This window comes from Schistocerca piceifrons, chromosome 4 (genome assembly GCF_021461385.2).
Source record: "Schistocerca piceifrons isolate TAMUIC-IGC-003096 chromosome 4, iqSchPice1.1, whole genome shotgun sequence".
NCBI classification, from domain to species: Eukaryota; Metazoa; Arthropoda; class Insecta; order Orthoptera; family Acrididae; genus Schistocerca; species Schistocerca piceifrons.
In genome coordinates this window covers 91542924-91615012 of record NC_060141.1, presented here as the reverse complement: position 1 = coordinate 91615012, position 72089 = coordinate 91542924, and the positions used below count along the sequence as shown (strand labels likewise).

Below are 72089 nucleotides of genomic sequence, written 5' to 3'. Positions count from 1 at the left end.
TCACTTTTAAACTGCAAATTCTCTAAGAGCTGTCTCGAATCTTCACGAGTCTCTCTCAACAGCCTTGATGTGGATAGATATGTACAGCAACAAGTAATCAGTCAGAACTGCGTCTGCAAGAACACAAGGATTATTAAACAATTTTTGCTGTCACTAATTACTAGCAATATAATTGACAGAGTAGATTGCTAATATTTGCTATATCACATTTGCTAATATTTGCTATATCACATTCGCAAGAACGATCTCACTGAAGTAATTAAGTCCATCAAAACGCTTAGAAACTAACCTGTCGTCTGACGAGAACGGTCTAAAGACTGGCAATTTCTTCAGATCTGTTGACAATGATATTTTGAATTATCACTTTACAGAGTGACTGAAATGTAGTTCAGGTACCTATGAACTTAACAATATGTTAGAATTCATTTTCTAAACACGAACTATTACGGTACTGTGCGGCTACTTACATATTAATTACACTATTAATATTTTCACAGTTGTTTCTTTAATACAAAATTAAAGCCAACGGAAGAATAAACGTAAAACATACTTACCAATGACAGGTTTGTTGCGATGCAATTTTCTGTGTGGACAGATGTAACTTTTTCATACGGTGGTGCGTCGCAGAAATCGCAGGAGTCACAGAAATCGCAGAAGTCACAGAAATCGCAGAAGTAGCAGAAATCGCAGAAGTCGCAGAAGTAGCAGAAGTCGCAGGAATCGCGGAAGTAGCAGAAATAGCACTGCCGGAGGGATACGCGACTTAGGTTCCTTAACTGCGACTCTTAACTGCGACAAATCACAGTTAAGAATAACAGATACTGAAAAGTAGCATTCACAGAAATCACTGATATCGGAAAATCGCAGTTTAGCCCATCACTAGTTGGGAATCTCTGAAGCCAGCTCAAGCTCCATCCACCACCGACACTACTTCGCCAAAAACACTAATGGAACTGCCTCACAACGTATAGAAAACACTCAACTGAATGAGAACGTCAAATGGCATCTGTCGTGACTCATTTTACAAATGGGAAATAGCCGAATCACCGAATTGCGACTGCGGGAAACCTCGTCAGATTGTTGCCCACATCGTCTAAACTTTAAAATTATAAATACTATTAGTATGTTCTGCATTGTCCTTGTGTCTACATTGTGAAATTTTATCACTTCGTTTTACAGATATTATTTTTATATATTACACCAAATTCCTGTAACCCATGCGCTAAATAAATAAATGACAAAAATCGGTCAGAAGGTTTTTTGAGGAAAGTGAACTGGCACGAAATCGAGCCACTGCTTTGGATGGTGTTGATGAAGGCACTTTGATCAGCATAGTAAATTAATTTAAATCTCTTTGAATCATGAAGCAGTATTCTTCGCTTCATGAATAGATGTCTTATAAGCAGATGCGGCAGAGATCACATTGATAACAATCTGAAAACAAATTGCTATTGAAAACACTGGCATAATACTTGCTGTTATTTTGCGACTAGCTAAAGTTGATTTCCGTAGTCAAACCTAGAATAGTCGTCTCCATCACCCGACGACCACAGAATTTCACTATTAAAAATGTTATCCACTAGATTACAATAACGCAGGTGATGATCGCCGATGTGTCCGTCACAAACACAATATCTTAATAAATAAACGTAAAACACAGCATCGCTCTTAACGAAACAAAATAGACAGATGAAGGTAATTTCCGAAGTACCTCAAGGAAGTACGATAGGACCGTTACTGCTCAATTGTATATGAATGATCGAGTAGAATGCGTCAGAAGCTCCTTAAGACTGTTCGCAGATGATGCTGTTGTCTACAACAAAGTAGAAACGCCAGAAGACAGTATCGATTTGCAGAATGACCCGCAGAGAATTGATGAATGGTGCAGTTCTGACAGTTGACCCTGAACGTAAACAAATGTCGCGCATATATAGGAAAAGAAATCTACTACTGTACAACTACACTACTGATGACAAGTTGCTGGCAACAGTATCTACCGTAACCATGAGAAAGTATCCAGAGCGACCTTAAGTGGAAAGACCACATGAAACAAGTAGTAGGAGCAACAGATACCAGACTGAGATTCATAGGAAGTATCTTAAAAGAAAACGTAATTAATTTACGAAGGTGGTGGCTTAACATGCGCTTGTTCCACCGGTTCTTTTCTTACTTTCTGTCTTTCTTTTGCTACCGCCTTTATCCCGCATTGTGCGCAGGGTCGGCAAGGTTACTTCAAGGGGTGGCCGGATGCCCTTCTTGCCGCCACCCCATACCCCCCGGGACGGTAGTAGTGTACCCCAGCTGTCTGCGTCTAGTGTAAATCGTGAAATAGTGTGAATGTGTTTCAAATTTCTGCGAGTCGTGGAACTGAGGCGGGACGTGGGGATCAGCCCGGTATTCACCTAGGAAGATGTGGAAAACTGCCATGCGCTTGTTCCACCGGTTCTTGAGTATTTTTTTATCAGTCTGGGAGCCTTACTAGGTAGGACTGATAGAAGAGAGAGAGAGAAGATCTAACGAAGAGCGGCACGTTTCTTCACGGTATCGTTTATTCGACACGAGAGCGTCGCAAAGATGCTCAAGAAACTGCAGTGGGAGACCTTACAAGAGATTGTTGCGTTTCGCAGAGAGGTTTACTATTGAGATTTCCAGAGATCACTTTCCGGGAAGAATGGAACAATACATTACTTCCTCCCACAGACATCTCACAAAATGATCACAACGGGAAAGTTTTAGAAATTGGAGCTAATATGGATGCTTGTCGTCACTCATGCTTTCCACGCGCTATTCGCGATTGGAACAGGGAAAGGGGTACCAGAATTACGTCCCGCCACACACCGTTAGCTGGCTTACGGAGTATTGCTGTAGATGTAAATGTGTTACTTTGAAAATTAGAGACCCACTACGATTAAGCTAATCTACGAGGACAGCTCGATAAGAAATGCAATACTTTTTTTCTTGGCTAGTTTCTGTTGAAAAAATTGCGAAATTTTTTTGTGCAGCACAATGGAATAATCTCGCCTCGGCGCCTATACCATGTGTAGAAGTATAAAACCGGAATTTCCTTATAGATGGTGCTAGCCGTCAGTATATGGCCCGTGAGACCGCGCCTGCAGCGCTATCTGCTTCCTGTAATGGCTCACGACGAATGTCAACACACTGTAACCCAAGTTCCATACATCGGTATCTGCTTCAGACCCATAAACATGTCGAGTTTAGTGCCTACGAACTACGATTTGCGGACAGCATTGGTTTTTTTGTTATCATTTGAAGAAAACTGCTGCAGAATCGCATCGAATGCTTGTCGAAGCTTTCGGCGAACGTGCTCTTGGGAAAACAAAGTGTTTCGAGTGGTTCAAAAAATTCAATAATGGTGATCTTGACGTGAGAAACGACGAGCGCGGGAAACAACCGAAAAAGTTCGAAGACAACGAATTGCAGGCCTTATTGGATGAAGATCATACTCAAACTCAACAGTAATTCGAGGAACAATTGAATGTGACGCAGAAAGCCCTTTTTTGGTTCAAAGCTATCGGAAAGGTGCAGAAAGCGGGAAAACGGGTTCCGCATGAGCTGAATGAAAAACAGCAAGCAAATCGAGAGACACTTGTGAAATGCTGTGAAATACTGCTCGCCAGATACAAAAGAAAGTCGTTTCTTCATCGAATAGTGACAGCTGATGAAAAATGGATATATGTTGAGAATTTTAAGCGTCATAAATCATGGGTGAATCCAAGCAAGCCATCGACATCCACTGCAAGACCAAATCGCTTAGGAAAGAAGACAATGCTCTGTGTTTGGTGGGAAGGGTATCATCTATTATGAGCTGCTAAAACCTGTTGAAACCGCTAACACTGATCGTTACCAACAGCAAATGATCGATTTAAATCGAACATTACGTGAAAAACGACCGAAATACGGATAAAGGCAACACAAAGACATATTGCTGCATGATGACGCCCTATCAAACACAGCAAAACGGGTCAGGGAAACGATAGAGGCGTTCAGTTGGGAAATACTTGATTTCGTCCGATTATCATCTGTTTGCATCACTGGAAAACGTTCTCGCTTAACATCATTCAATTCGTATGAAAATGTACGAAAATGGTTTTCTGACCAGTTCGCTTCAAAAGAAGAACTGTTTTTTTGGCGTGCCATTCATAGTCGGCCGGAGAGGTGGGAGAAATGTATCAATAGCAATGGCGATTATTTTGAATAAAACTGAAAGGGAAGCAGTAGTTGGGAAGGGAGTGAGACAGGGTTGTAGCCTCTCCCCGGTGTTATTCAATCTGTATATTGAGCAAGCAGCAAAGGAAACAAAAGAAAAGTTCGGAGTAGGAATTAAAATCCATGGAGAAGAAATAAAAACTTTAAGGTTCGCCGATGACATTGTAATTCTGTCAGAGACAGCAAAGGACTTGGAAGAGGAGTTTAACAGAATATACAGTGTCTTGGAAGGAGGATACAGGATGAACATCAACAAAAGCGAAACGAGGAAATGGAATGCAGTCGAGTTAGCTCGGGTGACGCTGAGGGAATTAGATGAGGGAATGAGACACTTAAAGTAGTAAAGGAGTTTTGCTATTTGGGGAGCAAAGTAACTGATGATGGTCGAAGTAGAGAGGATATAAGATGTAGACTGGCAATGGCAATGAAAGCGTTTCTGAAGAAGAGAAATTTGTTAACATCCAGTATTGATTTAAGTGTCAGGAAGTCGTTTGTATGGAGTGTAACCATGGATGGAAGTGAAACGTGAACGATAAATAGTTTACACAAGAAGAGAATGAAGCTTTCGAAATGTGGTGCTACAGAAGAATGCTGAATATTAGATGTGTAGATCACATAACTTATGAGGAGGTATTGAATAGGATTGGGGAGAAGAGGAGCTTGTGGCACAACTTGACTAGAAGAAGGGATCGGTTGGTAGAACATGTTCTGAGGCATCAAGGGATCACCAATTTAGTACTGGAGGGAAGCGTGGAGGGTAAAAATCGTAGAGGGAGACCAAGAGATGAATACACTAAACAGATTCAGAAGGATGTAGGTTGCAGCAGGTACTGGGAGATGAAGCAGCTTGCACAGGATAGAGAAGCATGGAGAGCTGCATCAAACCAGTCTCAGGACTGAAGACCACTACAACAACAACAACATTGTTCATCAGTTTCAGACAACAAACGTGTAATTACTGCAGCCAAATTCTGGTTTCATACTTCTACACTTGGCAGTTTCATTAAGTTCTGAAAGGTGATGCACTATACGCAGCCTTCAAAAAGGCGTCTGTTACGGAGGTGCGTTTCAAGCAGTGAGCTGTCACTGAGTTTCCTTTGGTGGAAAACCAGAGCATAGCAGATATTCATTGGCGCTTCCAGAATGCATACGGAGATCTGACAGTGAATAAAGCACGGTGAATCACGCACACTTGTCAGATCTCACGCGTGCCAGGATCTCGCACCTTCCGACTTCCATCCGTTTGGCCCAATGAAGGATGAACTCCTCGAGAGTCAATATGTGGATGATGGGGAAGTTACTGATGCAGCGAGACATTGGGTCAGACGTCGAGCATTAGAGTGGTAGCATGCGGGCCTATAGGCCATCCCAGTAAGCGGGCGTAATAGTGTGGTCATTATGTTGAAAAATAGGATTTTGTACCCAAAAGAGTCTGAAACCGTCACAGGGTCACCCAGTCGCCATTTCAGGGTGGCCATCTAACGGCGTCTAGGGGCATCAAAACTTTATTTTCAGTATTTCATATGATTGTTGAAGAATTGTAAAAAAATCACAGGCAGGGTGTACACCACGCGCCTAGTGGACTGCGGTCGTCGCCACAAAGGCCGCGCTTTCTCACGCTGCACTTCTTATCCAGGAGAGAGGCCACGCAGACAGGCATCCCGTCCACACTCTGTGCGCCTAGAAAGCGGCGCATCCAGCCGCTCACAATCTCTGCTAGCCTCGGTTCTGCTGATTTCTTCGCAGCAGGCGTTCTGAACGCCGCATCTCGCTTTCACTGGAAGCTGTTGCTGCATCATCTATACATATTATAAATTATGCTCCCCGGCCGAGTTTTTCTGCCTGTATGTGAATGCTAATTTCACGAACTACTAAAGGGATATTGGAACGGTTTTCAATAATAGATAGGCCCCTTCACGAGGAAGGTATTGAATTTATTACCATTACTCCAGGCAAGTCCGGTCGTAAAATCTTCGGCTATCTTTGCGAAGTCATGTCGGGTCGCTAGTGTGGCAATAATTTGAATAACCGACACTCTCTTGCGCAGTTAAGAGAAAGGTGAGTTTGCTTCTTTAGGATATCATGACTGCTTTTTTGCCTGAACACAACGTCCTACATTGTTCAAATGACACAGAAATGACTTTAGTACTTTGTTCAAAATTGTTCCAAGTAATAGGAGCAACAGGTAAAAACGGACACAACTGAGAAAGAAAGATTATTCTGGTACTATTGCCTCGGAGAGCACGAGAGGTAGTTTCGACCACCTAACAGAAAACGAGCCTCTTCGCTAGACACAATGGCCCGTTCTTTCGGCGTGTGTGACAGTCGTGTCTTAAATATATCTTTATATAATGAAGGTAACTATGATCAATATATGTTCAGTGCTGAGTCTTTGTGTTCAACGACGATAGAAAGAAAACACAAAGCAGAAGGCGTCAACAACATACATTCGCAATTTCTAACACCCTTGTGAAAGATGGCCACTAAACGATATTTCAGGTGGATGACTAATACCTATGAGACTGTGTCATTTCATAGTGAAAATAACTGTAATGAATATGTGTCAAGTGTGATGTTATTTCGGTGTTGATTAATGGTAGACAAAGATGTAGATAACACTCTTTCGGAATTTCTTGCATTATTTGGGGAAATGGAAACCAAAACACTATTCTACTAAATGTGTACCATGTATACCATCAGGCTTTCGGAAAAATATCATCTACACAATCCCGACAGTTGTACGGGTATATAAGCGTGACAACTCTTGCACAGTCAGCTTAACATTTCATGCATCCAAGTTCATGACAAGAGTAATATAAAGAAGAATAGAAAACAAAATTGAGGATCTCTTGTGTGACGACCAACTTCGCTTTAGGAATGGTAAAGGCACCAGAGAGGTAATACTGACCCTGCGGTTGATAACAAAAGCAAGACTTAAGCTAAATTAAGACACATTCAAAAGTTTTGGGGACTTTGAAAAAGCGTTCGACAGTGTAAAATGGAGCAAGATGTTCGACATACTCAGAAAAAGCAGAGACGGGTAGGTTAGACAAAAAACAAAACAAATACTGTCAGAACACGCCTTGAAGGCCCAGCGGCACCGACCGGACGCCGTGTCACCCTCAGCCCTTAGGCGTAACGGGATGTGGAGGAGAGGCATGTGGTCAGCACACCTTTCTCCCGGATGTTGTTAGTTTTCGTGACCTGTCAGCTAGAGAAAAAGGCAAGTAAAATACAATACGTATGTGTAAGAACCTGAAAGGAATAAAAGGAATGGAAGAGAAAGATCGAAGTGTTGTTCAACCTGTACGTTGATGAAGCAATACGGTAAATAAAAGGTTCATGAGTGGAATTAAAATGCAGGGTGAAAGAAACCAGCGATATGAGTTGCTGATGCCATGGAGCACAGAATATGGATTGGGAGTAGACAGAAAAATGACGGAAGAATTGAGTAGTAGCTGAAATGAGATTAGTGATAAAGTTTACATCAAAGTTGGGGTGCACGAAGAAGACGAAGTGATTGAACTCCACTACCTTGAAATAAAAATAACACAAGACGGACTAAATAAAGAAGACATAAATAATGGACCGTCAGAGACAAAGAAGGCGTTCTTGGCCAGAAGAACGCTAGTATTAAACAGTGACCTTAATTTGAGGAAGAAAATTCTGGGAATATACGTCTGTAAGAAGTGAATCATGAACTCTGGGGAAAACGGAAGAGAATAAAATCGAATAGTTTGAAATGTGGTGCTATAGAACGATATTGAAACTTAGATGGAGCGATAAGAAATGAGGAGGTTCTCCGCAGAACCGGCAACGAAATCAGTATCTGAAATATCTGACAAGAAGAGGGGACAAGATGATAGCACACGTGTCAAGACGTCAAGGAATGACTTCCCTAGTACTAGAGCAAGCGATAGAGATTAAAAATCATAGGGGAAGCAGATGTTAGAATATATCCGACAAATAACTGAGGACATTGGGAGTAATAGCCATTGTGAGATGAAGAGGTTGGCCACGCGGGAGGTGTCCGTGCCGGGTCCCACCAACGTGTCAGAAGACTGACGATGGTGAGTGAAGGGGGAGGGTGAAGACCGGTGTTGACACATACCACATAGTATCAAGGGGACATCGAGCTCAACTTCCCCATATGACGGACGTATCACAGTCAACAACGGAACATGTATCCTCACTCCATTGAGACACTGCGGAGAATGGACTTCAATCAATGACATTGGTGCAAAGCCAGGCGGTCAGAAGTTTTACGCTATTACCTCTCCTCCTGCTGCGGGCAAATACTTCTAGAGAATACTTCTCCGACCACCGGCATTTCAATCGGGTAGCTGCGAGTGGCGCGCAATTCCACAGACCTGCGTTAACGACTCAAAAGTATTAGACACATTCTCCGTTTCGAGAACAGTCATCTCTTGAAACGACAGTAGCCACCCCTTTACTTCTCACTGAATCATTGTGCGTAATTATCTGTATTGCTACTCAGTGTCTTCTTAACTTTTTGCTTCATTTTTCTATTTCTCCTTTATTTTATTTCTCTCGTTAAATTTTCACTATAATATAATTTTATAGAATAGGTTTCAATGTTTTAAAGAAGATAACGAACCACCAACAGCTGCTCTAATGCGTTCAATACGTAATGCAACACTTTTTTTCTGGCCATTCAGAATTTGATATGGAGCATCGTGGAATTTTCTTGCTTCAGCAACTATAGCTTCATAAAGTTGCGATAAGTGGCGGCGCTATACATACCATTCACAGCGTCTGTAACGGAGGCGTGGTCTAAGCAGAGAGGTGTCATTGAGTTTCTTTTGGCGGGAAACCAGAGCATCGCAGACACTCACAGGCTCTTGCAGAATGTCTACGGACACCTGGCTGTGAAAAAAAGCACGGTGAGTCGTTGGTCGAGGCATCTGTCAGCATCGCAACACAGCATCACAGATGTGTCTCCTGCACTGTTGGAACGTGAGGACACGCTCATTCCACGCAAACACGTCGACGCCCGACTGGACGTCACTGTTGGTAGTGGTGACCCAATCGGCCACCAGTTGGGGTAAAGGTGTGTGCCCGCACGGTTGCTAGCCGCCTAAAAGAAAACCATAAAGAGGAGCGAAAAACCATCTGTGCGGAATTGCTTGCGCGTTACGAGGCTGAATGTCGCAATGTTTTATCGAACATCGTCACACGTGATGAAACATGGGTTCATCACTTCAGTATGGAAACAAAACGGCAATCCATGGAGTGGCACAACGCCACCTCTTTTCCGAAGAAAAAGTTGAAAGCCGTACCCTCAGCCGGTGACGTCGAGGCAACGGTCTTCTGGGACTCTGAAGGTGTTATTCTGCTTGACGCCCGCCCTCGAGGTGCAACAATCAACCCTGCAGTGTACTGCGCTACCCTCAGGAAAATTAAGAATCGACTTCAGCGTGTTCGTCGCCACAACAATTCAAACGAACTTCTACTTTGCATAACAATGAAAGGCTTGACAAGAGAGGAGCTCAAAAAACTTCATTTGACTGTTCTTCCTCATCCACCCTACAGCCCGGATCTTGGACTTTCCGTCTTCCATCTGTTTGGTCCAACGAAGGATGAACTCCTCGAGAAGCAGTGCGTGGATGACGGGGTGGCTATTGGTGCAGCACGACGTTGGCTGCAATGTTGTCCAGTAGAGTGGTATCATGCCAGAAAGGTGGCGTAAAGCCGTCACGTTGGATGGAGATTGTGTTGAAAAACTGGAACGTCCCCTTAGAAAAATTTATGAATTACTGTGCTGGTAAACCCCTTACGTTATATGATTATCAGGGTTGCCATATGGAACGTCCCCCTTAGAAAAATTTATGAATTACTGTGCTGGTAAACCCCTTACGTTATATGATTCTCAAACAGCTGAGCAAAACTGAACGTGCTCAGACATTTCTCTCTTTACTTATTCTGGTCGTCAATAAACTGACACACAATATTTTTAGCGCAACGCAATCTGACTTTCAATAATCCCTACAAAAGAATGGCCCTGACTAACAATAACCTATACCTTTCATGAATCACTTACCTCACAAAAATCTTCGTTTCTCGAACTACTGAAATGCAGCGAACACCAATACTGCCAGATAAATAAAAAGTTCTAACTACTGAAGGCACTAACTACTGATAGGCATACTTAGCAAATGAAAGATTTTGATTGAGAACAAACAATGAATTTACCTTAATAGCGTTCAAAAGTCATTATATATATATATATAAGTTCATGACATCCAGTCTTACAAATTTACTGTCTCTGATGGACACACGTCCAGATCATCCGCTCTCAAAACTCCACCATCTCACTCCCCACATCCACCACTGCTGGCGGCTCACCTCCAACTGCGCAACGCTACGCGCTCTTCACATCCAACAGCCCAACACTACAATAGCGACTATTCCAACAATGCCAACCAGCCACAGACTTCACACAGCACAGTCAGTGATTTTCATATAGAGCGCTATTTGGCGTTACCAACATAAAAACCTAAGCAGCCTACTTAAAAAACAGCGTTTTGTAGTTGAAAGAATGGGTAATAATATACTGCATTGGAATTCTGAATAAAATCAACCGTTTCGTAGAAATAGTCTATTCCGCTACTTAGTGAACGCGTCTCGTTGAAGAAGTTTCACTGTATTTAAATGACGGCATTATGAACCACGGAAATGTGCTCTAATGCGTACTTATTTATCGAAAACCAGTTCAAGCCACTGATACTACTACACCAGCCAAAAGGAAGGTTCCTTGGCGGCAACCACTGTACTGTTCTGCATATTGTCACACCGAAGACGTGTCACAATACTGAAGCAGCATCGGGATGGGATGCAAGTTTTCCTTTCCAGACTCAGAAAATCTCCCTCGCTGAGAAAGCATTACTTGGAGCCCATCCTGATGCTGCTTCAAGTGTGCAGATGATGGCCAATGGTGGCCAATGCCTATGCCTAGTAAAAACGCGTTCATGTGACTCCGTCAGTGAAAATAATAAATGTCAAAACAAAACAGTCAATCATTCACTGTCTCCCGAATGATGTTCAATACATTTATTCTGTCGCCGCTAACTGTTCATTATTTAAAAACATCAACAATGGTTGGTTGGTTGTTTCGGGGAAGGAGACCAGACAGCGAGGTCATCGGTCTCATCGGATTAGGGAAGGACGGGGAAGGAAGTCGGCCGTGCCCTTTGAAAGGAACCATCCCGGCATTTGGCTGGAGCGATTTAGGGAAATCACGGAAAACCTAAATCAGGATGGCCGGACGCGGGATTGAACCGTCGTCCTCCCGAATGCGAGTCCAGTGTCTAACCACTGCGCCACCTCGCTCGGTAACATCAACAATATTCATAAATAAAACATTAAAAGAAAAAAATAGTCTCAGTTATCTGAAACTCACATGGACTCCGCATTAGAAAGAGACACATAAACACTGTACCAGCTCTCTGCAGGCTTTCCCACTTCGCAGCTCGGAGGTCAGCGTGTTTGGCTGCTAAGCAAAGGACAGTGGTTCGCTTCCCGATAATGCGAGTGATTTCCCTTCGATAGGAGGACTGAAAGAGGGTGCGCTTAGTCTGGTGATACCAACTGACGAGCTACTTGAGCGATAAGTAGCGGCTTCAAGGTCTAGAAAGTAGACAGCGGCCGAAAAATTAGTGTGTTGTCCCCCAAGCCCCTCCATATCGCATCCATATGATGCAATTGGCTGAGGATGACACGGCGGTCGATCGGTGCCAATTAGTGCATCTGTGGCAAGAACAGGGAGTTTTATTTTGGTTTCCTAGGAAAGGTTGTCAATTCAAACATTCTTTCACGGAGTCATATTTGTCAAGAAAACGCAATTTCAGTTTCTGCGTAAATCCAACTTCAGATAGCGTAGATCATCGGAAGACAGTCTTACTGCATCTTTGTATAGTAGGGATGATAACTTTACCTGTATTTACAGGTCCTATTTTGTTTGCAGTCGATTTCGGTGCTACGGCATATGATCTTCAGGCCAGGTGATCATGTGAATGCCGTGTAACTGTCGTCACACATCTCAACCAGGGTACATCTTGTTGATGTGCTGTCGTTGTTCACACCATTACCGGAAAAAAATTCAGTATAGCGGACATCGATCCTGTGTACCCTGTATGAAATGTATAACGGCGGTTACCCAGCGTCCTCGTGATGACCTGACATAGACGGGCCTGAAGATGGTGTCATGTAACACCGAACTCGACTGCAAATAAAATAAGACCTGTAAATACAGTAGAAGTGTCATCACTACTACATAAAGGTAACGATTTCAATTTACATACTTATTTAGCGCTAAAATTCATCTCCTGCTGGAGATGCAGAGAACGTTAGGAGACTTCTCCTAAATGTGGTCCCACGGAACAATAAATAAATAAATAAATAAATAAATAAATAAATACAGGAACAAATCGCCACATGCTGTTTTTTCTCTTTCTTTTTTAGTAGATTTGCTCTGCCAACGAGAGCATCTTCTGATAGCTTTGCATTCAATACATTATGCAGTGTAGCACTTATTCTGCAGCCGGCCGGGGTGGTCGAGCGGTTCTGGGCGTTACAGTCTGGAACCGCGCGACCACTACGGTCGCAGGTTCGAATACTGCCTCGGGCATGGATGTGTGTGATGTCCTTAGGTTAGTTAGATTTAAGTAGTTCTAAGCTCTAGGGGACTGATGACCTCAGAAGTTAAGTCCCATAGTGCTCAGAGCCATTTGAACTTATTCTGCAGAGGTAGTCTTTCGAACTTTAGGACGACGTCGTGTAGTAGGGAACCACGGTTAAATTCTATTTCTCATGCTGACTCCTATCGGCTTCAAGCGTAAATATAATACCCACAAGTAAAAACTTCTTCCCTTTTTCCAGAAATAGAGGCATATTAGCTTTCTAGTTTATCTTCTTTCATTCGGAAGAAATAGTCAACTAACTTTTTTTTGCGTTGCCTAGATGTTCAGAGAAGGGGTGAAGATTATTTAATAAGGACACATATACAGCAATTACATTTAACATAACGTTATTTGATTTAATGATAATAATTTATGCTCAAAAATATTTTATTAGAAAAATAATAAAATTATAAAAAAATTCATTAAATGTAATAACAGCGGGTTAGTGACTATGTATGTACATCATATAGCAGTGTTTGTCTCATTAAGTAAAATAATAACAATAACATAATCACAGTGACAACAACTCTTATAAAATATGAAACAATTAAACAATAACAACAACTGAAAAATAATATTAACAACAAAACACTTACAAATACAAGACGAGGAACAGTTCAGTCTAAGGGTTATTTGATATGAAAAACGTGCATTAACAACGTGCTTCTACACTCGGACTGTAAATAGCGTCCCAATAGGCAAAGAGAGCTACAAGTTGCGAGCATAATGCTAAGTGATGAGGTATCGCAATGCTTTGCATTGCAAGCGGCGTACGAGAATCTAAACTAGAGAATAAGGCTTTGGTTTGATTCGAGAAGGTTCTACGTCCATTGTTGACAGATCTTTCAGCAAAAGAATGCAGGCGCGCGTGATTTTCTTCAGTCGCAAGGGGGTGACAAACACAGCGATGCCCTAAGCCAAGTGGCACCAAGCTCTTAATGGTGGCCTTCATGGTTGGCGTAAGACTGGCAACCTGTTTCCAGTTATGGGCCGGGGCAGTGCTTAGTAGTGACTGAGGACTCGCATACTGCGGCCATAGCCGCTCCCGTATCCTCCCCCATAGCCGCCAGCGACGCCATAACCGCCATCCTCGATGCCTCCGCCCTCGTTGCTTGTCTCGTGCACGCTGAAACAGAAAGAACGATGTGCTGGCTTAAGAATTTGAAAGATTGCACCTGACAGTGGACAGAGAGCGAATTGACAATGCAGTTCTCATAAAACGTAGCAGAGCGTCTGAGAAAGTCGAGTGGTGTTCGTGTAAGAGATCGTACGCGTATTAAGTAATGCGGGACCTGAAGGCACATGAATGCCGCTAAATACAGTTGTATTTCCTGAAGAAACGGGTTAAGAAGAAAATTCAGGTCCAAGAGACGAGGGGAGGTCAATATCCATAACAGCATTATACAGCGCGTTCCACAAATATTGTGACTAACTTAAAGGGGCTGTAGAGGGTGTCTTGAGGAACAAATCTAAGATAGGAACCCGTATCCGGCAACGTCATCCAACGACACTACATAGCGTCGAAGTTATAGGTTCCGACAACTGCCACGAGACCACACCCTCCGTAGCAGTCTTGCAATATTGTTTGTTGGTCAATGATCACGATTGATCGCCACCATCGCCAGTGGAGAAGATGGAGCTAGCTCCTGTGTAGAAAGACCTTGTCTCCTATGAATGCGATGCTTCGATGCCTCGGTGGATTACGATTTTGGACACGGGTTTCCATTCACTGTTTTCTCCAGGAGCCCTTTAAAATCTCAATGTTTTTCGGTATATACTAGAAAAACAAACTGCATATGGAAACCCGTGTCCAAAGCCGTCATCCACCGAGGAAGCAAAGCATCGCGTTCATAAGAGACAAGGCCTGTCTACGCAGCTCTATCTTCTCCACTGGCGATCGTGACAACCAGCCGCGATCATTGACCAAGAAACGGCATTGCGAGACATTCCGCCTACAGTCTGCCAGCGTACAGAGTCACGTTTGCTGCACAAAGGCTGGCCTACTGGCAGGCGCCAGTGTCTATAACATCGACATTCTGTAGCGTCGTTGGATGTCGTTCCTGGACACAGGTCATCACCCTCGAATTGTATCTCAAGACACCCTCTGCAATCCATCAAAGTTTGTCGTAACATTTTTGGGGCACTCTGTAGAATTGGTGAGTTGGCTGTGCGCAGTCACATGTTGACCATGAGGTCAAGTGTCGTAATGAGACTAAGTAGGGTTTTAATGGCAACCAGAGCCGTGGTTACAGAAACATTAGGTCACTCTGCGTTCATGATACAGCAGTCGAATTGACTATGACAGTGTTAAAATAGAAAAATTTTGAACAAAGATATTGAGTCTACTAGCAACAATTTAAAATGACTTTGAACGGCTATCGCAATAACCATGGTTCCAGGCTGCAAATTTTTTAATTCAGCAACCTAAATAGTTTAATTTAGTGTGAGAATAATAATAATATGAGGCAAGTAGAAGACTTCTGTAAGGACAAGACACATAATCTTATTGAAGTTAAGATTACATCCCTAACTATCTGGTAATTTAAAGATAGTTTGTTCACGTCAGTAGGAGGTGCCTGACCTTACACAGTGCATATAAAGCGTTCTTCACATAAAAATGAGACGTTCGCAGGAAGTTAACACATCCTGGAATCGTACTGGATGTAACTGATGCACAATCAGAGTTCCGAATAAGTACATGACAAAGTTATATAGGTTTTATCACATTCATGATGCATTTTAGAACCATCTCAGGGCATCGTACAGTAATAGACCTGGAAAGGTCTTCAACAGTCAGCCGTGTAAAAGACGTCTAAAGATGCATTTTCTAAGCTCGACCTGTTCTTGGTGCATTTTTATTTAAATAATTAAAACACAAACTGTGACTAGTTGTTACTCTTTAAGCGACTTTTTAATACTGTCAGTTTATGAAAAATTATTGTTGTACAAGTTGCCAGACTAAGGTAATAAACTAATCATAAATTTAAAAGCGACAGCGAATCATGGAATTTTCACGATTTGGTGGACTCCACGCCTCAGCGATATAGATAGCCGTACGGAAGATGCAAACACATCGGAGAAGTGTCAGTGTAGAGGCCAGGCCGATTTATGATTCCTGAAGAGCGGCAGCAGGCTTTTGAGTAGTTTCTGGGGCAGAAGTCTGGATGACTGATCTGGCCTTGCAACAATATTTAACAAAGCCTTGGTATGTTGGTATTGCCGCATGGATGAAAGCAAGGGGAAATCACAGGAGGAAGGACATACGGCTGTACTGCATGGTTTAATGATGATGGAAGCACTTACTACGTATCTATATACATAATTTGACGTTGATACCTACATCAGAATATTTTATCATCTGGAGATGGCAGTAGCCGAAACCGGTAATAGTGGAGTGTAAAAGTTTATGTGATCCAGACGGATCTGTAAAATAAAGTGCCACAATATGATCAGGCACTCATTTTCAGGCTTAAGTGAGATATGATGGAATCATCTTGAATAAAAAAAATTTGTAGTGTAAAACGGTCCTACATTCGGATTTCCGGGTGGGGGCTACACAGGGGACGTTGCAGGAAGTACTGCAGTAACAAGAAGAGAAGTTTCTGAAGAAGACAAATATTAAGTGCAATATAATTTTAAGCGTTAGGAAGTTTTCTCTGAAAGTATTGGACTGGAATGTGGAATGTACTGTTATATGTAACTGAAAATGGACTATAAAGAGTAAATACAGGACATGAATAGATTTTGAGGTGTTGTCCTGAAAATTTGTTGAGCAGTTCGGATAACTAATGAACAGATAAAGAACTGAATCGGAGAGAAAAAAAATTTATAGCACTACTTGACTAAAAGAAGAGACCGATTTACAGCGCACATCCTGAGCCGTTAAGAACTGGTCAATTTGGTAGTGTAGCGAAGTGTTAACAATCATGTTAATAAGTTCTTGTTCTAGTCGCAAGTCTGTCTGGATATCCCGTATGTAGGTATATTCTTTACTAGATGAAGACGCGGAACAGAATTGTAGACATCTACATATATACTCCCAAAGGCACCTTACGATGTGTGGCGGAGCGTTCTTTGCGTACTACTGTAACTTCTCCCCATTCCTGTTCCAGTAGCGAATCGTCTGCGGGAAATAATTGACGGTAAACCTCAGTGTGGGCTCGAACCTCTAATTTTACCTTCATGATCTTTTCGAGAGACGTACGCAGGAGAAGCGATATAATGACTGACTCTTCTAGGAACGTACACTCTCGAAATCTTAACAGTAAGTCACACCACAATGCACAATGCCTTCGTTGTAACATCTGCCAATGCAGGTGGCTGAATATCTCCGCGACACATTCGCGCTTACTAAATGCAACTGTAACGAAACGCGCTGCTCTTCTTTGGATCTTTCTTTATCAATCTTATCTGATATGGATCCCACACTGTATGGACTGCACTTTTTCAGTTCTCCCAAGGGAACTGAGTCTGGCATAATCTTATTTGCGATTAGCTTTCTGTGGTCGGTCCACTTTCAATCGTTTCATACGCACATAACTAGATATTTAACGGATGTGAGTGCTTCCAGTGATTGTTCTGCAAGACTTTCTACAAGACAAAATGCACAGAGTTCCAGAGTCCAGTACACACTCGCGTAATATCAGGTTACAACAGATGCTCACACACTTCTACAACAGCTAGACTGATGCGTTTCAACACGTCTGGCGTGAAGTGTTCAAACCACGGAGTTCAACAGTCATTCAACGATGAGGTTAGTGGAAACGCATCAAAAAATCAGCTTCAGAACTTACAGACTCTCCTGCGTACTGCATACTGGTACTTTTATTCCAGTTCCACTGACTGTAGTAAGGCAAGTGTGACAAATGAGAGTAGAAACAATTATTTGCTTTAGTCTGTAGCAGCGTTTTTATGTAGCCTACTGGCTACCAGTTTCGGCACGAGATCAGGCCATCCAATGATCAAAAAATCTCCGTAGATAGTTAAAATAGTTCTTTAAAAATATTTACTTTTTTTCCTCTTTGATATTAATTGGGTGGTATAGATTGCATCATTTAAATATAGACAGCTCCATACCTCTGGCTCATAGAGGTCAAGGTTCCTTCCCGAGTAGGTGTATCAATACTAAGAGCGTAAGTGCTACAAGATGTTCGACATTCTGATAAAAGCAGGGGTAAGCAATAGGGAAAGACGGATAATGTACAATATATACAAGAACCAAGAGTGAACAATAAGACTGGAACATCAAGAACGACGTGCTCTGGCTAAAAGGGGAATAAGACTGGCATGTAGTCTTTCGCATCTACTGTTCAACCTACACATCGAAAAAGTAATGATCGACATAAAAGAAAGGTTCAAGAGATGAATTAAAATTCAAAGTGAAAGAATATCAATGATAGGATTCGCTGATGATATTGCTATCGTCAGTGAAATTTATCTGTTAAATGGAATGAATATTCTAACGAGAACAGAATATGGATTGAGAGAAAATCGAAGAAAGATGAAATGTTGAGAAGTAGCAGAAACGTGGAGAGCGACAAATTTAACATCACGATTGGTGACCGGGAGAACATCAAAAGCAGACTAGCACTGCTAAAAAGGGCATTCCTGGCGAAGAGGAGTCTACTAGTATCAAACAAGGCTTTAATTTTCGACAGAAATTTCTGAGAATATACGTTGAGAGCACAGAACTGTATAGTAGTGAACCACGGACTGTGTGTAAACTGGAACAGTAGAGAATTGAAACGTTCGAGATTTGGTGGTACAGAAGAATGCTGAAAATTAGGTGGACTGATGTTGTTGTTGTTGTTGTGGTCTTCAGTCCAGAGACTGGTTTGATGCAGCTCTCCATGCTACTCTATCCTGTGCAAGCTCCTTCATCTCCCAGTACCTACTGCAACCTACATCCTTCTTTATCTGTTTAGTGTATTCATCTCTTGGTCTCCCTCTACGTTTTTTACCCTCCACGCTGCCCTCCAATACTAAATTGGTGATCCCTTGATGCCTCAGAAAATGCCGTACCAACCGATTCCTTCTTCTAGTCAAGTTGTGCCACAAATTTCTCTTCTCTCCAATTCTGTTCAATACCTCCTCGTTAGTTATGTAATCTACCCATCTAATCTTCAGCATTCTTCTGTAGCACCACATTTCGAAAGCTTCTTTTCTCTTCTTGTCTAAACTATTTATCGTCCACGTTTCACTTACATACATGGCCACACTCCATACAGATTCTTTCAGAAACGACACTTAAATTTGTTCTCGGTGTTAACAAATTTTTCTTCTTCAGAAACGCTTTCCTTGCCATTGCCAGTCTACATTTTATACCCTCTCTACTTCGACCATCATCAGTTATTTTGCTCCCCAAATAGCAAAACTCCTTTACTACTTTAAGCGTCTCATTTACTAATCTAATTCCCGCAGCATCACACGATTTAATTAGACTACAGTCCATTTTTCTCGTTTTGCTTTTGTTGATGTTCATCTTATATCCTGCTTTCAAGACACTGTCCATTCCGTTCAGCTGCTCTTCCAAGTCCTTTGCTGTATCTGACAGAATTACAATGTCATCGGCGAACCTTAAAGTTTTTATTTCTTCTCCATGGATTTTAATTCCTACTTTGAATTTTTCTTTTGTTTCCTTTGCTGCTTGCTCAATATACAGATTGAATAACATCGGGGATAGGCTACAACCCTGTCTCACTCCCTTCCCAATCACTGCTTCCCATACCCCTCGGCACTTATAACTGCCATCTGGTTTCTGTACAAATTGTAAATAGCCTTTAGGTCCCTGTATTTTACTACTGCCACCTTCAGAATTTGAAAGAGTCAACATTGTCAAAAGCTTTCTCTAAGTCTATAAATGCTAGATACGTAGGTTTGCCTTTCCGTAATTTATTTTCTAAGATAAGTCGTAGGGTCAGTACTGCCTCACGTGTTCCAACATTTCTACGGAATCCAAACTGATCATCCCCGAGATCAGCTTCTACCAGTTTTTCCATTTGTCTGTAAAGAATTCGTGTTGGTATTGTGCAGCCGTGGCTTATTAAGCCCTGGTAAGGTAAGGAATGAAACATGTTCTCCGCGGAATCAGTGAGGAAAGTAATGTATCGAAAACACTGACAAGAAGAAGGGAACAGGATGATAGGACATCTTACATCTTAAAACATCGGAGAATAACTTCCATGGTACTAGAGGGAGCTATAGAGGGTAAAAACTGTAGAGGAAGACAAACATTGTAATACATCCAGCAAATAATTGAAGACGTGGACCGCAATTGCTACTCTGAAATGAAGAGGCTAGCACAGGCGAGCAAGCCGTGGCTGGCAGCATCAAACCAGTCAGAAGAATGGTGACCCAAAAAAAAAAAACTAAAAGTAAAGGTCAGTGCCGTGATTTAAATAGCTCCAAACTGCCCCCAGAAGTGGTAAGTGTGTCCCCTAGTTGCAGAGTATTTTTATTAAAATAGAATCGCATTGTAAAAGATATATGAAAAGTGTTCGTAGTAGATGCGATGATATGTGGGCCGCCTCACCTGTACCCCTGCGAGGGCGCGGCCACGCCCGACCTGTGCCCAGCGAAGTGTAGGCCTCCGCCCCCGTAGCCGCCCCCGCCCAGGTGGTTGCCGTCGACCAACGAGGACAGCCCAGCCGCGTAGCCGCCGCCGTGCCCGCCCCCCAGGCTGTGGCGGATGCCGTGCGCCGTCAGCTCCGTCGTGATGCCGCTCGACGCACCGTCTCCGTAGCCGCCCCCGTAGCCGCCTCCGAACCCGCCCCCGGACGAGCCCAGCCCCGAGTCCCCGTGGTACTCCACAGAGGAGGCGCCGCTGCCGCCGCCGTAGTCAGATGAGTCACCCGAGTGGTAGCCTTCCGAAATTCCAGAGGAACCTGCAACCGAACGAGAAAAACTCTGAGAAGCGTCCACGTAGGAAAGAACATCCTACCTTGTATTTATTTCTACCAAAACCAGACATTCCAGTGCCTATAGACACGCTTGTATAGACATACGTTCCATTGGTAAGCAAACTTCGCCTCAATACATATGCTTACCACTATGAGAAATGCTCCTATCATAGCACAAAAAAGGGCAAATGCGTCCTAGGCAGAGTTAGGAATGTAAAAGAAGGGAACTATCTTTTCGACTTAACGGGAAGCTTCAAAGACTTTTAAATCAAAACATTTTGACAGGTATATTCCCTTCATTTACTTTATAGTATTAGTACCTCATGATCATCTATTATAAGGCATTGTGTCAAGTACAGTAACATGATACATGATGTCATGTCGTGAAACATGACAAATGCTATCACGTAACCAACAGGGAATTTGTCATATAGTGCAATATGCCACAAAGTGTCATTAAAGTCGCTCTGGAATACTTCCTATTACAGATGCACCCCCACTTTCGGATACTTCCTATTTTTGATGCATCCCAAACTCTACAAGCAAATATATATAATTAATGTGATGACGGTTAAGTTCCTTCAATGCAGATGCACACAAAGCTCGAACTCTTACGAAAATCGGCGAGATGCCGCAAATCATGAGACTAATGAGCAGGAGCACTACATTAGCAGTGTGTTGTATAAGATGAGGAGTTGGGTCTGACGGGTGGCATGCTAGGGTATTCCGTGCGGATGTGACGGCCATTGCCGTAGTGGACAGCGCATCTGCCTCGTAAGCAAGAGACCTGGATTCGAATCTCGGTCCAGCACAAATTTTCACCTTGCCCCATTGATATAAATAATTGCCCCTGGTAGCTAATGTCTTTAATTCCTTTGTGTCTTGGCATAAATTTATACATATTTGTTTCTACCCCTCACTACCCATATAAAAGGCTGTGGGTTTAGGGGAGAAATGGTCTTCTCGGGTAAAAAATCAACCACCCCCATGCACAAATCAAAAAAAATTTTAGCGTCTTCCCTGGAACAAATCTACCCCCCAGAAATTTTATCCCTCCCAGGAAAATCTTTTTAGCTGTTGCATGTGTGCTCTTCAACCATATAACATCGTTTATTGTTTATTATGGGTGGCGAATCTTCTGGATTTTCGGCACAGGTGTGCCAACATCTCGCAGCTAAGAGAGCACAATGCGCTGGGGAAGTAGGGTTAACTCGTAAAAAGCGCAAATATGTCAACATGTTTTGATTTAAATGTCTCTGAAGCCGCCAGATAAGCTGGAAAGCTAGTACCCTTCTTTTACATCCCTAACTCAGACCAGGGCGGATTGGCCTTTTTGTGCTGTGATAAGAGCATTTTTTACTCTGGTTCCCAACTTTTACTATACCGCGAAATGTTGCAACAACCATTTAAGTATGAGTATGATTGGCTGAAATAAGCATTTGTTTCGTGCGAAAACAACTTTTCCACAAGATGGGATAGCAGTTTTTGAAGATTTTATGTGCAACTTTAGACCACTATATCGTGGCAAAGGATAAACCTTTCCCAAAAAACTGAACAACCATTAGTTACATGTATTTTTCTATCTTCTTATAAAATCCGACCTGATTCGCACAAGTTTAAAATATAGAAGAGGTGCGAGTAAAAAACTCACAAAAGACGAGTTTTTGCACATAAATTCCAAATGAAGCTAGATTTTGAAAGAAAGTTTTCATTATTATCGTGAGAATGCATTTTTTTCATTTTTCTCCCTCAATTGAAACCGTTTCCACGCACTCAGTTCACGTAATAGTGTGAAAAACCAGTTCTGACATCGCTACTAAAACTGCTCCACCCACACATCTTATCTTTAATCCACCAAGCTTAAACGAGAAATTAATACCACCACATCTCCGCAAGAAGTGTTCCACCGAGTGCCCTGTAAAAATGAACTTTACGTCTCCCTGGGAACTGACAGAGTGCCATGGGCAGAGGATTTGTTCCACTACGAAAGCACTTTTTAAAAAGCGTCAATCACAGGGCAGTTATCTCCCCTACGCTGCCTGTTTCAGCTATTATATTTTAGTATTCGCTTATATTATATTAGTGGTAGCTTGTATCAGTCTTATCTCGACCTTAAGCTACTATTTGTTTATCATGAATTTCATTTATTACAGCTGTAAGCGTACTACAGTAATTTTCTCTGTCACGCAAAACAATAACAGCCAAATAGTTGCAGGATAAAGATTTATTGACATCCTTGACCACGGTTTCGGTATATCTAAATATATTTTCATTAGAAGCAAAAATACAGGTGTAAAATGTTTAACCTTAGGAGATAACAGTGCGATAAAGAGTGAGGGTAATAACTTTATTCCTATTCCATTTTTGGGGAACTATCATACAAGACAAGGAGACTTCTACTGAAGCAGTGCGGTTTCAGAGTTTCCTTTTCCGTAAACAATAGCTTAAAACAAAGAGTGATTCATACTACTGGGGCACGGGAAGAACTTGGCGTCAAATCCGGAGTCTTCAAAATTACTTGTAACGACTGCCCCAACTACTACGTTGGACAGACAGGTAGTCCCATTAAAGTAAGATATAAAAAACACATGCTAGGTAAAAATGGGGAAAATGTGTACAATTCCACGTTTGCTGAACATCTATTGCTCTTACGACATGTGCAACGTAAGCTGGATGACGTAGAATTGTAAGAGAGTAAGGGTTACGAACTGGACCTGTTAGAGGAATCAGAAATTGTTAAATATCTATCTCAAAAAGATGGATTTATTCTTAACAAACAAGTGCAGCTTAGAAACAAAACTTTTTTGGATGGTCTCAAAACTCTTCTTGCTCTAACGTAATATAGTCTGGCCGACTAGAAGCTAGTTTTCTTGTCTGTTAATGCTGGTGAGATGCTCCTTTCCTGTCTTGTTGGGATTTTACGTATGTTTGATGATAGTTGTTCGCGGTTTTCGATGTGTACTGTGGTTTAAATGATTCTGTTATGGTTTTTATTCATGATGACAGATGGTTTCGTTTTTCTACAACATTTTGTTCGTTTTCGTGAGTATGTATCCTAGCCTTTAATATGCGCGAGATTCTCGCGCATAACTCTAGTGCCCTCTCTCGTTGGATATGTTCCTTAGCGCAAGCTCCACCTGCTTGACACTAGGACACAGGCAAATTGGTGTTCACATTTTCTATTGTCTGCAGGTGTTTTACATGATTTTGATATGTTTTATTTATTAAGACAGAGGGTTTGAATTAGCACAACCTTTAAAATTTTGATGCGCATGAGTATCCCTGGGTTTTAATATGCGCGAGTGTCTCGCGCATACCAGAAATGCCCTCTCTCGGTGAAACTGTCTGCCCTAGTGCCTCCACACCCTCTTCACGCTAGTTCACAGGCTAAGTACTGATAATATGCCGTGTTCGGATCTACCATCTCTCTACAATTACGAGGTGCATTCAAGTTCTAAGGCCTCCGATTTTTTTTTCTCCGGACTGGAAACAGATAGAAACATGCGCATTGTTTTAAAATGAGGCCGTGTTCATTGTCAATACGTCCCAGAGATGGCAGCACCGTACGGCAGATGGAATTTTACCGCCAGCGGCGAGAATGAGAACTGTTTTAAATACTTAAAATGGCGACGTTTTCCTTACTTGACAGCATACAATCATTCGTTTTCTGAATTTGCGTGGTGTGAAACCAACTGAAATTCATCGACAGTTGAAGGAGACATGTGGTGATGGAGTTGTGGATGTGTCGAAAGTGCGTTCGTGGGTGCGACAGTTTAATGAAGGCAGAACATCGTGTGACAACAAACCGAAACAACCTTGGGCTCGCACAAGCCGGTCTGACGACATGATCGAGAATGTGGAGATAATTGTTTTGGGGGATTGCCGAATGACTGTTGAAGAGATCGCCTCCAGAGATAGCATTTCTGTGGGTTCTGTGCACACAATCCTGCATGACGACCTGAAAATGCGAAAAGTGTCATCCAGGTGGGTGCCACGAATGCTGACAGACGACCACATGGCTGCCCGTGTGGCATGTTGCCAAGCAATGTTGACGCGCAACGACAGCATGAATGGGACTTTCTTTTGTCGGTTGTGACAATGGATGAGACGTGGATGCCATTTTTCAATCCAGAAACAAAGCGCCAGTCAGCTCAATGGAAGCACACAGATTCACCGCCACCAAAAAAATTTCGGGTAACCGCCAGAGCTGAAAAAATGATGGTGTCCATGTTCTGGAACAGCGAGGGCGTAATCCTTACCCATTGCGTTCCAAAGGGCACTACGGTAACAGGTGCATCCTACGAAAATGTTTTGAAGAACAAATTCCTTCCTGTACTGCAACAAAAACGTCCGGGAAGGGCTGCGCGTGTGCTGTTTCACCAAGACAACGCACCCGCACATCGAGCTAACGTTAAGCAACAGTTTCTTCGTGATAACAACTTTGAAGTGATTTCTCATGCTCCCTACTCACGTGACCTGGCTCCTAGTGACTTTTGGCTTTCTCCAACAATGAGAGACACTCTCCGTGGCCGCACATTCACCAGCCGTGCTGCTATTGCCTCAGCGATTTTCCAGTGGTCAAAACAGACTCCTAAAGAAGCCTTCGCCGCTGCCGTGGAATCATGGCGTCAGCGTTGTGAAAAATGTGTACGTCTGCAGGGCGATTACGTCGGGAAGTAACGCCAGTTTCATCGATTTCGGGTGAGTAGTTAATTATAAAAAAATCGGAGGCCTTAGAACTTGAACGCACCTCGTATGTTGTGTAGATGGAGGGGATATTTTAATTTTAACTACTGGTGCCGCCTTTGGTACGATTGTTTTATGCATCTCCACTGCAGGATGTGATATTAGTAAGTGACTAAAAGTTCTTGTGCATGTAATAATTTGGTAATTTTCATGGTTGCTTAAAGCTATAAGCGTTTGTTCCCTTGTGGTTGTTTTTTGTTTTTGTTTTTTTTTTTTCGTGAAGATTTTTAACAGTTGCTGCTTCAGCCATGTTTAAATTTTGAAATTTTCTCTGTTTTTTATTCACTGGGACTGTAATTACCTCGCAGTTTTTGCTGGCCACCCTCTGTAGGTCCTGCACCAATGTTCTAGCCTTCCGAAAATCCGCAATGTTTTTGACCGGCAAACGGTACTGCGAGGCATCCGCGTCATCCGCTCCGCTCATCACAGAGAACACAATGCACAGAATCCATACGCCTAGCATCTTTACTATATTCATTACAGCTGCACGAGAGAATTGCATCGTTACACACGTCTGGCACGAAAGGTTCAAGTGAGCCAACTTCCGAGACTGCCGGAAGATTCGCCATACAGACGGTGCACCACAGGAGAGGGAATGAAAGAGACTCTCCTGTCCTGAGGCTTGGAGAGCCTTTTGGATTAGTGGAGCATACATACCAGAGTGCAGCCCTACATATCTCTCTCGTTTCGAGAAGTACTGACGGGAGATTGGTGCTTAGCGTCCCGTCGACGGCGGGTTCATTGGAGATGGAACACAAGCTCGGATAAGCGAAAGATGGGGAAGGAAAATTCTTCGTGCCCTTTCAAAGGAACCATCTCGGCATTTGCCTTAAGCGATTTAATGAAATCACGGAAAACCTAAATGTCGATCTCCGGACAGGCAACGGTCCTCCCAAATGCGAGTCCAGGGTCGTACTTCACTGTTTTTGTTGTGGTCTTCAGTCCGAAGGTTGGTCTGACGCAGCTCCCCAGGTTGCTCCATTCTGTGCAAGCCTCTTCATCTGTAAGCTGCAACCTACATCCATTTGAAACTCTTTACTGTACTCATCTCTTGGTCTCCCCCTACACCTCTCTCCAGTACTAAATTGACGACATGTCACATCAACTGACTCCATCTTTCAGTAAAGATATGCCGAAAATTTCTTTTTCCCAATTCTCTTTATTACCTAATCATTACTTACATGATCTTCCCATCTAATCTTCATCATTCTTCTGCGGGACCACATTTCAAAAGCTTCTGTTCTCTTCTTGTCTGACAATCGACCACGTTTCACATTCGTACAAGGCCACACTACAGAAAAGATGTCGTAACGCTTTTTCGCCAATGGCAGTCTACATTTTGTACCCCTTCTTCTATGGCCAACATCAGTTATTTTGCTGCCCAAATTGCAAAACTTATCTATTACTTGTAGTAACTCAATCCCTAGACTAATTCTCTCAGCGTCAACTGATTTAAGTCGATTACATTCCACTACTCTTTTTTTTTCTTTTGATAATGTTTAAGTTATATCCTCGTCGGCACACCTCAAAGCTTTTATTTCATCTCCCTGAGTAATTCCTAAATCTCTCTCTCTCTCTCTCTCTCTCTCTCTCTCTCTTTTGCCGGCCGGAGTGGCCGTGCGGTTCTAGGCACTACAGTCTGGAGCCGAGCGACCGCTCCGGTCGCAGGTTCGAATCCTGCCTAGGGCATGTATGTGTGTGATGTCCTTACAATGCTGTCTCAGTCCCTTCTCAATCACCGCTTCCCTTTTGTGCCCTTCGTCTTTGTAACTGCCGTCTGGTTTCTGTGCAAATTGCAAAAAGGTTTTCACCGCCCATATTTTACCCCTGCTAACTTCAGAATTTCAAAGGGTGTACACCGATCAGCAGTATCAAAAGCTATAAACGTAGTATGCGTTTCTTTAACCTAAGTCATAGGGTCAGTATTTCCTCACTTGTTCCAATATTTCTCCAGAACTCAAACTGATCTTCTCCTAGCTCAGCATCTAGCAGTTTTTCCATTCTTCTGTAAATAATTCATATCAATATTTTGCCACGATAACTTATTACACTGATGGTTTCGTAATTTTCACACCTGTATGCACCTGCTGTCTTTTGAATTTGAATTATTTCACTCTTTTTGAAGTCTAGGGTATTTCCCCTGTGTCATATATTTTGCACATCAGGTGGAACAGTTTTGTCATTGCTGGCTCACCCCAAGGATATCAGTAGTACTGAGGGTCATATACAACAGGGGCCTTTTTTCGGCTTAGGTCTTTCAGTGCCCTATCAAATTCTTCTCGGAGTATCATATCTGCCATCTCATCTATTTACTCTTCCTCTCCTATAATATTTCCTTCATTTCTCTTGGATAACCCCTGTATGTATTCTTTCCATCCTTCAGCTTTTTCTTCTTTGCTCTGTACTGGTTTTTCGGTCCAGCTCTTGATATTCATATGACTACTTCTATTTTCTCCAAAGGCTTGTTTAATTTTTTTGAAGGTAGCATCTACCTGTCCCCTAATATACATGCATCTATAGACTTAAATTAGCCCTCTAAACGTTTCTGCTTAGCCATTTCGCACTTTTCGTCAGTCTAATTTTCTAGACAGTTATATAGCCTTTAACCTCTTCATTTTCTGCGTTTTTACATTTTCTCGATTCATCAGTCAAATTCGGTACCTTCTGTTACATCCAAGGTGTTCTTCTAGGCGTTATCTTTTTACCTGTTTGATCCCCTGGTGCCTTCGCTGTTTCATCTCTCAAAGTTACCTATTCGTCTTCTGTTGTATTCCTTTTCCATGTTTTAATCAATCGTTGCCTAATGCTTCTTTTGTAATTCTCTGCAACCTCTGGTTCTTTCAACTTAGCCAAGTCCCATCTCCATAATTTGCTACCTTTTTTACAAGTTCTTCAGTTTCAATCTACAGTACATAACCAATAAATTATGGTCACAATTCACATCTGTTACTGGAAATGTCTTGCAGTTTAAAATGTTGTCCTGAAATCACAGTCTTACCTTTAAATGGTCTATCGAGATACTTCCAGTGTCTCCAATTCTCTTCCACGTGTACAACCTTCTTCCACGATTCTTAAATCGTGCTAGCTATGATTAAATTATCCTTTGTGCAACATCCTACAAGGCGACTTCCTCTTTCAATTCTTTTCCCCAGTTCATATTCTTCTACCATTTTCTGTTTTCTTCTTCCTATCATTACCGAATTCCAGTCACTCATCAGTGTTGTCCGCTACATTAATTACGTGAATAATTTCTTTTACCTCATCATACATTCCTTTTGTCTTTCCATCAACAGCGAAAGTAAATTGGATGTAAACTTGTACTATTGTGTGTGGGGAGGGAGGGGGGGAGGGGGAGGGACGGGAGTGAGTGCTGTCTTTGTGTGTGTCTCGATTTGCTTTCGTGTTGACAGGAGCAACACAAATTGTTTGTTGGAAAGTGGCCACGAAAGAATGCTGTCACTTAAAACTGGCTTGTAGCCGAAATCGGTGAACAGTGGTTGAGTAAATGCATATCTGACAATTATTGTGGCTAAAATGAAAAATAAACAATTCTTTTCAAAAACGTTTAACTGTGGAATTCAAAATGCAAAACTTACATATCGTTAATTTTATATGTCCTATCAAATACCGTGTTTTTCTCTCCATGTGACCATAAGTCGAAAGTCTCACTTCGCTTGCCACCATTGCCTGCAAAGTCACATTTGTATTGTTTGTTTTCTAGTCTTATCAGTCTTTGTTCTTTTTGCATTGTGTAACTGAGATTATTACTGGTGATCTCGTAACCAGTTTTAACGGTTTTCACGATAACTGCTAAAGTTTCGTATAAACTGGTGATTAGGTCATCAATGAACTGTTAAACTACACGGTGTACTATACTGTCTCCCTAAATAAAGAGTCTTATTTCCAACAGTATACAGTAGGGGGGGGGGGGCAATTTTAATACGTTTTGCATTTCTTGTTTTCATTTTTTCGTTTCCTTCAATGGCAAACAGAAAAGGTGAAGCGGTAGTCCAGCGTAGAGCCTGGGCCTACCGTCATGTATTTTTGATTTCCAAGCGTTAAAAAACTAGGATGTTTTTCCTGTTCCTCGGTAAGAAGAAGGACTCGCTCTCTGTTAATGAACGAAGGTAGACGTACTTTATTTTATAGCGAGATCGGTGGTAGCCATTTTGGTTGTGAGAATAAGTAAAAAGTCTGTATTTTTGATGTGTGTAGAAGAAATATTATAGTAGTATTTCACCAGTGAAAAATTGAGTTATTATTCCAAGTAGCACTGGAATATATAAAAATACAAGAGCCCAGCTGTGTACTTCGCAGTTATTACGAAGATCCGATTACGAAAGGAATGATGGACACGGTCAAGATTTTGTAGGTGGATACTGCGATCGGACCTAGTATTATTAATTGGTAAGCAAAAATCTACAATACAACAAGAGAAAGAAAATTTCGTTTATGTGGAACTAATATATAAAGATTGTTTACCCATTTACAAGCATAGCTTAGCTTATTGTGCTTGTACGACACGCCTTAATATTAATCTCATTATTTCCATATATCTGAACATTTTTTATTTTTTTATTATTTTATAGTACACGCAACAGTCTGACAGAAAAACAAAAACAAAAAACAAATAAAAACTCCGGAAACGTGCGATTAGGACATTCGGTCTGAGGGTTCAGTACAAAGTTAATTATGTTTGTAGATACCAAGAATAACCTTATGTGGTTCAATTTCCCGGTACAAGTCTATCTACTGGAAGCCACTTGAGCAACTTGCGTGTCCCATACCCCATTTATCTAACTAGAGACAGGGTACCTACAGTTTAACGTGAAAACCGAACCACGTGTTGTTTTTGACGACTCCTCATAGAGTTGAGAGGTGACGGCTCGATTCCAACGAAGACTGCCAAATTTGTGGCCCGTCCGTGATTCGATCCGACGACCTCCCGGTTTCCAGACAAGTGCGTTTTCCATTATTGTTCCCGTCATTTGGTTTGGGCGGACGCCATGTGACACACCTTCAAATTCATCGTTGAATACTTCACCCAGTTTTTTTATTTATTTATTTTTTGCATTATTTTAATACAGGAGGTAGCCAGCACTCTGATCGAAAACGCTGAGCCACCGTGCCGGCACAACTAGACAACCAGGCCCGACATCTAGGTAGAGAGTTCGTTTACAGGTTTTGATTAGCGGGTCTGGGAGTACCAAAATATGTTACATACATGGAGTATCTTTTGATTGCATTGACTTAGAATCGTAAATCATTTAGGGACCATCCACCGTAGTATTTGATATAATTTCCAAATTTATATCTCTACCAACTACTGAGAAAAAGGAGGCCTCTACACACCGCCGTATCTTTTGATAGCACTGACTTACAAGCTTAAATTTTTTACACCGCCACGGAACCGTACACCTTACTGTTGGATATAAATTTCAACTTCATTCCTCTACCCGTTCCTGAGAAGAAGGGTTCTTAACAGACAGACAGACGAACAGACGTACAACAAAGTGATCTACCCACAAGGTATCCGTTTTTACCGATTGAGGTAAGGAACCCTAAAAACGAACAATTTCGACGCGAATTTGCCTAAAATGCTCTCAGGTGATGCGCAAGAACGACTTAAGACGTGTAAAATAGCGAAACGCGTCTGAAGCGTTAAGCATCAACAGTTCATGGAGTAAAAGTATCGTATTTATAAACGAGTTACAATAACTCTGAATGACTCGAATTAGAAATCCCTCCCTTCCTCTCTATAGCTCGAAAAATAGAAATCCCTCCTCCCTCATTCTCCCCCCCCCTCTCTCTCTCTCTCTCTCTCTCTCTCTCTCTCTCTCTCTCTCTGTCTGTCTAGGCGGTGCTCTCTTAAAAATGAGCTTCGCAGTGCTGTGCTTCATACTGTGTGTACTTACCAGAGTCGCCGAAGTTATGGTGTCCTATGGAGTGCGTGACGCCATGGCTCAGAAGAGCAGCGTGCGAACTCACGGAGTGGGACAAGCCGCCGCCATCTGCACACGAAAACAAGCCTTTAATTTTCCCCTTGTTCCACAGGGAAGCAAATGTGTTAAAGGCAATTGCTTGCTAGGGTCGTAATTATGACGAATTATGACGTAATTTACCATGCGATGATTTCGTAAGTGAAAACACTTTTTATACATGTTATTTTTTAATTAGTTATTCATTTATTTATCCTGAGAATATTATGCTCAAAAGGCTCTCTGTCACACCGAAATAGGAGTTGTTCATAGGTTACAATATATCTATTATAGCATGGGTTTTTTATAAGGTTGCTTATGTGTAGCATGGGACACAACATTCAGAAATAGCCGTGACACAAACAGCGATAACAGTAATAGTTATAGTAGAAACCTAGGCGGTTTATGTTAGTGAAAAAGATACATTAGAGCCAAATTTAGACTGTGGCCCGTAATCAGTGGTTATACGAGCAGAGTTGAGAGGGAAAGAGTAATGAGGTAGAGCATAATTAATGTAGATACAAGAAAAAGGAAAAAGAACTGGAAGAAGAAGTGCATTTATTTGAAATTCAGCAGAAAAAAATCACTGCTTACGTAAGCACGTAAAGAGAAAAAGGGCAGAAGAACAGAGATAATGTACAGGAACAGAATCAAGACTGCACTGTCACAACAATAGACATGAACGGTGAGAGAGGTGTGAGTAGGGGGTGGGGCGGGTTTGGGGTAGGAACAATGATGGTAGAAGAAAAAAAAGAAATCGGGTGAGTGAATGAACATTACGCTAATTTTGGGAATTAAATTATGATGACAAAAGGTAGTGGTTTAGTCTTTTCTTGTTTGCAACAATAATTAAAATTGTGCTTAGAGTACAGGATAGTTAGGTTCGGGACGGACAGTTGAACTTGAGAATGTAGATTGTTTTTAAGTGGATTCTTACAACCACATTACTAGATAAGTGAGTCGTTTTAAACATGTTGAGATAATAGATACTGTTACTAGGCGGGATTAGCGTGTGCCCAGAAACTAATGAAGGACATATAGCACTTAATAGTTATCTAACTTGTCCAGTCGCAACAATCCTTGTAAGAAGCATTGACAAAGGTCAAAGAGAAGTAATGTTGCGGATGTAATTCACAAAAGAATTCCTCTTTAGTTCTAATCGTCTAGAGTATTCACTAGAAGTATCGTGTTACATTATACAACAGTACTGCATGTTCGGCAGAGTGAATGAATACACAGTTTTCTCTCACTGTGATGAAATATGATCCGACATTTTTGAATGGGGAGGAAGAAAGTCTTCCTACAGTGCCGACAGTGGTTTCTGTTCAGCTTCGCTCTTCATGCAAAGTACTTCGGCGTTTTTAGATGAGATATTAGGAAACCATGAAAAAGAATAGAGGACAGGTTTTTGCACGGTTCAGTTCTAATGAACTTCTGATGTGAAACCAAAATTACCTGAGAGTTCTTCGCATTTTATTTTAGGCTCAGCTTAACGCAGCCAACGGAGGGCCGAACCCAAGTCAATGTTAGTCGATTGGATGGCAGTACTGGTATATTCAGGTCCCTTCTAAGTAAAGCAGCAGGTCATATTTACAGAACGACACATACGGGATGTCACTGACATATAAGGAGAACAAAAGAGGGCCCAAGTCTGATACCTGTCAAAACTTGCTTCGATGACGAATTTTCATTCCTGGGCACGATATCCTTCTCTTTATTTCTCTAATAGCTTTCATACCACGTCTGTATACTGTCTGAAAGCCATCACATTCTTGTGAGAAGTACCTGATGGTTGATGGCTTCAAATGCTTTACTAAGGTCTAATAACATTAACTGTTTGCTCTCTGTCATATTTCAGATCATCTGATAACTACTACAGTGCTCGTGCTGCCGTATTTACAGAATTGGACTCATATTTGTCACACAGGTTGAATGTGTCAAAGTAATAAACTTCTTTTTGTGAACAATACATTCCAAAATTCTGGTTGCAATATGTAAACTGCTGATTGGTTGGTAGAAACCGGCGAACGACGATTTTCATTCTTAGGTACACAACGGACTATGCTTAGTTTCCATTCATCAAAAAGTTCCCAGTTCACGAGAAACAAATTAAAGACGTCCGTCCAGGCTGGTATTATACTCTCCGTATCCACCTGATGAAGCAGAAACCATCAGTAATCGGAGAAGGCTGCCAATCGTAAATCAGCTGTGGTCAAGGTTTTACGCTGTTGGACAGGAGTGCGTATCTTTCGAAGATACTCCGTGATTAGTTTGGGTTCGGAAAGCAGCTGTCAGCAACAGATGGTCACGTGCAGAAAAGTTCGTGGAACTTCAATGATTTACTTGCATAGTCCCCTCTTCATACTATCCTAGCAATTCGTCTTCAAGCATCTTTCTAATTTTTTTCCCCTTCTGTATCAATACAAGCGGAGGTGAACATTTTCCTTGACTGATATTTACAAGGATGCCATTAATATACTCATTATTAATCCCACCCAGTATCAAGTTTTACTGCAGCTGATAATGACACTTTCCCGAATTCAGGCAGTTTCTTACACGACTTTGCTGTTCTTAGCATAACCATTGAGTTTGTGTGTATGTGTGTGACTGTGTGTGTGTCTGTGTGTGTGTTTTAATGACAATTGGAGCGATTTCATCAAAAACAGAATACCCCCGAATATTGTCGTATCACACATCCTATCAGCGCCTTTAATTTGCATAGGAATTGCAAGTTCCTATCAGGTAGTGACAGCAGTCGCGTGAGATCTGGCGGACCCAATGGAGCGCGCCTGATGAGCCATTCCTCCAGCGGCTCTGCACGAGTGCCCTCTGCCGTCGCCATATAGGACGGCAGGCGGCAGCCAGACACCCACTCGCACTTGGAGCCTCTTCGCTGCGATCTACTCAGAAGCTGCCTAGTCGTGGCTCCGACTCGATCATTCGTACTTACAAGGGAACCTCCCCATCGCACCCCCCTCAGAATTAGTTATAAGTTGGCACAGTGGATAGGCCTTGAAACACTGAACACAGATCAATCGAGAAAACAGGAAGAAGTTGTGTGGAACTATGAAAAAATAAGCAAAATATACAAACTGAGTAGTCCATGCGGAAGACAGGCAACATCAAGGAGAGTGTGAGCTCAGGAGCGCCGTGGTCCTGCGGTTATCGTGAGCAGGTGCGGAACGGGAGATACTTGGTTCAAATCTTCCCTTGAGTGAAAATTTTACTTTCTTTATTTTCGCAAAGTTATGATCTGTCCGTTCGTTCATTGACGTCTCTGTTCACCGTGATGAGTTTAGTGTCTGTGTTTTGCGACCGCTCCGCAAAGCCGTACGATTAGTGGACGAAAGGACTTGCCTCTCCAATGGGAACCGAAAACATTTGATCGTAAGGTCATAGGTCAACCGATTCCTCCACAGGAAAACACGTCTGATATATTCTACACGACACTGGTGACGGCATGTGCGTCACATGACAGGAATATGTCGTCGACCCACCTAACTTGCACACTTGGCGAATGGGTAAAAAGATTCTTCTACTTTGCCCGATTTGGGTTTTCTTGTGGATGTGATAATCACTCCCAAAAAAGTGATGAAAACATAAGAATTTGTCACATAAACTGCAACAAATGAATGCAACAGTTTCACTGTCGCACAGTTTTCCCTGTGTTCTGTTAAAACATATGTTTTTAGCGTTTTCAAATTTTTCCGGGTGTAGACCGTCAAATCCTGCATATGTCCAAGCAAATCTGAACATGTCCTGGAATTTTGGAGAGCGAAGTTGATTATATAAAAAATTAAACTTCTCACTCGAGGGAAGACTTGAACCAATGACCTCTCGCTCAACAGCTCCACACGCTGACCACGGGACCACGGCGCTCCTGAGCTCAGACTGTCCTAGATGTTGCCTATCTTGCACCTGGACTACTCCGTTTGTATATTTTGCTTATTTTTTTCATAGTTCCACACAACTTCTTCTTGTTTTCTCGATTGATCTGTGTTCAGTTTTTCAAGGCCTATCCATTGTGCCAACTTATAACTAAATCTGAGGCGGGTGCGATGGGGAGGTTCCCTTGTTAGTACAGAGAGCCTCTTCCTTATAGACATTGGGCCTCTTTCCTACGATGCTAGGCTGACGCCACGTCATCACGGCTCCCACTCGATCATTCATACTTAGTACAGAGAGGCTCTTCCTTGTGGACATGGAGTGCTGGACTCTATTTCCTGCTGCATTTTTTGTAATGAGCCTTCGAACACTTGGAGATATGCAAATTGAGTAAATCTTCTGTTTACTGTGTTCGCTTGCTCGCTAATCATTTCTGCTCGTGTCCAGCTTTCCTATGACGACAGCTGCCACACCACTGTAATCCAGCTCTCCTTACTGTTGTGCGTGAAGTCGTACACAAGAAATAGCAGGACAGTACCCCTGAGAAGACACCAGAAGAAGCAGGAGATGTAAGGAAGAGGAGCAGGTATAATGAGGAAAATTGGAAGGGAAATGATTGTGAAGAACAGGTATGTAATGGAAACTAAGGTATGAGAAGGAAGAAGGTGAGAGGGAAAAGGAGGAGGTGGAAGGGGACGTGCAAGGGTGAAACAGATAAGCGACAGGAGATGATGAACTGAACTAAAGAGAACATTGAGCGGGAGGAAAAGTAAAAAGAACAAAAAAGTCTGAAGAGGAGGGAGAGAAAGTTAAAATATGAAAGGGAAACTTGAATAAGAAGACGAAGAGATTAAGTAAGAAGAGACAGAGAGGTGAGGGAGAAGGAAGTGATTTGTGAGGGACAAAGATTTACGAGAAACAATTGGAATTAGAGAAAGTAAGAGAAGGGTCATGGAGCAGAAAGTACTGGCAAAAGGAAGCGGCGTGAAATGTAAGAAAGGAGAGGTAAGATGAAGATTATGTATGACCAGGAGGAGGAGCTGACTGCAGTGGCGGGATACGCACCGCCGTATCCGTGTCCGATGATGCCGCCCCCGTGGCCGGAGTCAGGCACGTGGTGGATGGCACCCATGACGTAGCCGTGTCCGTCGCCGAAGCTGAAGCCGTGCTGCGGCAGCTGCACGTGTCCGCCCCCGCCGTGGTGGCCGCCGCCCTCAATGTGCACAGACTCGCCGCCGCCGCCGCCTCCCGCGTGGATCAGCACCGTCTTCGTGTGGTGCTTGTGCTTGATGAACTTCGGCACGTAGATCTTGAAGTGCACACTGCGCAGCGGAAAGGGCGATACTTATAAAATGTCCTCAGCTCATAAACAGAAATCACCCATTACTTGCTGATCTTAAACTCCGCACATTGGAGTGCCTAGTTTCATCGTAGTTTCAGTACAGTGGACGACAGTATTGGAGGCACATCTACATCTACACCTACATACATACTCCACAATCCACCATACGGTGCGTGGCGGAGGGTACTTCGTACAACAACTAGCATCTACTCTCCCTGTTCCACTCCCAAACAGAACGAGGGAAAAATGACTGCCTATATGCCTCTGTACGAGCCCTAATCTCTCTTATCTTTGTGGTCTTTCCGCGAAATGTAAGTTGGCGGCAGTAAAATTGTACTGCAGTCAGCCTCAAATGCTGGTTCTCTAAATTTACTCAGTAGTGCTTCACGAAAAGAACGCCTTATTTCCTCTAGAGACTCCCACCCGAGTTCCTGAAGCATTACCGTAACACTCGCGTGATGATCAAACCTACCAGTAACAAATCTAGCAGCCCGCCTCTGAATTGCTTCTATGTCCTCCCTCAATCCGACCTGATAGGGATCCCAAACGTTCGTGCAGTACTCAAGAATAGGTCGTATTAGTGTTTTATAAGCGGTCTGCTTTACAGATGAACCACGTCTTCCCAAAATTCTACCAATGAACCGAAGACGACTATCCGCCTTCTGAACAACTGCCATTACATGCTTGTCCCACTTCATATCGCTCTGCAGTGTTACGCCCAAATATTTAATCGACGTGACTGTGTCGAGCGCTACGCTACTAATGGGGTATTCAAACATTACAGGGTTCTTTTTCCTATTCATCTGCATTAATTTACATTTATCTATATTTAGAGTTAGCTGCCATTCTTTACACCAATCACAAATCCTGTCCACGTCATCTTGTATCCTCCTACAGTCACTCAACGACGACACCTTCCTGTACACCACAGCATCATCGGCAAACAGCCGCACATTGCTATCCACCCTATCCAAAAGATCATTTATGTAGATAGAAAACAACAGCGGACCTACCACACTTCCCTGGGGCACTCCAGATGAAACCCTCACCTCCGATGAACACTCACCATCGAGGACAACGTACTGGGTTCTATTACTTAAGAAGTCTTCGAGCCCCTCACATACTTGGGAACCAGTCCCATATGCTCGTAACTTAGGAGTCTGCAGTGGGGCACCGAGTCAAACGCTTTCCGGAAGTCAAGGAATATAGCATCCGTCTGATACCCTTCATCCATGGTTCGCAAGATATCATGTGAAAAAAGGGCGAGTTGCGCTTCGCAGCAGCGATGCTTTCTAAAGCCGTGCTGATGCATGGACAGCAACTTCTCTGTCTCAAGGAAATTAATTATATTCGAACTGAGAATATGTTCGAGAATCCTGCAACAAACCGATGTTAAGGATATTGGTCTGTAATTTTGAGGATCCGTACTTCTACCCTTCTTATATACACGCGTCACCTGCGCTTTTTTCCAGTCGCTCGGGACTTTACGTTGGGCAAGAGATTCGCGATAAATGCAAGCTAAGTAAGGAACCAATGCAGTAGAGTACTCTCTGTAAAACCGAATTAGAACCCCATCAGGACCTGGCGATTTATTTATTTTCAACCGATTCCGCTGCTTCGGTTGCTGAAAATAATGTGCAACAGAAATAAGCAACGAGTCACGTGTCCATTGCGACATCTAGAACAGATTATTATGAGACTTTCAAAAAACATTTTGATGAACCGTGTTTATATCAACACTGTAATTCTGATTGCTTTCATGATGTTCGAGATGAGGTTCAGGTGACGTAAATATATTAAATGGTCTCACTTCTTAGGTATGTCGATACTACCCGGGTAATATCGCTCAAGTGCTTCGTTTGTGTGTACCAACAGATATTCCATCTAATAATGACACCGGATACGTAACTATTATTGAAATACATTTCTGCATCACGAAACACGTTTCCTTTTATTCATTCAAAGCATCACTAATGCTAGAGCCTTTTTGACCATTTCTTTCTTGCAATGGATGTGTGAGGTCTACATGCATGTTTGATACCATTTTACCCTTTCGCACAGGTGCTGTCCGTAAAAAATAAAACGAAATGGCAGAGTATAAACAGTGAACAACGAAACATAAGGCAGAAAAAGAAGTCTATCAGTAAGGCAATATGTTTCGGACGACCAATAAAGTGATGGGAAGGGCTGTTTCCCCATTCCCCGCCACACACGTCGAGGGTATTCGTCTCAGGTGCGTGAGCAGCACATCATCCTCCAGGCCGTTAACATCAGCTTTCGACACTGGAGCCATTTTCTTTATTTCATACAGTTCCTGAGGTCTATTCATTTAGTTATTGGACTCCTTTTCTGTCCTTCCACACCTCCTTGCCTCCCCCCCCCCCCTCCAAAAAAATACCAACATTTATCTCACAGGACTGCTCTGTTCGCCCATAACAAACCAAAGGACGGTAGGTAGTGATTCCGTAGATGGCACTCAAATTCCTTGACTTCTGGAAGTCATTCGATACAGTTCCGCACGGCCACTCAGCGAAGAAAATACGAGTTAACGGAATATCGGACCGGTATTGTGACCTTATTTAGGACTTCCCAGTAGATAATATTTAACATTCCATACTTAGTTGGTCACAACTGTGAGATGTCACTCCCGGATGAATGCCGAAGAAATGTTGCAAGGTCTTCCTGTTTATGATGCGTAATACACACTGTTTAGTCACATTAATGTGACTAACTGTGATAAGCTTGAATAACCGACTTTAGCAGCGCGGTCCGTTGCGAGACGTGCAGGAAGGGCGTCAGTCAGGTTCTGCATGGTACTGACAGAGATGTGAAGCCACGCCTACTCCAGTGCAATGACCAGCTGCACTAGGTTTCCCAGTGGAGGATCCGCGGGACGAAAGGCTCGAACGAGGTGGTCCCACAGACCCCCTGATCCAACAGATCCTCGACTGGGTTTAAATCCGGGGAGTTTCGTGGCCAGAAGACTACGGTAAACGCATCCTGGTGCTCTTCGCACGTACACGGCGAGCTGTGTGACACGTTGCATTGCCCTGCTATCGTGCCGAGGAAAACAAACTGTATATAGGGGTGGACATGAACCCCAAATATAGATACATACTTCTGCGATCCATTGTGGCTACCAGAATTACCCAGGGAATACCACGACAATATTTCCCAGACCATAATGCTCCCGCCTCCAGCCTGGACCCATCTGAAGATTGTTACAAGACGCTTGCTTTCAGACATTTCATACATTACACGCCAACATCCATCTGTCCGATGAAGCATAAAACGAGATTCATCTGAAAACACCACCCGTCGCCACTCAGTGAACATCCAGATGCGTTACTGGCGTGCAAATTCCATCCTCCGTCGCCCGAGAACAGCAGTCAGCATGGCTGCATGAATCAAGCTCGCGCAGCGGAGGTCCATACGCAGCAATGTTCACTGAATGGTCGTCGAGGAGACACTCCTCGAGTCAGCATATGGTCACCTCTAAAATCACATTCTCTTCCCCATAAACCACACCATTCATTCTCCCTGCCTCCCCATAAATCACTTCCTCAACCTATCTCTCTCTCGGCCCTCCCTCTCTCCTCCTACCACTCTTCTCCTCTCTCTCTCTCTCTCTCTCTCTCCCTTCCGCTCTCTCTACCTCTTCTCACTCACACACACACACGCACACACACACACACACACACAAACACACACACACACACACACACACACGTAAGCTAAATATCTCAGTCGATAACACCACTTTAACTGGCACGCCACACCTAAACAAACACGAAACGAAACAAATAAAAACCACATATCTTCAACAACATGTGAAATGGCATCAGAAACGTTTTGTTTGGCTGCCAAATTGTACAAAATGCGTGTTAACAGGAAGTAACTACAACAGCAGAGGAAATACACTACTGGCCATTAAAATTGATACACCACGAATATGACGTGCAACACATGCGAAACTTAACCGACAGGAAGAAGATGCTGTGATATGCAGATGATTAGGTTTTCAGAGCATTCACACAAGGTTGGCGCAAGTGGCAACACCTACAACGTGCTGACATGAGGAAAGTTTCCAACCGATTTCTCATACACAAACAGCAGTTGACCGGCGTTTCCTGGTGAAACGTTGTTGTGATGCCTCGTGTAAGGAGGAGAAATGCGTACCATCACGTTTCCGACTTTGATAAAGGCCGGATTGTAGCCTATCGCGATTGCGGTTTATCGTATCGCGACATTGCTGCTCGCGTTGGTCAAGATCCAATGACTGTTAGCAGAATATGGAATCGGTGGGTTCAGGAGGGTAATACGGAACGCCGTGCTGGATCCCAACAGCCTCGTATCACTAGCAGTCGAGATGACAGGCATCTTATCCGCATGGCTGTAACGGATCGTGCAGCCACGTCTCGATCCCTGAGTCAACAGATGAGGACGTCTGCAAGACAACAACCATCTGCACGAACTGTTCGACGACGTTTGCAGCAGCATGGACTATCAGCTCGGAGACCATGGCTGCGGTTACCCTCGACGCTGCATCACAGACAGGAGCGCCTGCGATGGTGTACTCAACGACGAACCTGGGTGCACGAATGCCAAAACGTCATTTTTTCGGATGAATCCAGGTTCTGTTTACAGCATCATGATGGTCGCATCCGTATTTGGCGACATCGCAGTGAACGCACACAGGAAGCGTGTATTAGTCATCGCCATACTGGCGTATCACCCGCTGTGATGGTATGGAGTGCCATTGGTTACACGTCTCGGTCGCCTCTTGTTCGCATTCACGGCACTTTGAATAGTGGACGTTACATTTCAGATGTGTTACACCTGTGGCTCTACCCTTCATTCGATCCCTGCGAAACCCTACATTTCAGCAGGATAATGCACAATGGCATGTTGCAGCTTCTGTACGGGCCTTTCTGGATACAGAAAATATTCGACTGCTGCCCTGGCCAGCACATTCTCCAGATATCTTACCAATTGAAAACGTCTGGTCAATGGTGGCCGAGCAACTGGCTCGTCACAATACGCCAGTCACTACTCCTGATGAACTGTGGTATCGAGTTGAAGCTGCATGGGCAGCTGTACCTGTACACGCCATCCAAGCTCTGTTTGACTCAATGTTCAGGCGTATCAAGGCCGTTATTACGACCAGAGGTGGTTGTTCTGGGTACTGATTTCTGAGGATCTATGCACCCAAATTGCGTGAAAATGTAATCACATGTCAGTTCTAGTATAATATATTTGTCCAATGAATATCCGTTTATCATCTGCATTTCTTCTTGGTGTAGCAATTTTAATGGCCAGTAGTGTAACTACTTTAACACGACACAGACAAGTGAACACTAAAAGATAGAAAAACCGTAAGTAAAACGCCAAATAATGTGATAGGTAGTGATTCTCAGTCGGAAACGCACGACAGACAAAAATTAGAAAACATTTCATCATTTTCAGATGACAAGCATAAGAATGTATGGCACACTTAAAGCTGCCACTATAATAACGTGAGGTATGTAAACAAATACCGTGCAAATACCGTGCAGGTACTCATGGAGGTCCACTATGGGTTGTAATTATGGTATGGAAGCGAATCTTGGTACGTATGCTAACGCGTTAATGCGGAATCGATTTACGCTTAAACAAATTCCATTTTTGGCCAACAGGTGCGAATCTGGCGCTGTACAGCATCTCTTCGACGGATTCGGTGCTCATATTGAACTAATTTTGTAAGCGTCAGGAATCTGCAATAGGTCTTTCTAACGTGTTTGACCTTTCCTGCCCACGTTCCGTTCCTAATCCATTAGATATGAAAACATTTCTATACGTCTTTCTTGCATTGCCATCTCCAGATTTGCATCTGATAGTCAAAATTGGAAGTAAGAAGAGATACAATATCCAAAAGATTATTATGTCTAGTGATGTTTGGCTAAGCTTTTCGCAGTGGAACAGATTAATATACGGTTATTTCAGTTAATGTGGCAGTCAGAGGTAACAATATGAAACAATATTTCCCAACACAGGGAGGGATGGGTCATACAGTGTATCCCTGGCATATCAGAAGACGATTGTCCAAAAACTACAAGGCATACGGAAAACAGACACACGTCAGTGGATAGAGAATCTCTCCAAGTTCTTAATTCACATTACAGATGCACAGTAGGGGCACCCTTTGTGACGTGGCAAACGTCAATACTCGCATACAGCTCATTGACACGAACAATCCGGGAAAGTGCGACAGCAACCCGCTCTGCAAGTCCGTTCACTGAGTTGCCTGTCTGCAGGCGCCCACTAACTCTACGTGACAACACAGAGCTGATATGTCTATGAGAGCGTCCTGAAAAGTAATTCCTATGAAATCCTCTGTTCTCAACATCTGGTGAGATGTTACGTGTCATGCTTGTTACTCAGTCAGCTTTCCCGCTTCGTTGCAAATTGAAACTTTCTGCCACTAGAGGTCTCCGAATTGTAGCGTGTAACAAAGCTGTGTGGCCGGCCGGTGTGGCCGTGCGGTTCTAGGCGCTTCAGTCTGGAACCGCGTGACCGCTACGGTCGCAGGTTCGAATCCTGCCTCGGGCATGGATGTGTGTGATGTCCTTAGGTTAGTTTGGTTTAAGTAGTTCTAAGTTCTAGGGGACTAATGACCACAGATGTTAAGTCCCATAGTGCTCAGAGCCATTTGAACCATTTTCGATAGCTGTGTGCAACGTAAATATGTCGATGAGTGAGAAAGAGCACGCTGTAACTGAGTTTCTAACGGCAGAGAAGGTGTCTCCAAGTGGAATACGTAGAAGAATTGAAACTGTGTACGGTGATTATTGTATTGGAATCAGTAGTCTACGACGTTGGGTTGTTTGTGCCCGTAATGGGGGACACGATGGTGCTAACCTTAACATATGTGGCACGGATCAGAGTGGAGGACCGACGAGAGTCAGCGGAATCGGGTTGACGAACTCATCAGAGAAAATCACGGATAACACAGCACACCTCTCAGGTAAGTGTGACGTACCAGGAGAGCGTGTACGGGCCTTCACTGCAGAACTACGGTACAGAAAACTGTTTGCACGGTCGGTGCCTCGAATGCTCACTCTTGACGTGAAATGGAGGAGATTGTCCATCTCTCAACAGTTTCTATTGCTTTTTAAATGTGAGGTTGTCCTTAACAACACTGCGACTGGTGATGAAATCTGGGTCCACCATTTTGATCCCGGAAACAAGAGAATGTCAGCGGAGTTTTGCCACAAAGGATCACCGACGCAAAAAAATTTCAAAATCGTACCATCAGCAGGTGGAGTCATATTAACAGTGTTCTGGTGAATTTGGAATTCATGGCTAAAAGCACAACCATAAAATCTGCAACGTGTTGCGAACGCCTCAAGAAACTGGAAACACGAATCCGAATAGTTCGTCCACACACAGAGCATCCTCTCCTTCAGCGTGCGAGACCACCAACGAGCGCTACGTCATCAGCAACAAACCGATGCCTCGGGTTCACTGTCATCGACCATCCTCCATGCAATCCGGACTTGGACCCATCCGATTTTCATCTGATTTCAAAACTTAAATAACACCTTCGAGGACTACGCTTTGACAGCGATGAAGCAGTGCAAGCAGAGGTGATGTTGTGGCTCCGTCAATAAAGTCAAACATGCTACAGTGACGGTACCAGCAAACTGGTCTCTCATTGGGGGAAAAGTGTGTCGTCACCAAGATGACTTTTTTGAGAAATAAATCTTTAGGCTTCAAGAAAGTAGATGTAGAATGTTAATAAAGTTTGTTTTATTTAAAAGGCTTTAAAGTTTGTCACATAAAAAATTCTGTGGCATTACTTTTCAGGCTTCTGTCGTACATGTCCTGACACGCCTGCATCTTGGTGTTCGTATACGATGGTGTGTACTACGACTCAAAACCTATCCACTGATATGTGGCACTTTGCTGTAAGGCGTGCAGTTCCACACAGTCGTCTCATAAAAAGCTTAATACCTTATCGTGGAACACATACGTCCCATTGGTAGTGTAATGGTTAAAGAAGTTGATAGTGGTGACTCTACTCACTGTTTGTAGTCTCCTTTGGATCCCGCCTCAGCAGCGGAGAACAGGACCGCCGCCACAATCAGTTTCACCTGTAGACATGGAAAAACCATCGGCCAAGTCAGTGTTTGCTCAACAGCCGTTCTGGAGAATGAAGACGAAGAATCAACAGCGCCCTTTTACGGAATCGTAATGCGAAACATTTTGCAGGAAATATAGCTGAGTCAGTGCTAGAAGCTGAATGTGACAAGAGGAAGGACGAGAAGATAAAAAAATTTGCCTTAGAAACATTGATCCAAACATTTATAAACAATGGAGCTATTGAGAAGGTAGTCGTGCGAATTAATTAGGGAAAAAAAGAAAATGCCTCAGACTGCTGGTTAAAAGCCCTTATTTTATTATACTATGATCGATTTCCGGACTTATAGTCCCACTATCGGATGTGGCAGGTCGCTGGGAGCATCACTTCGTGCTTGATGCACCTTACTGAAGGATAACGGATATCAGGTCAGACATGTTCCAAAGCTGAACATACAGCGCTGTGTGTATTAGGTACATCTGATGAAGAAGCTGGAAGCCTTCGAAATCGATGTGGTACAATAAAATCAAGAGTTTTTAATTGCAGTCTGAAGCAGTTTCTTTTTCCCCTGTTTAATTGACTGTCACACAGGCATATAGCCTATATGATCGTTCCAATTCATATCCCTACGGATTATTACAGTCAGGTGAAAAACGAACTAACATTTTTATATGACGATGTTACTAATAATCTAACTCACTTCATGTTTTTCAGCGGTTCTGCTTTAGATTCCTTTCATTAATTTTGGTTTCTTCCTCTTTGTGCCTTTACAGTGTGTTTGTATAAAATGTTTCACCGTATGCCTGTAAAGTTTACTTAGTTGCTTGCTATAAAGTTTAGGCCACGCAGGTACGCCAGCGTGCTCATTCTCTGCAGCCTAATTTCGCAGTGTTAGGTTTCCAGGTTCCACCGCTATTCGTAATGTAAGTTTGGTTTTCCCAAACGGTGTGTCATGACATTTTAGTGTGTTTCTTTTATCAGAGGTCTTATAATACTAAAAAGTCAACGGCCTTGCTGCAATGGTTACACCGGTTCCTGTCATATCACAGAAGTTAAGCCTGTTGGGCTTGGTGGGTGACCGTCTGGGTCTGCGAGCGTCGTTGATAATCAGGGAGCACTCAGCACTTCTGTGGCCAATTGAGGAACCACTTGATCGAAAATCAGCGGCTCCGGACATGAAAGCTGACAATGACCAGGAGAACGCGAGCTGATAAGTCTGTAATGCCATTAGTTGGCCGTTTGTGTAACTCAGCACCTTTTAGTATGTCAGTTTAAGTTTTTGTGAATTGTCGTATTCAGATTTTGTTTTAAGTGTTTATATGTAAAATCGTTTGCCATATAAATGTATTAAAAAAATGAAAACGTGTATTTTGGAAAATATTTGTCAAAAACTTATTTTGCAAGTAGTCAGTAAAGCACTATAGCGCTTCTATATCCATATAAATAATAATATGATTATTTCATAGGGTCTTCACATCAAACTTGAGTGTAGCTTGGGGCAACGTGTAGGGTTTACTTCATTAAAATCTAATGATGAAGAAAAAGATATTTTATTTTAAAGTTTTATCTAAAATCCTCTGCTCAGCTTAGTGTTAGTGGTTCGGATGTTTACTGATCACGGCGTAGTACACCAAAGAGCCAAATGACGGGGATGTTGGTTTTTTAACTCAGCGACAGATTTATTTTCGGTAGTTTATGTCAATGACAAAATTAGTGGCTGCAACGTTATGATAACAATGCCTAGAAAATGGTCGAATCTTTCTGGATACACCAGACAAAGTAAGAGACTGAGGACTACGTGGTCTCAAGAATCCAATGGATATCATCTAGCGAGACTTTCTGCAGCTTGAGAACATCAGGCTTTAACTCGCGCTTTGGAAATTCCTTCCGAAAGTACGTTGCGACTTAACTCTAATCAAGAGCTCTATGCATTATTTCGCTGCTCAGATAGCTTGATTCCCAGTTATTTCTTCCCAACGTAACACCGTCGAAGCAGAAATTTTAACGGTCTGGGGCGCAGCGGAGCGAATTTGTACATCCAAAATCCCGATATTCCTACCAGTTTCTTGTTTCGCTTTGAACGTGTAGAATTCTTCGGTGAGTTTATGTTATGCCATGACCATAAACAAAGCACAAAACCAGGCGTCATATGTGACGGGCGTGGACCTCTCTCTCATGTTAGCAATGCAAACAAGTTCTTTGCTCATGTCCCTAACGCTATAATGCCCTACTTCAGACGTTGTATACACAAAAGCTTTATAAGTAAAAAATAAATTTCACATGTACGAGGTCTTGGGAAGAGGTATATGTAAATACCCGGACAATACCGGGCTTCTCAGCTAGTCTGAAAAAATGCTTGTTGCATGATTAACACATGGAATAGGAATGTGGCTACTGAGGAATTCGAGCGGATGTTTGACAGAGTGCTGAGCTTTGTAAACGGGCAATATCAAGAGGATTATAGGTGCGGAGAAGATGCCCATACCACTGCCCGACGAAATGCATTATGGTTAAGCGAGTGTGAAACTGTTCATTGGTGAAGCTAGAGACGCTCTACGTAACGTGTTAAGGAACTGTTATACCTCAGTTAGACCCTACTCAGTTTTGTAGACTCAGTAACTTAATACACAGCTTAATTAATAATATAGTGCTTAAATAAATTTTTGCTGTGGTTTTGTGTATGCAAAACATTTTACCCAAACTTAAATCTGTTCCTCTGTACTGATGTCTGTACAAAATTAGAATAATTAGTGATTGTTATGTTAATATTTAATCACCTGAATTACCACTAGATTGCCCTTCGTAGATGATATTGTTCCAGTTAGCTATGAATAACGTAGTATAACTGTGAGCATATGGTTACAGTGTGATTGTGCCGTCACGAACGTAAAAGTGAATCCGTTTCTGTTCTTTTGGTCTTAATGTTACATTTCATTTCCCGTGTTGTGAGTAAACCGGTGTTGTGGATCGATGCTACAAAAACGTATACTCAAATTACTTTTTTTAAGAAAAGTTTTACAAAATTAGTTGGCTTCGTTGTTGTGAGTCTTTGTGTTCAATATTTTCGAACAGACAGTTTTATACGATTTTTGTATTTTGTTGTGTGATTATATAACGGCGAAAGACAGGGCCACAACCACTCCAGCTTTATATCTAGCTTATTTGAATTTCATATTTAAATTCTGGATGAGAAACTGACTCAAATGAGTGTCACTACATTGAAATAACTCAAATTTTCGACACACAAGTACTGGCAACTGGTAACTAAATTTAAATTTGCAGGCACCTTAGCACTTATTTAATACTGTCCTTCTTTTTGACGTTAACTGTACGTGTCCATAGGAATTATCAAATTAATTTATATAATACTTCATGAATAGTTTAAGAGATGTCTGCCACGGTGTAACCTCTGTAAGTTTGTAATATGACCCATTTTCTCTATAATGTGAATTGTAATAACGTATAATCAATTTCTTCACTCTCTGTACAAGACAGCACCTGCAACATCGGGCAACTGTTAATTCTGTTCGACGTTAATTCGAGTACTAACGAAAAGTTAGAGCAGTGATTACCTTACTTTCCTACTTACTGAAAAGAGTACTCGGGAGAAGGCGTCGTCAAATTTTCTCGGAGCTTATCTTCGAATACTTCGTCCTGGATAAAACAAATGCAGTGCAGTCCAAAAATGTCAAGAAACTATCTCACATCACTGTAAAGATAACAAAGTATTTGAAGATAGGAAACGTTTCATCATATTTCCTTTGCACCCCATGTTTTCGATAAGATAATGGTTGGCAGTCGGCATAACGTTCAGAGTAAGTTGCCAGTGCACGTACTTTTAGAACACTGTTTTGTGTTGGTATTGCACTGGGGTAGAAACTAAGTCTTTGTGAAATCTTTGAGACGCTTGACCCAACAGCAGAGATCCAGAATCTGACATTGTCCTTTGCGTTTTTTCTACAATGCCCTACTGTACCTGTTTTATCAAAAGAGGATGACCAGTGGTTAAATTACTAGTGGATGTGTAAGTACTGAAATCTACACTGATGAATCAAAACATTGTGACCTCTGAAATTCTTCAAGCTTTCCCCGTATCTGTTGATATCTTGAGGTGTCGGATGTTCTGTCAGATATCAGGATCGTCCGTGCACAATATTTTGACAACGTGAATAATACACTTTGTCAATGAGGCATGTCGTACATCGGCCAAACAACTAGGAGAGTGGACCTTAGAAGTCGAGAACATCGGAGGCACAATGGCTGGGACAGGCAACTAAATCATTGTCTGGAATTTAATCTTCCACGAATTACGAGAAAACGTTGGTCTGGCACAGATTTCGGATACCGTAACAGTGTTATAACACTGTCAATAGAAATAAAGGTGGTGGAAAACCTCTCGAATCGTGACTCTAGATAGCTACTTAGCAAAGTCTGGAAAGAAGAACTGAGAATGCGGAGTCGTGGACGAGTCCCAGACAGAACACCAGGAGTACCGGGCAGAGAACTGAACGCCAGGTCGCGGTTAGGCGCACCGGTTCGAAAGAGGAACGTCTCAGGAAGTTCCTAGTGGGAAAGGATCACAGACGGAACGCCTACAACAGAGCATGGAGGCGCACCGGACGAAAGCGGAACTTCAGCTCCCAGAACTGACCAAGGAAAGGAGAGGCAGTAGGCACGAATATTGGACCAGTTCCACTCATCTCACAGTTTCAGGTAGCACGTGTTGAAGAAAACGAGTCACGTTGCCGAAATGCTGTGTATGGACAACGCCGATATCCGGCAGAATAAATGACACCTAAAGACGTCGTTATGACTACTAAGCACCGGGAGACAGCGGTCATGTGACGCATTAAGGAATGTATATGAGTGGAACAGAGACAGAGACGAATGTGGAATCATTTTAGCGAGTATACAGGCCGCAAATGGGGGAATCCGGTGACATAAGGGACTTCGACAAAGCCCAGATGGCTCTTACCCGGCGTCTGGGAATGGGCTTTCGGAAAAAGTGAACCTTGTCGGCTGCTCGCGTGGTGCTGTCATGAACATCTACGGAAAGTAGTTGAAGAACAGTAAAATCACGATTAGGCGACAGGGTATTGGACGTCACGCCTCATCACGTGACTTGGGAACTTGCCCCCCCCCCCCCCCCCCCCCCTGTAAAGCACGATAGACGATGATATATGGGAGACCCGACGACAGAGTACAATGCTGATGCAGACAAAAGTGTTAGGAGCACGCTGTTCAGCGCATGTTGTTGAAGATGGGTCTCCGCAGGATACAACCCCTACGTGTTGACAAGTTGACCCAGTAAGATTGCAGTGGATACGGTATCATCGAGAGTGGACCGTGGATCAACGGAAGCGTGTTGGTAGGTCGAGTGAACCACGTTACCTGTTACACTATGTGGATAGCTGTGTCCCGATATGCTGTTGTCCAGGGGAGAGACAGGCCGGAACGAGCGCTACGCTAGAAAGACAGGCTGTTGGTCGCAGTATTACGCTATGGGGAACATTCACCTGGGTTTCAGTGGGCCTGTAGCTGTAATCGAAAGCGCCATGAGAACTGTACACTACGCGAATACTATTACACACCATCTGCGTTCCCATTCGTGCTTTATGTCTTCCTCGATGGTGACGGCACCTTCCAGCAGGGTAACTGTCCGTGTCACAAGGCCAGAATCATACTGTAGTGGTTTGAGGAACATGTTAGTGATCTCACATTGATGTCTCGGTCATCACAAATTCCTGATCTGAAACTGCTTGCACACATCTGGGATGATATCAGGCGCCATCCCTGCGCCCATAGATAATCGGCCTGTAGTCTATAGTAATCGGTGACGTATGCTTGGACATCCGGCGACACAGACCTCCGGAAACCTACCAAGGACTCTAATCCATGGCAAGCAGAATCGCTGGGATTCCAAAGATGGACCAACACGCTATTAAACAAGTGATCATTACTTTTTGACACATCTGCCACCTGTTTACTATTGTTTTGTTGTGGACTTCATTTTTTATTGTTCCTCTTTGAATTGAACTGAGACGGAAACGCTTATACAGCGCACCATTACTTAGATGAATGTACGAGCTTGCCAAAAAACAAATTGAGGCTTGGAGTGACCTCGAGTCTAGTAGTGACTATACTGCTCTCCACCGTCTGACACATCTTGACACGTCATTGCATTTCCATCTCATCGCGTCGACGGTTTTCTTATTGGGAACGACCACGAACACTATCAGCTGTTTCGAACAGTAGTTTCATCTTTCTTTTGTGCATGGAGTTAATACGTCAACTACGAGAGGCAGTTTTAATGTTCTGACTAATGTTTGTTACAGTGGTAGTAAAATCCTCAAAACTCAAAGTGAATAGCATCGGCGTTTAAATTAATGAAAATATTTTGTAAAAAATATGATTAAATATTTCTGAGCAAAGGCCTCCCCAGTTCATCAGTGCTCCATCATTTTTTTTTTTTTTTTCAACCTGTAGAATGACGTCCCGTCGTCAACGATGATCCACACTTCTTGTGTCAAGCAGAGATGTGAGTTCACATTATTTCTTTGTTAAACTTTTGGTACTGACTTATCAGGGCCTTTGTGTTGGTCTGTTAGATACCTCCAGTTAATGTAGTAGTTCACATTTTCATTGCACTAATGGTTGCGGTAATTTATAACGCTGCCATGTCCGCAGCTCGTGGTCGTGCGGTAGCGTTCTCACTTCCGCGCCCGGGTTCCCGGGTTCGATTCCCGGCGGGGTCAGGGGTTTCCTCTGCCTCGTGATGACTGGGTGTTGTGTGATGTCCTTAGGGTAGTTAGGTTTAAGTAGTTCTAAGTTCTGGGGGACTGATGACCATAGATGTTAAGTCCCATAGTGCTCAGAGCCATTTGAACCATTTGAACGCTGCCATGGGAGCGGCATTGTCCCACCTCTCGTATATGATACATTGAGTCTTTCAGGTTGTCTACTTTATTATCTAACTTTGTCAACCGCTTTCTAATCATTTCATTTGTTGTGCCCATATGGAGTTTGTTATATAGATCAACCATTCTGGTGTTAACTGAATCTTCCGTCGGTTCTTGATCTTCCGTCGGTTCTTGATCTTCCATCGGTTCTTGATCTTCCGTCGGTTCTTTTATTCTAGAGTGAACTGCAGAACAAAAGTAAACTAGGGCTTTTCATTTATTATTCTGGTATAACGGCTGGCAACAATTACCCATCGAAGTATCACATTTTGTACTACTTGGAGGCGATTTATCTGTGTTTGGCTAGCCATACTCCTAACGAGTTGCCGGACAGCATTTCTGAAAGGACTGTGGTATTATACACTCGTAATTTGGCTATGGTGCTTGGGTCAGAGCTTTTAAAAAAGGAGAAAAGTTTCTTAGCCATTCCAATAGCTTTGTTTCTAAGGTCTTCTTTATTTTTAAGGAGGAAGAATTGTCTGTCCTGGGTAACCCCTAAGTACGTCGCCTTACTACTCCATGGACTGTCTTGTCCATTCAGTCTCAGTGTAACAGGCATCTGCGGGCGTTTTTTACTGAAGTAAATGGCAATCGTCTTAGCTGGGTTTAACCGTGATTTGTTAATCTTGCACCATGCCGCTGTAGCGTCGAGTTTTCTTGCAGTCGTCTGATACTGGTTCGGATGTGTCTTCCTGTGGTGTAGTAGGCCGTATCATCAGAAAACTGTGCTATTTGCACTCCCAACAACTGTTGGCATTTCGTTGACATAAATATTGAATGATAAGGATGAGAGAATCGATACTTGGGGCAGCCGCTCTCTTGCCGGATGGGCGTCGGATGATTGCCCTTCGATTGTTGCTTCCATTTTTCTATCTGTCGGGTATTTAACAATTAGTTTGATGTAACAAGTTGGAATTGGCATTTGTTATTCCAGTTTCCGGATTAGGTGTTCTCCCCAAACCTGGTAATACGCTTTTACTACGTCAAGAAAAAGTGCAGCGGTGGCACTGGTTATGTCAAGCTTCTTTGTAACGTGTTCTGCTAGACGTAAAAATTGCAGCTCTGCTGACAATTTCCGTTGAAAATCGCGTTGTTCTGCCCGAATTGTACCACCAGCCACTAGAGGTTCAAGGATACGGAAGTAGCTAATACTTTCGAAGGTTTTGCTCATTCCGCTAAGGAGGTTAATAGGTCTGTAATTTGTAGCTATCGTTGCATCCTCCCATGGCGTTGGGATAGGCACTATTTTAGTGATTTTCCAGGATGTAGGAAAATAGTTTTGACTTTCCTGTATGCTTTCAAAAAAATGTTCAAATGTGTGTGAAATCTTATGGGACTTAACTGCTAAGGTCATCAGTCCCTAAACTGACACACTACTGAACCTAAATTATCCCAAGGACAAACACACACACCCATGCCCGAGGGAGTACTCGAACCTCCGCCGGGACCAAGCCTATTTATTACATTCCTCATCGACTTATATTTCTCTATTCCAGAGTTTCCCGGAATATTTTTGTACTTCCTCCTTTCATCGATCAATTGAAGTATTTCTTCTGTTACCCATCGTTTCTTCGCAGTTACCTTCTCTGTACCTATGATTTCCTTCCCAACTTCTGTAATGTCCGTTTTTAGAGATGTCCATTCCTCTTCAACTGTACTGTCTACTGAGCTACTCGTTATTGCTGTATCTATAGCCTTAGAGAACTTCAACCATATCTCGTCATTCCTTAGTACTTCCTTCTTTGCATATTGATACTTTCTGGCTAATGTCTTAAACTTCAGCCTACACTTCATCACTACTATATTGTGATATGAGTCTATATCTGCTCCTGGGTACATCTTACAATCCAGTATTGATTTCGGAATCTCTGTCTGGCAATGATGTAATATAACTGAAATCTTCCCATATCACCCGGCCTTTTCCAAGTAAACCTCCTCCTCTTGTGATTCCTGAACACAGTATTCACTATTACTAGCTGAAACGTGTTACAGAACTCAATTAGTCTGTCTCCTCGCTCACTCCTTGTCCCAAGCCCATATTCTCCTGTAACCTTTTCTTCTACTCCTTCCCCTACAAGTGCATTCAAGTTCCCCATGACTATTAGACTTTCATCCCCCTTTACATGCTGTATTACCCTTTCAATATCCTCATACACTTTCTCTATCTCTTCATCTTCAGCTTGCGACGTCGGCATGTATACCTGAACTATCGTTGTCGGTGTTGGTTTGCTGTCGATTCTGATAAGAACAACCCTATCACTGAAATGTTCCCAGTAACACACTCTCTGCCCTACTCCCGTTATACCATTTTCTGCTGCTGTTGGTATTACCTTATACTCATCTGACAATCTGATCAGAAATCCTTGTCTTATTTCCATTTCACTTCACTGACACCTACCACATCTAGATTGAGCCTTTGCATTTTCCTTTTCAGATTTTCTAGTTCCCTACCACGTTGAAGCTTCTGACATTCCACGCACGCCCCGACTCGTAGAACGTTATCCTTTCGTTGATTATTCAGTCTTTTTCTCGTGGTCACCTCCCCCTTGGCAGTCTCCTCCTAGAGATCCGGATGAGGGACTATTCCGGAATCTTTTGACAATGGAGAGATCATCATGACACTTCTTCAATTACAGCCCATATGTCCTGTGGATACACGTTACGTGTCTTTAATGCAGTGATCTCCATTGCCTTTGCATCCTCATGCCGTTGATTCTTCCGTCTTTAGGGGCAGTTTCCCACACTTAGACAAGAGAGTGCCCTGAACCTCTGTCCGCTCCTTCGCCCTCTTTGACGAGGCCGTTGGCAGAATGATGGTGACTTCTTATGCCAATGCCTTCGGTGATATTAAAAGCAAGGGTGATAACATTAAGAGATCAACTGGAATTCCACTGTTAAATGCAGAGGAGAGAGGGGATAGGTGGGAAGAGTACATTGAAAGCCTCTGTGAGGGGGGAAGATTTGTCTGATGTGATAGAAGAAGAAACAGGAGTGGATTTAAAAGAGATAGGAGACCCAGTAGTGGAATCAGATTTAAAAGAGCTTTGGAGGACTTGAGATCAAATAAGACAGAAGGGATAGATAACATTCCATCAGAATTTCTAAAATCATTGGGGGAAGTGGCAGCAAAACGACTATTCACGTTGGTGTGTAGAATGTATGAGTCGGACGACATGCCATCCGACTTTCGGAAAAGCATCATCCACACAATTCCGAAGACGGCAAGAGCTGAGAAGTGCAAGAATCATCACACAATCAGCTTAACAGCTCATGCATCCAAGTTGCTTGCAAGAATAATATACCGAAGAATGGAAAAGAAAATTGAGGATGTGCTACTTGATGATCAGTTTGATTTTGGGGAAAGGTAAAGGCACCAGAGAGGCAATTCTGACGTTGCGGTTAATGATGGAAGCAAGACTAAAGAAAAATCAAGACACTTTCATAGGATTTGTCGAGCTGGAAAAAGCGTTCGACAATGTAAAATGGTGCAAGATGTTCGAAATTCTGAAAAAAGTGGGGGTAAGCCATAGGGAGAGACGGGTCATATACAACATGTACAACAGCCAAGAGTGAACGACCAAGAACGAAGTGCTGGTATCAAAAAGGGTGTAAGACAAGGATGTAGCCTTTCGCCCCTACTGTTCAATCTGAACATCGAGGAAGCAATGGTGGAAATAAAAGAAAGGTTCAGGACTGGAATTAAAATCCAAGGTGAAAGGATATCAATGATGATATTGCTATCTTGAGTGAAAGTGAAGAAGAATTACATGATCTACTGAACGGAATCAAGAGTCTAATGTGCACAGAGTATGGATTGAGAGTAAATCGAAGAAAGACGAAGGTAATGAGAAGTAGTAGAAATGGGAACAGCGAGAAACTTAACATCAGGATTGATGGTCACAAAGTAGATGAAGGTAAGGAATTATTTAACCTAGGCAGTAAAATAAGCAATGACTGGCGGACCAAGGTGGACATCAAAAGCAGACTAGCAATGGCAAACAGGACAATCCTGGCCAAGAGAAGTCTACTAATACCAAATATCGGCCTTAATATGAGGAAGAAAGTTCTGAGAATGTACGTCTGGAGTACAGCATTGCATGGTAGTGAAACATGGACTGTGGGAAAACCAGAACCAAAGAGAATCGAAGTATTTGAGATGTGGTGCTGCAGACGAATGTTGAAAATAAGATGGACTGATAAGGTAAGGAATGAGGAGGTTATGCGCAAAATCGCAGAGGAAAGAAACATGTGGAAAACACTGATAAGGAGAAGGGACAGGATGATAGGACATCTTTTAAGTCATGAGGGAATGACTTCCATAGTACCAGAGGGAGCTGTAGAAGGCAAAAACTGTAGAGGAAGACAGAGGTTGGAATAAATTCAGAAAATAATTGAGAACGTAGGTTGCAAGTGCTACTCTGAGATGAAGGGGTTAGCACAGGAGAGGAATTCGTGGCGGGCCGCATCAAACAAGTCAGAGGACTGATGAAAAAAAAAAATGAAAAAAAAAATGAAAAAAAAAACTTGTTCAGGTGGCAACTGTTGTAAGTTCTGGTTAACAGCACGAGCGGTTTTCTTGGCAAGTTCCCCAAGTGGAATTCGCTTATTTTGTCAATGCCTGGCGTCTTACTCGCCTGTAGTTTCTTGATTCCCGTTCTTGCCTGACTTGGTGTAGTGAGTTTGGACGCGATCTGTCGTCTGTTGCCATACTGCAGTTCACAAGCTGGTTAGACGTATATTCGTACTGTCTCTGGGCTACGTTTAATGGTTCCCTCAGTAAAATTACCTGCTGTTTGAAGGTTGTTGCAAATATTTCCGCTTTGGTCAGTGGGTCTGCGGTTAGTCCCTGCGGGGTTTGGATTGGTTTTACTGGAGTTCGGTCGGTTCTTATAGTTTTAACTAATTTCCATTCATCTTTTGTCTGGAGTAGGAGGGTGGACATCTTCTCTTCCCACCTTTACGTACACCATTCCAATAATCTTCGCCTAAGTTGCTTTTCGAGCCCGTGTAGCTGTCGACGATAGGCCGAGTTCCTGGTTCGTTGCCACAGCTTCCGGGAGTGGTTCTTCCAAGTTCGCTGTTGTTCTGTGAGTGGTGAAAGTGGTTCGTTAGTAGGGTGTTCCGCAATATTCGTCAGTGCTACCTGACATATGTGACCTTAAACTGGCCCTGCCTACACGCTAGGCTAAGTAGATTCTTTTCTAAGTTAGCTGATACCCTAACGTTACATCATTGAAAAGAAACCAAAACAACAACTTACAGGGACAAAGGCATAGTAGGCACAACAGAACCTGGTCCACAGCCATTTGGACGCAACAGACCACGTGCAAAACGCCGGTAAGTGCTGTCTCCTACCACCGCATCCTAGAAACTCTCAAGCGAGCCGCACTACGCCCCGCGCAGTGACATCCGTTTCTCTCCTATTTACAGCCTTCCTCCTTTCGCCCGTCTTGAAAATAATCACGTACTGAACATGCTGGTGCTGAGCTGAGAAGTGAGAAAGCGCGCTCGCAAGCTGCTTGGTCAGCTATGTAGCAATGAGCACGACCAGGCTGTTCCACCAGGAGATTATCCCGGCACTTCCGTGGCGTGGGTATTTAATCAGGGGCGACATACGCAACGACGTTCAGGGAGTGTTTATTTTTCACAAATATTTTGCAGTATACGAAATACATTATGTGATTCTCTTGTTACAAATGATAACACTATAGATTGGTCGCGCGGAGTGGCCGCGCGGTTTGAGGCGCCATGTCACCGATTACCCGGCCTTTCCCGCCGGAGGTTCGAGTCCCCCTTCGGGCATGTGTGTGTGTTGCTCTTAGCATAAGTTACTTTAAGTATTAAGACTAAGGACCGATGACCTCAGCAGTTTGGTCCTTTAGGAATTCACACACACACTATAGATTGAAATACACTAAAATACGAACAAAAATCGTTTGACTGACAGAATTTGTGACTTACGTAATTACAGCAAATGTATCCTTCTGCAAATTTCCCTGTTACATCAATTACTAGTAGAAAATTTAGTTTATTTTTCTCGAAAGAACGCATTTCCCTACATGGAGATATTGTTTTATCTGAAGCAAATACTTTATTTCATCGACAGTTGGCCAGTTACACCATCTTGGCTATTATCTGGCGACATCATAGACGCTTTTTTTATAAGCTGTCGTTTGTCAGTGTGGAAATACAAAACATGTTGACAAATGGAACCATATAACAGTTCAGTGAGTTAGTGTTTGTTTTAAATAATAGAAAAAAACAGATGAGTAGGGTTCCCACTCAGAGGGTTCCGTAAAAACTTAATTATCTATATATAAATAGACCGTCCACCCAGGAATTAAGGATCTCGATGATTTTTGTGAGTTATTGATATCGATACTGGGAAGGTATCGCTTCCGGGAATCCCAAGTCTTTCGAGAATGGTCCAATTTTAAGTTGAAATTTTTGTGTCATTTTGCATTTGATGTTGTACTTTTCCATTTATGTCATCAATTTGGGAGTTATATTAACGTGCTATGCTAACCCGCCAGGGTAGCCGAGAGCGCTACTGCGCTGCTTCCTGGACTCGGGTAGGCGCGCCGGCCCCAGATCGAATCCGCCCGGTGGATTAACGACGTGGGCCGGTGTCCCAGCCAGCCTGAATGTGGTTTTTAGGTAGTTTTCCACATCCCGCTAGGTGAATACCGGGCTGGTCCCCACGTTCCGCCTCAGTTACACGCGTCGTAGACATCTGAAACATGTCCGCACTATTTCACGCTTTACAGTAGACGCAGACAGTTGGGGTACACTGGTTCCATCCTGGGGGGGGGGGGGGGGGGGCTACGGGGTGGTGGCAGGAAGGGCATCCGGCCATCCCTAAAACTAACATTGCCAAATCCGTTGTAACCACGCCGACCCTGCGATTAATGTGGGACTATGGCGTAAGCGAAAGAAAGACAGAACGATTAAGTGCTATGCTAACTGGAAATTACAAATGTTTGCCTTTGCTGCTCTCGTTCCTGTTGCGATTACTGGTAAGATTTGACGGCAGTCTGCACAGAAGGAAATGGTACAACTGGCCACAGACCTGTTCTGCTCTGTGAAACGCTTCAGCGGATGTTTTATGGGATACCAGAACCTCATCCCAAACAATGGAAATGCAGTCCTGCATCAGTCACCACGATACTGTCCGCCCCGGTAGCTGAGTGGTCAGCGCGACAGAATGTCAATTCCAAGGGCCCGGGTTAGATTCCCGGCTGGCTCGGAGATTTTCTCCGCTCCGGGACTGGGTGTTGTGTTGTCCTAATCATCATAATTTCATTCCCATCGACGCGCAAGTGGCGTCAAATCGAAAGACTTGCACCCGGCGAACGGTCTACCCGACGGGAGGCCCTAGCCACACGACGACAACAACCACTATACTTTGTTTTGAAATATTGTAAGTGTTGTACACGTCATAGGCATAGAGTGTCAGGGAAATTCTGAATGCAGAATGAAAACTGTGTAAAGGACCAGTGGTGTTATCGTCTGCGTGGTGCGGTAGTTTGGCAGCCTTACGCCTATCACCGCTAGATGGGAACGCATCGTTCCCAAAGCGGCAGGAGATTTCAGTTCATCGCTGCTCAGCGAATTAGAACGAAATATTTATAAATTATATATATACAAATCTTGCTTATGAATCACTCTACCTGCTACTAAAAATCAGATCAAATTCACTACAGTAGTTCCCGAGATTTCTGATGGATTACGAATGCAGTGTGCTTTTGTTACGGTAAAAAATATTTTTGTGTGATGTAATAACAAAATTAACAGTTTTCTGGTTTTTTCCTTTACTAGTATTGTGAAACCTTACTCACTGCCAAATTTTATGATTCTACAAAAACTGGAAATGCCCTATAGTTTATTATGAGTGAGTTTGCGACTATCATAAAATTTTCATATCTACTAATTGCATTGACCTAGGAACTTAAACTTTTTACACCGCAAAGGGACCCTAAACGTAAGTGACATACATTTCAACTTGATGTCTCTACCCATTCACGAGGAAAGAAGGTCTTAACACGTGGATAGACAGACAAAAAACACCAAAAAATATATTTTATGGGATATAATTTTAGATTAACAATTTTCGGATTTTTTCTTGTATATACACAGCGAAACCTTGCTACTGGCTAAATTTCATGATTCTAGATCAAAGGGAAGTACCATAAAGGTTTTGATGAATGAGTTTGCGAATGTCAAAATATGTAACCTAAATGGCCGTATCCTTTGACTGCAATGGCCTAGAAGCTTAATTTTTACACCTTGGTATTCGGCATAAATTTCAGCTTGACACTTCTATCCGCTCCCTAGAAAACGGGGTCTTAACAGGCAGGCGGACGCACCAACGGACAACAAACAGATATTACATGCGTTCCGTTAATACCTATTGAGGTAGGGACTTTAAAAAGGCCACTTCCCGCTTATTGTCAGATATAATCCAGTAAAACTCATTTCGCACAGGGTCTTGTGCAAAACATCTTTCTAACGTGGAAAATGAATATTTGATATTTGCAGCAAAAGGAATTTCTTTTAATATTGGCACGTTTTTTTATCGATATGAAAGTCCTCATCGTTTGTCAAAAGGTCGACTTTTCGAAACTTTCTATAATGTCACGATCGTTATTTTAATGGTGGTTTTTAATTTATTATTATTTTTTATTTTTATTATTTAGTTTTGAAATTATAATTTAATTTTATATTATTCTGGCTTTGGCTAACTGAATCTTCAATTAAATCAAGAGAAACTACGTACTTGAAAAATCATGTAATAACATTTTTTTTAAATATTAAAATTGGAATTTAAATACCACCATCATGATTGATATCTTTCTTTTTAGCTAGGCACCTCTACCGGGATTGTCTGTTGGCGCATATAATTTTGGGACATGATATACGCCTAAAAACTATCAGATTTTGTTTTGTGAAAAGTGGAACTTTAGATGCAGGTTCTATTCTGAAGACAAACCAAACTTATTTCACTGATTGGTGCCGTTAAAACGTGATCATTCACTAACAGACATCCCCATACAAACCAAGCCACATTTAACTATCGAATTCATGAAAAAAAGCTGAGGAAAAAAGGTATGATTAGTCGTAATAACAAATACAATGATATCAAACAGTTATTATTATGCAAAATAGGCACAAATAACAAAACCTCTACATAATGTTGGACAAGCAATAATTTGTTGACCGTACCAGACAATGGCTGACTAGGACGAGAGAGAGCAAAATGTTGCCGGTCTTTGTTGCCTTAAAATTACACAGATAATAGAATTACAGAGATATTAATTTCATTGTAATCGCAGTGTCTATTAAGCATCGATAAAATCGTCTCAGTGCTGCTGCGCGAAAACACAGTCACGAGATCCGCTAACACTTGTTGGGGGAACATTTCAATTCCTGGCAACATCCTTTACATTCTTCCTCGGTGATTCCAGTAACCATGTCGTTTATTTTGGCGTTCCCTTTAGAAGTAACCTATCGTTCCAGCTCTCTGATAATGAATCCTCATACCTCCCCATATGGAAGGCTGAGCCATCTTCTGTGCTAATGAAATAGCGCACTCGCTGATTACAGCTAAGTCACTAATTAAGTTAACCAACTAAGTTAAGCGTGTGAGGAAATTTCTGGTAAAGATATGAAGTTCAGGGAAAAATGTAAGAGTATTTGTGTATGCTAAGTATTTATACACCAATCCTTGATTTAAGTACCAACATACTTATCGTTTCCAAAGTAAAGTTTGGAAGGTAGGAGACGAGGTACTGGCAGAAGTAAAGCTGTGAGTACCGGGCGTGAGTCGTGCATCGGTAGCCCAGATGGTAGAGCACTTGCCCGCGAAAGGCAAAGGTCCCGAGTTCGAGTCTCGGTCGGGCACACAGTTTTAATCTGCCAGGAAGTTTCATACTTATCGTTGTTAATACAAATGCATTTTATTCTTAAGACAGACGCAATAAGAGCGTTGTTTGGGTACTCTTATCTCCATAGGAGGATAAGAGTATGCATTCAGCTTGCTTTTGAAATTCTTCAATATTGATGACAGAGAAAGGTCTAACACTTTCATAAACGGCACAATATTCAAGCTAACATTCTTTACACTTATCACCCTGCATCCACGCGTCTGGGCTAATGCAGTTTATCGAGATATGTTTTCTGAGGAACTATGACTCACCAACGTTAATGATACTGCACTCACATAGTTCATACGTATGATTTCAGAAATCTGCACAGAGCGTTGATGCCACATCAAATATAACGACGTTGACAAATTTGATGTTGCTGAACACAGCCTGATAAACACACGATTATTTTGATAAACAGAAATCTTATCCCATACATCTACCTACAGGGATTCTGTCGTCAAAGAAACCGTTGAGATCAGAATGTTCAGCAACATCTTTAGACGTGATAGCACCCAGCATTTCATGCTGGAAGGATACAGAAATAAAATAATATAATAACGAAGAAATAATTGAATCAACATTGCTAGTACAGATATCAACATAATTTCTGACAGTATATGGAGAACCCGTGACTTCATAACGTTTCCATAAAAAAAATTCTGCCAACAAAATAAAGTACCATACGACCTATTCGCTGTGATGAATGGCAGCTTTCTGTAAATGCGAAAAAATGTAGGCTAATACAGTTGAATAGGAAAAATAACCGTGTAAAGTTCGAATAATTGTTGGTGTACTGCTTGTCACAGTCAGGAAGAGTAAATAACGTTGCAAAGCTACGAATTGGTATGGTCACGTTGAGGTCGGTAATAGGGGAGGCAAATAGTAGACTTCGGTTTATTTCGAGAACTTTAGGGAAATGTAGCTCATCTATGGAGGAGATGACGAATAGAGCCATTCTTGAGTAATGTTCGAGTGAGTAATTCGTATCAGATCGGATTAAAGGAAGACAGCGAAGCAATTCAGAAGTGTGCTGCTAGATTTGTTACTGTTAGCTTCGATCAATAAGCGAGTGTTGCGGAGATGCGTCGTTATTTCAAACGGGAATCTCTGGAGGGAAGCCGACGTTCTTTTCGAGAAACGCTGTTGAGAAATGAATAGTTCATTCCTGTTAGCTGCTTATAGTGTATTATTCTATCGTATTATAAGCTTATTTCGCGTCATTGACAGTTTCTTGGACAACCTGCAATAATTACACAAAGTACAGACGTCATCAATTAGATGGTAGTTTACAAAGGTATACTTCTGTTAAGTTTTTCATTTATATACTGCATCTGTGACTGGTCGCTGTTTTCTTAGTGTCTGATATTACAAACAATTATGTTTTTCATAAGATTTGACAGTTGGTTCTATTTTGACAGCTTATTAATTTGGTACAGTTTTACTTACATTACGTTGTTATAACGTATTTAGCTATATACTGGATTTCTATGCGCTCCTAATTTTCTTGCTGTCTTATATTTTGAATGATTACGTATTTTTTGTAATATTTGACAGCTGCTTCTACATTGACAGCCTTACAGCTTGATCCAGAGATGCTGTTTGTGCACACTGTTTAAACATACATCTCTGGATCAAGCTGTAAGGTTGTCAATATAGAAACAGCTGTCGAACATTGCAAAAAATACATAATTTTTCACAATATAAGACAGCCAGAAAATAGCGACGAGACAGAGCTGCAGTATGTACATACGTTATGAACAACTTAACGTAAGTACGCCTTTGTACATATTCTATGTAAACTACCATCTACTTGACGACATGTATACTATGTATAATGACCGTAAGTTGTACTAGAAAATGGCATAACGCCGAAACAAGCATTGAGTACGAACGAATAATAAACTCTAACCAACTAACAGGAATTAACAATTCATTAAAATATCATACTGTGACCCATATTACGCTGCAGGCTCTACGATGCCGAAACTATTGATAAAATTTAGAGAATGTGTCTTTGCGGCTGACTGCAGAACGATTCTACTGCCGCCAACATACTTTTCACTTAAAGACTGCGGAGAGAAAATACGTGTAGCCGGGGCTCGTACGCAGGTATATTGATAGTCGCTTTTCCCTCGCTCCACCTGCGAGTGAAACAGGAAGGGGAAGTAGAGGATATCATCGAATAAATCCGCATAACATTTATCCTAGACTTCGGACTTAATTCGCTTACCGCGAATTCCTTGGCATCAGCTGTACTGGACAGAGCTCTAATACCCAATAGTGACATACGAAAATTTGTGCCGGACCGGGAATTGAAACCACATTTCCGGCTCACCGCGGTCGGTCGCCTTAACCACTTCGGCTCCTCGGACCGATGCAAACTTCCGTATGTCACACCGTCTACGCCCTTTTATCGTAGTCCATTAAATTCATCATTTAACTCTCACAACATTACTTGGATTCCCGCAACAGGGAGAATGAGCCAACGAGGACTCGAGACCAATGCTGTTATCATCACATGCCCTTCTAGTCTGACTGAACGGGCACTGTTGAAGACAAAGGAAATTCGGGTTCGACTCCCTGTCCGGCAAAAAAGTTCACTATTTGGTAATAGAAAGCAACCTAATACAGCTGATGCCAAAGATACCGCATTCAGCGAATTAATTTCGAAGTATTTCGTACAGTTGTGAATCGTCAACAGTGTCTGTTCTATCAGACATACATGCGCAAATTTATCCAAGAGACCGTTTAAAAAATAACGAAACAGTACTAGTAGCGTCTGGAAAGTAAGATGATAATGCATCAACTGCAGCTATAGTTGTAAAACTACCGTAGACTACCATAAGTAAGTGTAGACTGCGGTAGTTTTCCTAGTAGGTTTGATCACTTAAGGTCGTATGCACTTTACCTGTACGTTGGATGTGTTACATACCTAGGGTGTTACCTCATAACGATAGCTTTCTTTACGTACGCGATCAATGTACTACTAGATTCCCCTAGGAACCGAAAGCGATGAACAGGCTATAAACTGAATAAGGATATATAAACGATTCATTTTTTTTCTGTTACGTAGTTATCCTCCTGTCTTTTACTTAAGAATATCACTGACCTCAGTTTGCAGTAGGATTTTGGAGCATATACTGTACTCGAACATTATGAATCACCTTGAAGAAAACGACTTATTGATACATAACCAACACGTATTCATAAAATATCGTTCTTGTGCAACACAGCTAGCTCTTTATTCCCATGAAGTAATGAGTGCTGTCGACAAGGGATCTCAGATCGATTCCATATTTTAGATTTCCAGAAGCGTTTTGATACCGTTCCTCACAAGCGACTATTAATCAAATTGCTTACATATGGAGTATCGTCTCAGTTGTGTGACTGGATTCGTGACTTCCTCTGAGAGAGGTAACAGTTCGTAGCGATAGACGGTAAATAATCGAGTAGAACAGAAGTGATATCCGGCGTTCCACAAGGTAGTGTCATAGGCCCTTTCGAATAAATACCTAGGAACTACAATTACGAGCAACTTAAATTGGAAAGGCCACATAGAAAATATTGTGAGGAAGGCGAAACAAAGACTGCGCTTTGTTGGCAGAACACTTAGAAGATGCGACAAACCCACTAAAGAGACAGCCTACATTACACTTGTCCGTCCTCTGCTGGAATATTGCTGCGCGGTATGGGATCGTTACCAAAATGGTTCAAATGGCTCTGAGCACTATGGGACTCAACTGCTGTGGTCATAAGTCCCCTAGAACTTAGAACTACTGAAACCTAACTAACCTAAGGACATCACACACATCCATATTCGAGGCAGGATTCGAACCTGCGACCGTAGCGGTCGTGCGGTTCCAGACTGTAGCGCCTTTAACCGCTCGGCCACTCCGGCCGGCGGGATCGTTACCAGGTAGGGTTGACGGACGACATCGAAAAAGTGCAAAGAAGGGCAGCTCGCATCGTGTTATTGCGCAATAGGGGAGAAAGTGTCACTGATACGATACGCGAGTTGGGGTGGCAGTCACTGGAACAAAGGTGGATTTCTTTGCGGCGAGATCTATTTACGAAATTTCAGTCACCAACTTTCTCTTCCGAATGCGAAAATATTTTGCTGACACCCGCCAACGTAGGGAGAAATGATCATCATAATAAAATAAGAGAAATCAGATATCGAACGGAAAGATTTGGGTGTTCCTTTTTCGCACGCGTCATACGAGAGTGGAATGGTAGAGAAGTAGTATGTAAATGGTTCGATTAACCCTCTGCCAGGCACTTAAGTGTGAATTGCAGAGTAACCATGTAGATGTAGATGCAGATGTAAACAGTATTTATAGCAAAACTGAAATTGTCGATGTTTAATTCAGATTTTATTCGAAAAACTCTTGATTGTTAACGGAAACAGAGGAAAGTTGTAGTAAAAATAATTGAAAACAATACAGATTTATCATACGGCGCTAGAAAACGCAATTACTTAAACATAAATACAATATACAAAAATGCAAAACGAAAGTATATCAAACTTCGCTACAAAACTTCGTCGAATTTATATAAAAGCTTTCGCATCTATGGATATTATCGAGATAATCTTGACTTTGATCATGATAAAGAACGTTCTATTGAGCACAAAATAACAACAATAATCATATATTTTTTATGTTTGTGCATGTAAACTGTACTTGCAGAAAAAGTAAATGTTTTTGGCTACTTAAAAGCGCAGAAGTTACACGATCGACTAATTTTTATTACTTATGAAATACAGTGTATATTCTGTAAGAGTATAAAATGAACAATGAACGAACAACGAATTATGTGCAGCTCTAATTATGTGCAAAACAAACAAACAAACAAAAAAGACAAAGAGAAGTTGTCGGCTCCCAGCTCGTGTCTTACACATTCATTTATGTTTCTTTCCCTACCATTTCTACCAGTACTAATGGTAATCCTTGCATTTACCACATTATTAGATCATTTGTGTAGTGTAGCAAAACTGGTGAGCCGTAGTTTCGGTAGAACGCAACTCTAGTTGCGGCAACAGAAACTGCCGGGACCGTGGAGACTGGTACTCACAAACGTCGCGAGCCGCATGTCTTGTGGTGAGGCGTGCGTACTGCGTTGCTGCTGCGAGGCGTGTGCGGAGGCCGGCGCGTGCCCCATCTTTATAGCCGCTCCGCCCCCGCCGCCGCCGCCGCCGCCTCCACCCCCACGGGGCGTCAGCCGGCGCCTCTCGCCGCCCGCCTTTTTGCAGGCCGCTCACCGCCCGACAACAATACGAGAGGAGAGCAATGGAGAGCACGGCCGAGAGCGCGTGTTTTTCGGAGCGCGGCGCGCGGCGAGAGTGGCCATCGCCGGCTCGGATGTCCGCGGGCTGCCGGTCGCTGTGCAATGCCATGCTTCTAGCGGAGCACCGGGTTACCCACTTGTCTGGTCACTTTGTGGCGGTGATTCACAAGTGCAGCGATAGGCAACTCGCAGTACGAAAGGAACACCGCGTAATACAGGGTCTTTCAAAAACATTCATCCGATTTCATGAGAAAGCACTTACTATATTAATTCCTTCACCAAAGAAGACGAAGTAAATATTCCTGAATTCCAATCAAGAAAAACTGCCAAGATGAGGAACATAGAAGTAAATATCCTCGGTGTAACAAAGCAGCTTAAATCACTTAATAAAGGCAAGGCCTCCGGTCCAGATAGTATACCAGTCAGGTTCCTCTCAGAGTACGCTGATAAAATAGCTCCATATTTAGCAATTATATACAACCACTCGCTCACAGAAAGATACGTACCTAAAGACTGGAAAATTGCTCAAGTCACACCAATACCCAAAAAGGGAAGTAGAAAAAAAATGGTTCAAATGGCTCTGAGCACTATGGGGCTTAACAGCTGAGGTCGTCAGTCCCCTAGAACTTAGAACTACTTAAACCTAACTAACCTAAGGACATCTCACACATCCATGCCCGATGCAGGATTCGAACCTGCGACCGCAGCGGTGGCACGGTTCCAGACTGAAGCGCCTAGAACCGCTCGGCCACTCCGGCCGGCAGGGAAGTAGAAGTAATCCGCTGAATTACTGACATATATCACTGACGTCGATTTGCAGTAGGGTTTTAGAACATATACTGTATTCGAACATTATGAAGTACCCCGAAGAAAACAATTTATTGACATATAGTGAGCACGGTTTCAGAAAATATCGTTCTTGGGAAACACAACTAGCTCTTTATACTCTGAAGTAATAAGCGCTATCGACAGGGGATGTCAAATTGATTCCATATTTTTAGATTCCCAGAAGGCTTTCGACACAGTTCCTCACAAGCGTCTTCTAATCAAACTGCGTGCCTACGAAGTATCGCCTTAGTTGTGTTACTGGATTCGTGATTTCCTGTCAGAAAGGTCACAGTTCGTAGTAATGGACGGAAAGTCATCGAGTAAAACAGAAGTAATATCCGGCGTTCCCCGAGGAAGTGTTATAGGTCCTCTATTGTTCCTGATCTATATTAACGACATAGGAGACAATTTGAGTAGCCGTCTTAGACTGTTTGCAGATGATGCTGTCGTTTACCTTCTTGTAAAGTCATCAGATGATAAAAACGACTTGCAAAATGATTTAGATAAGATATCTGCATGGTGCGAAAAGTGGCAATTGACCCTGAATAAAGAAAAGTGCGAAGTTATTCACATGAGTACTAAAAGAAATCAGCTAAATTTCGATTACGCGATAAGTCACACAAAGCTGAGGGTTGTAAATTCAACTAAGTACTTAGGGGTTACAATTACAAATAACCTAAATTGGAACGATCACATAGATAATATTGTGGGCAGAGCAAACCAAAGACTGCGATTCATTGGCAGAACACTTAGAAGGTGCAACAGGTCTACCAAAGAGACTGTTTACACTACGCTTGTCCGCCCTATTCTGGAGTACCGTTGTGCGGTGTGGGATCCGCATCAGGTGGGACTGACGGATGACATCGAAAAAGTACAAAGAAGGGCAGTTCGTTTTGTACCATCGTGAAATAGGGGAGATACTGCCACAGACATGATACGTGAATTGGAGTGGCAATCATTAAAACAAAGGCGTTTTTTGTTGCGACGCGATCTTCTCATGAAATTTCAATCACCAGTTTTCTCCTTCGATTGCGAAAACATTCTGTTGGCACCCACCTACATAGGGAGAAATGATCATCACCATAAAATAAGAGAAATCAGGGCTCGCACGGAAAAATTTACGTGCTCGTGTTTCCCACGTGCCGTTCGAGAGTGGAACGGTAGAGAGACAGCATGAAGGTTGTTCATTGAACCCTCTGCCAGGCACTTTATTGTGAATAGCAGAGTAATCACGTAGATGTAGATGTAGAAGACAATATGTGATGTACGTCTTAACCTTTTACCTTGGCTCAAGTTATAAGTCTCGAAGAAAATAGACACCAGCAGCCGTAATTTTATTAATTATTTTATTTAGTTACCAGTTTCGGTGCCTCATTGGCACCATCTTGAGGCCCCTACACATGTAGCTAGATAAGTCATCTAAATGTCTGTGGTATTATCTTCTCCATAGATGGGAACCTTTTACACCTCTGACAATTGACAGTTATCGTTAGACGGAGAAGTCTACTGTACCCAGTTGGACGTTGTAGTCCCTGTAATAGCACAGACGTTTGGATGACACACCTAGCTACGTGTATACGGGATGAATATGGTGCCAACGAGGCATCGAAACTGGTTGCGTAATAAAATTATGGCTGTTAGTATCAGTTTTCTTTAAATCTTCGACCAGCCGCATTTTATTTACAGAAGATGGAATTACAGAAACAAGTTATAAGTTTCCATTTCATGTGTCTCTGGTGCGGCTAGCCAGCTTCTTTTTATTATCATTCATTTATTTACTTATTTTTGTTCTTGGGGAGCAAAGACCATATTTCAAATGGCAGTTACAGAAGGGTCATATTAACACAATTGCGATTTCCACAGTAGAACAACAAAAAGAAGTCGATGTACAAACATATGTTCTTAATGTAAAATAAACACTATTGGTGGTATAACTATAACACAGAAAATGCTGTACCATACTTACTTAGGTCAGTTACAAACTGTGGCTGGTAAAGCTCAGAAATGGCAGTCCCATCACCCTGCAAAGGACCCGCACCACATTCAGTACTCAGTCTAGCCTCGGAAACAGGACGAATTACTTGAATACGACATGGGCAACAAATAGGAACAAGAGAAAATGGTTTAATGGAGCTTGGAAAGTTGCCACCTGCTCTTAAGGAAGTCGAATTAGCGAAACATTTGAAAGGAAAGGAAATAGATTTTGCGGCAGTTATAGAAACAAAGAAAATACATCTGGAACTATAAATGTTGACGAGTATATTATGATCTACAGTGGAGTAAAGCAAGAACAAAAAGCAAGTAAAGCTGGTGCCATCTACATTCGTAGAAAGTGGGAGGATAAAATACTGGACTATGGATACGTAAATGAACCAATTGTACTACTTAGAATTAAAGGTCCAAGAGGCATCCTAAGAACAATAGCAATTTATGCCCCAGAAGAAGGAAAAATTGACGCGGCCAAGGCCTTTTACAAACCGTTACATGTGATCTTAAAGAGATACAAAAAACATAGATTTCACTTATGGGAGATCTCAATGCTATAATTAGAAATTTCCAATTCCAAAAATAGAAGGGACATTTGGAGAAAACGTATGTTATGAAAACGGAAAAATACTCAGAGATTTTGCTACCTTTAACCATTTAAAAATTACCAATACTTTCTTTAGGAAGAAAGACATACACAAATTTACCTGGTAGCAAATTAGAGATACCCTGGACAGGTTAGAGATACCGCAGTTTATCGAGAAGTGGATACTGCATCAGATCACATCTTATTGGTGTCAGTAATTGACTTCTATGCAAAACCAAAGAAAACAATCAATCAAAAGGAATAAAAACTTCTTAAAGTTTATACTTTACAAGATTGCTCCATATCCAATCTCTATCAAAAGCGGATGACAAAACAGTAGCAAATTTAGAAACGGTAAACCACTTAGAAAAATAATGGAAAAATTTAAAACAGCGGTATTGAACAGACATAACGAGTTTCTGGAGAAGAAAAGGAAATACAGAAAACGTATATTAGTAACGATTTCAACGCCGGAGATGGAAAAAGCAATTAAAGAAAAATAAGAAATTTTCAAGACCTACGTAGACAATCCCACTAATAATAAGTATAATGAATACAAAGAGCAGAGAAATAACGCGAAATGCATAACTCAGAAAGCACACATAGAATCAAGGGAACGCTTCATTATTAACATAGAGCATGATTTGCATGGCAGAGAAACTATCGCTTATAAAGTGATGAAATCACTCAACAGACAAGAAAAATGATCGTATACGTGTTGATAATATGGGAGAGAACGAATGGTTCGCTTATTATAAAAAATCATGGAAGGATGATACTTTAATTCAGAGATTACCTAAACTAAACAACACCAAAGGCCTGGACGATATTGATATGAGAGAACTGACGAAAGCTCTAAAAGCTACAAAAATAGAAAAGCCACTGGTTTAGATAGTATTAATATGGAACTGTGGCATTATGGAGGGTTATTCCTGTATCTAAGACTTAGTCACATATTTAATCAGTGTTGAAGAAATAAGAAGATACCTAAAGACTGGCTGAGAGGCAAAGTAATATCTATCTTTAAGAGGGGGATAAAAATAAATTTAGTAGCTATCGAGGCACAAGCCTCCTGGATTCAGGCTATAAATTTATGCCAAAATCCTGAATGCAAGACGTAAAAATATCATTGAAAAATTAATGTCTCAAGAACAATCAGGTTTTAGAAAAGGGCGGTCAACTGTTGATAATGTATTTACACTGCAACAAGTTATAGAAAGTAGACGAGAGTTCAACAGAGAAACGCATCTCACTTTTGTGAATTTTAAGAAAACTTTCGAAAATGTAAATAGAGAAGTGCTGTCGAATTTCATTTCTGAACGAGGTTATCCACCTCACCTCATAAACGCTATTAAGACCCTATACACAAACATTGGAATTGTTAGATATATGGGAAATTTAACAATAAAGCCGATGAACACAAACAAATATTTTATTTCTCCAACACTCTTCAATACATATGTAGATGAAGTCATCAGTAAATGGAGAATGTTGAACATAAGTGGAGTTCTTTTAGATCGTGACACTACATTATGCTTTGCAGAAGATAGCCTCAAATTACAGCCTAACATTGCCGGTACATAAAACGAAAGTAATGACTTTTCAGGGCAGACAGGAAGATCTA

General features: G+C 42.3%; 1 protein-coding gene across 1 annotated transcript; it reads right to left on the bottom strand.

Moving 5' to 3' along the window:
* Nucleotides 1–13370: 13370 nt before the first annotated feature.
* Nucleotides 13371–66902, bottom strand: LOC124796305 (glycine-rich protein DOT1-like). Its single transcript, XM_047260431.1, has 6 exons — nt 66853–66902; nt 44840–44907; nt 36499–36755; nt 31486–31581; nt 20458–20809; nt 13371–14052 (listed from the first exon to the last, which is right to left on the bottom strand). The coding sequence occupies exons 1-6, from the start codon at nt 66868–66870 to the stop codon at nt 13929–13931; spliced, it is 915 nt and encodes a 304-aa protein (XP_047116387.1). The 5' UTR covers nt 66871–66902; the 3' UTR covers nt 13371–13928.
* Nucleotides 66903–72089: the final 5187 nt, after the last annotated feature.

Excerpts from the sequence above, each read along its gene's own strand:
- LOC124796305 (XM_047260431.1), bottom strand. Across the intron at positions 36,756-44,839 it reads TCCAAAGGAGACTACAAACA|TGTGCACTTCAAGATCTACG; the intron begins GTGAGTAGAGTC and ends TCCGCTGCGCAG. Across the intron at positions 31,582-36,498 it reads CATCGGACACGGATACGGCG|ATGGCGGCGGCTTGTCCCAC; the intron begins GTGCGTATCCCG and ends TTTCGTGTGCAG.